The sequence below is a fragment of the Epinephelus fuscoguttatus genome, linkage group LG23 (genome assembly GCF_011397635.1).
Source record: "Epinephelus fuscoguttatus linkage group LG23, E.fuscoguttatus.final_Chr_v1".
In the NCBI taxonomy this organism is placed as follows: domain Eukaryota; kingdom Metazoa; phylum Chordata; class Actinopteri; order Perciformes; family Serranidae; genus Epinephelus; species Epinephelus fuscoguttatus.
The window spans coordinates 21,023,141-21,095,229 of record NC_064774.1 but is presented as its reverse complement, the minus strand read 5'-3'; the positions used below and the strand labels follow the sequence as shown (position 1 = coordinate 21,095,229).

Below are 72,089 nucleotides of genomic sequence, written 5' to 3'. Positions count from 1 at the left end.
TGCAAAATGTTGAGCATAATGACTTGTACCCTCCACTTCATGGGGCCCTCTTCCTGCTCACTCGGCTGCTTCAAAAAGACCACATCTGACTCATAAAAGACCTCATTAGACTTGTATTGAATACACTCTGAGCCGGTGTAACTTAGCCTCACTGTTAGCTGCTTTTTGCCTCTGTGTGTATGTTCCATTAGAGAATTAAAGATTAATTGCCAGATTTCTCCAGTTTAAAGCATTGATTAATTACAGTGCGAATCACTGGCGGATCCAGAAGATTAATGTTGTGAGATTCGCCCCCTTTAGATAGCTATTGATTTTGATTTGCTCAAAAATGCCTGTCTTTCTTCCCAGGAGGGCAGAGGCTGTAAAAAGCACAAGCAATGTGCCAGCCAGCTCTGAAATACATTGTGTGAGGCATAGCTTAAAATATGAGCGTTGTGAATTAAGATTCACTTAATTGGGCAGCAAGTGGTTGTACCAAAGATGTTACCAATGGCAACAAAGGATCAAATACTGTATTACATTAAAAAAAAGCCCTTATTCAAATCAGGCATTTGCAAGGCACACAATGATTAAATGTAGCCTCTGTTACCTCTTCCATATCCAGGAAATCTTCCTGATTTTTAAAACAAGACATCTGCATATTTATGCAGAATCGGTAGGCAGTGGTACAAGTTTTTGGTATTGGAAGTGTTCTGGTTTTTGTATGTAGTCATTTTGTTGCAGGGATTAACTGATATTTTATTCAGGGCAGATTCTGATACTGATAATTAGTACTCAAGGAGACTGATGACCAATATTTGAAGACAATGAACATAAAGGGAAACTTCACCGATATTGAACCAGCTGTGTGGCATCGCAGTGTGTGCAGACGAATGGTGTTTGGCTTCGCCCCTGTGCTGCTGCCAGCACCCAGACCTCTGCTACCGGACAAGCAGGGATCTTCAAGGGAAGTCAAACAATGTTCATGTGTGCACAACGCGATGACACAGAGCTGATTGAATATCAGCAAAGTTTCCCTGCTTCCCTTCACTGGTTCCTGTACAGCAGGGTTGGTCTTTGTTTCACTGTTATAATCATTAAAAAGCAAAAGCAGCATGTGTATACATTCAGTAGTCTATATCTTCAGTAGCTAGCTAGCTAACCCTAACAGGGAACAGGGAAGAAACGTATGTCTTTTTCCAACCTCTCCAGGTAACGAGTATCATTAATACATGACGTTCCCCAGGCACAACATTTAGCTCCAAATCCACAAAACCAGCCTGAAAATGAAGGAAATCTGAAACGACTGCATTAGAGTCAATGGAGCACAGCTGGGTTGGTGTTGGACCCTGGTCTGAGCCGGCCCGATGCTAGATTATGATTGGCAAGTCTGCATCCAGGGGAGGGACTTAGCAAAGAGTCAATGCCTCCAAAATGCTAGTTGGCTGTGGTGTTTTATGCCACTGTGTTAAGTTTCTGTGAAGTTTGATTGAGTCAACTAACACACCTAAATCACACATGAAACATGGCGCTATAGTGACAAGATTGTACAGAAGTGCAAAATTATTCTACATTATAACTTCATACAGTCACAGAGAAAATAGTTACCTTTTGATGAAAATGTTTCCCCACAGTAACATGATGCTAAAGTTACTTGCATAAGCCTATGATGTTTAAAGTTGCAAAAATTAGCCTAGCAGCTAGCTGAGTTTTATAAACAGAGACAAATGTGACGCTGCCTCATATGAGCCACGTTACATATATCTGGTGCATGAAATGCCTGTACTGTCAGTAATCAATTGTGTTTGTAGTTTATAAAGTATGATAAACTCGTCACATCTCTCGCACACATCTAGGTGCAGTCTAGCTCCCTCCTCCTCTCCTTGCAGTTTTGTACTCTCAACAGCCGCATGTTGCCAGTGGAAACACTGGGTGTTTGTGCAACTTCATCATATTGGATTGTCATGTTGGACAACTTTATTAATATCTGCTGCTGTACATTTAACACACAGCTCTTCTAGCTGATTGGAGCAGCTCCAGTCTGTTCATCTCCCTCTATGGCAGTGTTGATACGCTGTTTGCCTACTCATGACGTGTAACCAATCAGATAGTGATGTTGGTGGGATGTTCGGGGAGTCAACAGAGTGGAGAGTGCAGACAGAGGCAGGCAGCATCACAGTCAAAGTAGAACCTATCATGGCTGATAATTGGCCAGGCTGATAATAGGTCAATATGTGGTGTGTAGTTCAGGCAGTGTTGACCAGTTGCACTTGATTGTCAGGTAAAACGTCCCTGTGGGGAGCAAAATAGGTGGAATTCATTGCCATCGTCTGACGATGCTTTAATTTTATATGCAGTTATCTGTTTATAGAGATTAGTCTAAATGGTCGACGTACAGAGGAGGTGGTCTTGGCCTGGACATCCACTAACTATGCCAGGACCTCTGAAAGACTGGCTGTTGCCCTCAAAGGGTTATTGTCATCAGACTGATAACAGATGGGCTCTGAGATTGTGAAGATATTGTCTGCAACATTTCTATTTCAAGATGCGAGTCTGTGTCCTCTGTAGCTTCAGTTTATGTTGTCTCCTGCTGCCCACGAATGCTGCACATACAGTAGCAGAGGCAAAGAAGAAGACAATTGTCTTTTTGTGGTTGTCACATTTTTACTGTTCAATCTGAGTCTCCGTCACAACAAATCAGAGCGACTGAAGCATTTCATCTGTTGGAGACAGAGGGTTCTTTATTATTTGTGTGCCACTGGGAGGTAGTCTTCCAAACACGGGATTATGCCCATTGTGATCTGCCTAAGCACACCGTATTAGCCATATTCTCATGAAATCGCATGAAAGCCACTTTGAAACGTAGGATGCTTCTGATATGCCTGTGTCAAGGGAACAGGCACCATATCTGGGAGCGCGTGATCTCAGATTCAATTATGGTTCCATTTTAAATGAGATATCTTCGCTGTAAAAATCCCAGATTGTTGCGCTTTGAAATGGAAAGGGAGTAATGCACGAGACCTATGTGTGATCTGCCAAAAAGACTTGTATCAAACGGATTTGCGATGCCAGTCTCAGTAGACTATTCATCCTTTTTTTTCCACTGCGAGCGCAGGTATATTTAACTTTGCATGAGAATGGAGGATAGATATGAGAGCATACATGAGACTGTGTTGATGGAAAATTGCAAATACACAGCTGCTCCAAGTGTAAAATCAGAGCAAAAGCTTGCATTCGGAGGCCTTGGCACTTGGCTCAACATGACTGAGGCTGGCTGGGTGGTTAAGACTCACAAATGTCTTGTTTCTGTCCTCCTTTCTCTCTCTCCTTTCTCAGTGCTTGAATATAAATTTCCACTGACAACAACTCCTCCACAAAAATACCTCCCTCTCTCTTTTTAGGCTGTGAGTTACCTTTAAGTTTCAAGTGGATGTCTGCGAGGCCCACCAGCCCAAACCTGTTGAACTCAATCAATGGAGCTAAGATGGACCAGTGGTTGCAGGTCACGTAAGCTATGCTGGGGGAATGTTTGTTTCTGTGATTGAACTGTCCCCTGGGTCTACATTAATTGAGCTCCCTGTAATCACACGCAGGCCCATATGATCAGTGTCTGCAGCCCTGGAAAAGGTGCTTGAGATTATCCTCTCGCCTGGATGTTCCATTTTGAGACTGTAATCGAAATGGATTTTTGTCTTCTCCCTTCACATTCTGACAGACTCCTAAAGATCTCTGACTCACCAAGCTCTTCACAAACATGTACTGTATGACACATGCCTGAAACTTTTGATGAGTTTTCAGTGCACGTGTTTCAGTGGCAGTTATGCATGCTCAAAGCCTGGCTGTAGGGACGTGGGTAGGTCCTATACTTTGGTCTTTACTGAAATGTCTCTGCAAATGTACTGCTGGATGGATACACTGAATATTGTTCATGGTCCCTTGAGGATGAATCCCTGTGACTGCGATGATCCCCTGACTTTTCTTCTAGCGCCACACAGAGATTGACCTTTTTGTTTTTTGGTGAAATAAATATTTTCTACAGACTGCTATGTTCCCGCAGGATGAATTTTAATAGTGTTGATGATCCATCATCAGGTCAAAACTTTGGTGTGTGACTAATGCACGAGCAAAACAAATGACACTCCCATCACGCCTCAGCTGTACTCAGTGTGTTTGGTGCTAATAAGTAAATGTCAGCATGCTAACATGCTAAACTAAATAGGTATTGTTGCCAGCTTTTTTCCAGTAAATGCAGTAAGCACTAGCTCCAAAAGTTGCCAGATGACGTGATACACTCATTTGCATATTGCTGATGTCATTCTCCATCAATGGGAGCATTAAAACTAAGCTGAAATAGGTCCAATTAAAAAAAATCCTCAGCAAACATTTGAATGGCATTAGAGCGATGGTGCTGATTAGGGATGAGTATCGTTAAGATTTTATCAATACTACTACTTTTATCAATACGCTGTCCTTGTGTAAGACATAACATTAGTGACGGTGAATCAGAGACTGTGGACAGAGCAGAATAAAATATTGCTGTCTACATGTTTACATGTTGCCGAATACACGTATTGATAAAGTACTGGCTTTTTACTTGCGAAGGTTTAATTGCACTTACAGTCACAAGCATAGTTGCGATCAACTGGAGTAACTTTTGAGTTACCTTCACTTTGTTTCCACTGCTGCAGCTCTGCTGACTTTACCTCGTGTCATGTCGGTGTGTGTTTGTGTATGTGGAGGAGTTCAGCCCCAGCACAGAGCTCAGGTGAGAGTCTGCAGGATGATAATGAATTAAACCAGAATGTTCAAAAGTACCAATAAAAGAACCAATACCGTCGGAGCTTTCCAGTACTATGGTCTTGGATAATTTAGCCCCAGGGTTAATTTTATACGGGGTTTATGTGCCAATCTCTCTCTTTTCATGTGCTTCCAGTCCAGAGAGCAAGAGCATCAACATAACTGTAGATACTCACTACAACTAAACTCCTACGGCAAGCGGCATCTCACACTGCTCCTGCCTGTCCCACACTTACTGCATGGGGCAAGACGATAGAGGTGGAGTGACCCCGTGCTGATGGTGGAAGAGCCATAATTACTTGAGCAGCATGCATGGAAATGGATTCCAATATCATATATGGTCTGAATAATTAGCTAAATTTGTCACTCATCGCTTTTTAGAAATGAAGGTGCTAAGAGGGTCTGAAAAGTCTCTGACACTGGAGAAGGTTCTGGCTGAACCCATTATAATGCTGCACTAAGGGAACAAAACACTCTGGGTTGTTTGTATTTCTTTAAACCAATCACAGTCATCTTGGGCGGTGCTAAACCTATGATGCAATGATGGTGCTCTTGCAAAATTTTGTCTGGAGGGAACTTGCATAGGTGGAAAGGCGAGCGCTGGCATTAAAATGGTTATATCCCGGCAAAAGAAAACTCTCCAAAGACATTTGAAGACATTTTAACATTTAGGTTGCTACTTCGGAAGTTGTTGTTGGACGCAGAGTGCAAAAACAACCAAGGTGACCAAGGTAAAACATTATACCTGCTAAACATAAGCAAGTTATTATTGCGGTTGTGCTTGTGAACATGATAGCATACTGAGCATTTAGCTCAAAGTACCTCTGTGCCTAAGCAGCTACAGTGTAGCTCGTCTTGTTATAGTTGCTGAGAACATATGTACATTTGGTATTTTGGAACAGTTTTCTGCTACCCACCAAAACATTAATGTAAAACAATTCCAGGTTTACTGTATCTTTTGCCACTCTACCCTGTCCTCTTGTTTCTGTGCTCTGTACATTTATGACATTGAGATATACAGCCTTGAGCTCTTAAGACATTTTTTTCACTCAAGTTGAGCACCTCCTAGGGCAAAATTGTGTCTGTTTACATTTAGTCTCTGCATATGTTGAACTGAAAGATACATTCACACAGCAAGTATTGATCTCGTGTTCACCATGGGCACACCTGTACAGATTTTTGATTAAAAAAAAATTGAGGACAAAGTGAACTTTTTTGTGTTTTATTAGAGAATAAATGAAAATGAACTAAGAGGAGATAAACAGTAAGGAACTATTTCCCTTTTTCTGCTCTCAGTTTAACACCTATTGAAATGGATCTCTTTATTTTCTACTCTGTAGTGTCTGTGAATGAAGGACTGTAAACATATAGGCTATTCTCTTCAAGGCTTTGAAAGTAGTTCGAAATGAATGAGCAGGTCCTCTTTGTCCTCTATGGACGCATTTCCAATCACATCACAATAAATCACTTTGCAATAATGAATGAGCTACATGCTCAATTCATCTTCCCAGTAAAGTCGGGCTGTCTAATTTGTACAAATATTTCTTTGGGTGAAAGCAATTAACTGTAGTGATGCACTAATGTGACACTGCAGAGCTGAATCATACCTCAGATGGTGAACCAAAATAGGATCCAACGTGTTTCTCTTTAGTTAAATTCATTAGGGCGGAGAAGCCATTATCTCAGCAAACTGCCATGGCTGAATAATTAATCATCCCATCACTTGTTTGTTTGACTGTATAACATTTATCCCCTGCTCTTCACCTCCTAATGAAATCCCTTCTTTAATTTCAGAAAAATGTTGGCTGTTGGCGTTGAGTCCAGCAAAGTCCTGGCTGACTCTTGATTCGGTTAATGCATAATAAATTGCAGATATTGCACTTTTGAAATACAAAGTCAGGAACACCTTGAGATATGCAGGAGGCCTTTTGGATTTCAAAGATATGACCACATAAGTCTTTGCTCTCGTGAGATGGCACTTTACAGGGGTCAGTCTTCACCTGTGTCACATGATAGCCGTATAACAAATTAACAAAAAAAAATACCCCCTTTCTACCAAAATTAGCACCTGTATGTGGGCTTTGTAACCACAGGAATCTTTCCTATTGCAAGCAGACTAGAGCCGTGTACTCGGCTATACTGCAGACAAAAAGGCTGGAAAACAGGTTAATAAACAGTAGAAAGCAGCATGGAGACCAGGGAAAATGTGATGGTGGTTCCTTTTTTTTATGTATCTCTTACCTGTTTAGTCTCTCTTTCAAACTCAGCCGATGTTTGAGTGCTGCTTTGGCCAAGACTGATGGTATTTTGTGGTGGTGCATCATTGCATCTCGCCAGTACGGTGATAAATTTAGCATCTTCACTCAGGTGTTCCCATCAATACCAATCTGAGCTGGAGCCCAGAAATATCGTGTCCACTGCAGACTCATATGACCTGGGTGTGAGTGCAGATTGTAACCTTTTCCATTGAATATAAAACGCAGATGTTAGCAGGTGTTAGTGGGGTTTTTGTGCAGTGGAAAAGGGGCTTGAGGCTCATGGTGATGCACCCACAGAGAATTATCACCCAAATCTGCAGGTCCTCTAGGTCCAAAGAGCTTTATAGTGAGTTGCAGCTCATTGTTTAGCTGTTGGGCTGCAACTTTATTGTTTTTGATTTACTCTTATTGATCTTACCAGTAGTTTTGCACCATAGCAGGCAGCTGTGTCGGAGGAAAGCTCTTAAAAAAACCTGCTGTGCACTACCTGCTCAGCACCAAACGGCAGACAGTGGAACTTCGAATCTTCACACAGTGCCATAGTTCTGATTTTTTTATAATATAAATTATTAATATGACAAATACAAACTAAACTTTAGGTAGTCTATTAGAGTATTATAATCAATTGCTGTTTCAGTTTACTAGATACACTTTCCTGCTGCAAAAAATGACTGAAGTGACTTGAACAGACTGAAACTTTATCTTTATGTTGACAAAAGTTTCCTTTGGGGACATAATTCACAGTTGGAAAAAAAGGTAATAAATTGCAATATATCACAGTTTATTTTATTGCAATACTCAGCATAACACAACATATTTAAATTCACAATTTTATTGTATCATGACTTAGGCCCAGCCCCCCTTGTCCACTACCTCTTAGCCCTTGGCCCTACTTCTAGCCCTTGCCCATTACCCCTTGTCCCTTGAAATTAAGCAACGAAGGGTAGGGGTTGAACTCTTTCCCTAGGAATTGGGACACCACCCACTATGTCACCGCGTCGGTCACATTCACATGTACGTAACTATTTTAAACAGGAAGCCGTGAGCCATCTACATTTCCAACCGGCATCTACAATGGAGTCTCCAGTTGAGTTCATCCTACCGATCGCGTTTGCTGTATTCATCATGCTTCGTTTGATGAATGACAGACGACCAAATGATACGACAGGGACTTCTGCTAGCTAGCTCGCTAGCTAACCAGCTAACATTACGAGGCAGTGTAGTTATACTAGCTGGTGTGTTATCGTAATGTGAAAAATCCGACAATTTTGCAGAACAAGACAGACAGACGCCAGATAGTGCGAGCTAGCTAGCTAACAAGCAACCTGACGACGGTAACGTTAGCTAGCTGGCTAGCTTTCTGTCAACTAGACATCGTGAATAGCAATAAAAAGAATTTATACCGTTCTCTACATAAATCCACAATTATTCGAAAACATTTTTACAAAAGTTCCATGTTTATTTGCGAAATTATACATACATTTATGAACTTTTTCCCCGTCTCTTGCTCAGTAGTAGCTATGGTGATGTCTACCCCTCGCTGGCAAGTCATCATCTGAAATCCCTCGTTCGGAAGGGCTAGTTTCATCCCCACTACCCCTCATTATGCCCCCCCACCCCTACACGCAAAAAGGAATTGGGACACCACTACCCCTCGTGGGAACGCGCAAATCTAGGGGTAGGGCCAAGGGGTAGGGCTAAGGGGGGTTTTGGGACAGGCCCTTAAGTATCATGATCATACAAAGGGTAAAGTAAAATATTTTATTTCTCTGTAGGGATCCTTTCCATAGTGTTGTAAGACACTTAAAATAACATTCTGAGCCTGTCAGTGGCAAATACAAAAACTTTTAGTGGATGCACATGATGGTGCTTAATGCCCTTAGTGGTTACATTACAGTTGTCATCTCCATTAGTCACTTAGACACAAAAACATTAGGAAGTAGTGTGCAGGTTGAAAAATACAAATGTTTTCCATAAACTATCAGAAGGTAAGAAAAAGTACTTGAAAAAGAAAACAAAAAAATGGTCCTGATGAATGTTGTTGGATGAATGTTGAAGTTTGAGATGAAGCTAATTGCTAACTATATTCTAAATGTCTGCAACTAATGATTATTTTCATTATCAATTAATTTGTGGATACTTTTCTTAATAAATCAATTAATTGTTTTAATTTAAACTGTAGAGTTTGAATTAAATATAGTGAGAAATGTTCATCAAAATTAGTAGTTCAAACACCAAATTATCAAGTGTACTGTCATTTAAAATAATTAAAAGCGAGTCCTTCCAACAATTAATCGGTCATTGTTAATAGCTGCCAATATTTTCTGTCAGTTGAAGAACTGATTAATCAACATATCATTTTTGGCTCTAATTTAATATATGGCATCATATTGTATGACCTCATTATATGTTAACTTGTAAAGTAACTAGTTACTATAGCTCTCAGATAAATGTAGTACTGAAGTATAAAGTGGCATAAAAATAAGTACTTGAGAATCTGTATTTATTTACTTTCCACCGCAGGGTCCTCTGAGAGCCACGTGGATAAATTTGTGGCTTTCATATTATAAACACAGAATGCTGTTTTTTGTTTGTTTTTTGAAAAGCTGACATTTTGGGAGCGGCAGTCTAAAGCTTTTACATGGCAGTGACCAAAACACCACAACAATAGCAGGCGAAGGTGGAAATAGATTTTGGCTGACAATAACCACAACTAATCATGCATGTGTCTGCACTACAATGGAGCTTTCATGTTTTTAAGCCCTGATAAAATGAAAGTGAAACACCCTCTGAGCTCTGACGTGTCGCTGATTTTCCTGCATTGATTTTGACACTGTAATTGATCCATGGCTGAAGTGACACACACGAAGACGGCCTGTGCAGTATGTGGCAGGTAAACATGAGTTTATTTAAAAGCGCAGATTGTAAACGGGCTTGTGTTTTGTTATATCCAGGTGGGCAGCTGCGAGTAAATAGCCTTTAAAAGCATTGTGCATAATTGTAAACGAATCGTTTCATGAGCTAAAAGAAATGCATTAATCTGAAATAAATTAGCTCATGACTAACTTTCCGCCGGTCACAGCCTGACCTCCATGTCTTCAGTGTTGAGCGCTCTATGATGCTCTTGATGAAGCAACACAAGCCCGTGTCATCAATTAAGACACAATGTGCTAAACCGTTACTGTTCTAATGAGCACGCACAACAGAATACTGAATAAATACTGGAGACACAGAGAAGAAACTGCCGCTAATCAAAGAGCTTATATTCTCAAAAGTGGGTGCATTTCTTGTGTAAAGGCTTGTGCCAGAGGCTGAAGGCAGAGACAATTGGCTTTCAATCAGACAGGAGCTCAGAAACTCCCCCTTCTTCTCAGACATTTGGATTTAAAAGGGAGCCAAAGATCAAATTGCACTTAAGAGACAAAGTGTGAGCAGTCTAGAGCCGCTGTTTAATGATGCCCTTTGTCTGTTTTCTGGGAACTTCACTTTCTAATCTCCTGGACTCTGTGAAGGCTTGCCAGGGAGTGGTGCCACATAAAACCCCTTGATTTCTTATTTTATCTGCGGACAACCAAATCGATCGATGTCTCCCCTGCACCTGCTCCCCCTCCCTCCCCTTCCCCCGCGCCCCCAACGAGATAGGCCCACGCTGTCCATCCTGCTCTCCAATCAGGCTGTTTAGGACCAGGCTATTTCAGGGGGAGAATAAAGTGTTGGGTGGTCAAGCGCTCCTCAGTGTCTCTCAGAGACAAGTGTGTGTAAAAAAGCATTGAAATTTCCCAGGATCTTGACACATCTAATTGAGATTTCATGCCCTATTTTCTCAGAGATCCGAAACCTCGCTCTGTTCTACCGCAAGCAGTATTTCCCCAAGGGTCGAGATGAAAGAAAATGTTTTCAGGTTTTATTTGGTTTTTGTTGCTTTAAGGGCTTTTTTTTTTTTTATCACGCTGGAGCAGCTTTTCAATAAAAGTGCCTTTTTTGTTCAGTAGACAAAGTGACTGCGGCTGATTTGGTTTGTCTGAAAGGTCGTGGAAAAAAAAAAGAAAAAAAAAAGGATTCCAATAAAGTTTCTGTCTCTTACGTCAGAATAATTCATTTGACTGCATGCATAGATGTGCTATAATTGTTGCAGGGAATAATGTTCACAGCTGCTCTCATCCCTGTTCATTTTTATTCCAGCCATCACAGAATGCCTTCAGCTGTTCTGGGTTGTCAATCAAAATGTTTGATAAAAGACTTTGAAAGTGATAATGCTTCTTTCAGTCTTCTTGACCTTAAATATTTGATCTAAGGCCGTCTATTATAATGTAAAAATCCCTTTATCTAGGTTTTTCTTGTATGTCTCCAAGGCCTGAAAAGAAACTTAAAGGGACAGTTCACCCCCAAATCAAAAATACATATTTTCCTCTTACCTGTAGTGCTCTTTATTAGTTTAGATTATTTTGGTGTGAGTTGCTGAGTGTTGAAGATATCGACCGTAGAGAGGCCGTGCTTTCTTTAGAATAGAATGGAACTAGATGGCACTCAGCTTGTGGTGCTCATTGCGACAAAAATATGCATTTGAAAGACTCAACAGCAATGTATCCTTCCAGAAATTATGACGTGATCATTCAAGATAATTCACAGACCTTGTTGTGAGCAGTTTCATGTAGGAACTATTTTCTTTCATCTGAACTACACTAGTCAACCAGATCACTGTGCAGGAAGTGTGCATCTACTCCTAAGTCACTGCTAACACTCAGCTCAGCCTAGGAGGATCCCACTGACCCTTTAAAGCCAGGAGCGACATCTCTTTTCATGTGCTGCTTTCAGAAGCCTTTCACAAGAATTCAAACCTTTAAACCCTATGCAAGTTGGTGCAGTTTCTCTCAGAACATGGGGAAAAAGGCAATGAGCAACTTGTGAGAAATGTTCCACAAATGGCAAAAAATTAATAGATTTAGAAAATCATTTTTAAGATAAAACTTTATTGATCACCACACTGGGGAAATTCACATGTCACAGCAGCTCAAAGCACAGGCAGAAAGTGGAGAGTGACAATGTATACTTAGAAAAAAATATATATTAAAAAATAAGGCACCAAAATGAATGAACTGTACACACAGATTATTTACAATATATACACAATAGATGCGGATGAAGTCTTAGCAGTGATGATTCATACAGTGTTATGCAGCAGACATGACAGTGCTACATTACATCAGATGTTGCTGAAAGATAGGGAAAACTATATTTATACAACAATTCTATTTTTTTTAAAGATCTTTTTCCAGGTCATTCCCTTGTTTGTTTGTTTTAAACTTTATTTTATTTTATTTTTTACTAATTTTCTTGTTTTCAATTTTCTCTTTTTACTAATTTCTTGCTAATTTTTGGGTGATTTGTTATTTCGTTGCTCATTGCACTCTTCCCATGTTTTCGAAAGAAACCAATCCAATTTGCTGAGGTTTCAAAGGGTCAGTGTCACCAAACCCTCAGGATCAGCTTTGGGCTTCAAAGCCACTTTGATACAGTGGCCAGACGTGAAATTACAACTTCAATGTGATGCCATGGGACCCAAAAAGACTTCCTCCTACAGACTTACGTTGTGAAAATATGACTGTAAATCAGTGGATAATTTTTTTTGAGCATCGCCACCTCCAAATATTGACTAATTTCGATATTTGATTCATTTGGTCCAGTAACATTTCTTAAGTTTGAAAGAGCTGCACAAATACATAATTTTTATACCTATTTAAGGTAGCAGAGGGCTAAACCAGGAGTTAGCCGCTGGCCCAGTAAAAGTTAGCTGCTTGGCCATCGTACGTCTCTAATGCACCTGCTCGTTGGGCGCCAGGATAGGGAAGATCTTGGTAACTTTGAACTGCTGAAATCAAGTTTTTTGGATTTCATGCGCTACTGTAATAGCAATGAACAGGACCCAGGACCTCTCCTTCTAACACTGTATCCACTTTCTGTATACATCCATGCTGCTAGCTCACGTGGCACCACTGAGCTAACGAACATTACAGCTCTGCCAATAAGAACACAGTCATTTATTTTCTTTCTTTTTTTTTTTTTTTTTGTAGATGCTTTGAGCACCATAAGCTGATTGTCATCAAGTTCCAGTATATTTGAAAGAAGGCAGACATCTCTATGGCCGATATCTCCAACACTCAGCAACTCACACCAAAACAATCTAGACAAATAAACCGCACTACAGGTAAGAAGAAAAATATGTCTGTCCCTTTAAATTGGTTGAATAGACAAAAACCCCAGTGCACCGTACTTCTGGCATGTATTTTGGCATAGTGCCATGGAAAACAGTTAAATACACAAAATAATTCATTTTCAGTAAACCCATTTGTCCAATATCACATTTCCCATGTGAGTTTGTCTGACTGTATTATCTGCTGCCATGTTGCACTGTCATTTTTGGCTGTAATGGTCCCTGTGCTCTTGCAATGACATCACCCAGTCTTGCATTACATAGCCCTAACAGTCACAGTGGGAGCTGGAGCTTCCCAGCAGGACCCATATTGGATGGTCTACAATCAATGACATCATGCACAAGCATCAACTTCTAATGCTGTTGGGAAATACACAAAAAGGGGGTAGTGATCTCAGCCCTCCTAAGGCTCTGTCTTCTGGTTTAAAGCAGGTGACATGACAGCAAGACATTAGCATCACAAGAGCAAAGACATTAAGTGATCGTGTTCTTCGGGGTTTGAGATTTGATGTTCTGTCTGTTTGTTCCTTGTTTATGCTTCACATCTTCGGTGCTTACATAAAGCATATCAAAACTAAGAACTAAGTTGCTTTCAGTGAAACATTTGTATCTATGAAAAGCTTATGATTGAAGTACAGTACACGAAGGCTGTGTTAAAGCCAGGTTTACTTCCTGTTTTTCAGGGAACATTCTCCCCCAAACAGAGAATGAGGGTGTGGTTAGAAGTTGGACCAAACCCATTACCATGGCAACAAGATTACTGTCCTAGCATGCATGTCAAGCATGGATGTATTAAGACAGTGGTTCCATCCGTTCTCGCCACAGGGTCCAGATTTCTCCTTGGTCATTAGTTCAAGGTCCACACAGTTAGCTGCCTCTGTCAAATAGCTATCCTTTAGTCACTCACTCTACAGCAGGAAACTGCACTTCAAATTTAAAGCTGAATCAAATCTGCTTTTACGTCTGGAACCTCCCGTCTACAACGGGCTTGAGATGTGCTTGCAGTGCCGACTCGGCTCAGATTCTGGAGACCTAGCCTGAAGCCTGCTTAAGGAATCTGATTGTGTTTGCTTCGGCAGCGGGAACCTTTTGCAACCGCATGCTTTTGCTGATGTCAACACTAGCAGGATTTGAAACCTGGACCTTCCGTATGGGAGATGAGTGCTCTAACCACTACACTAGGGAGGCCCTTCAAATTTCAAACTTCAGATTTAAAGCTCTTTGCCGAAAATTCACGATACTTAAAAGTAAAACTTGTTTTTTACAAACTTGGCACGTTTGTGCGTCACTTGTGGTCCATTTAGAATGGACTCGTAACCCAATTTTGGACCTCGACCCACCATTTGGGAACCTGGATACTGTGTTGGAGACAGGATCCCCTTCATTCCTATGAAAGTGGCCCATGAGGCCAAAAAAAAGTATTTCCGAAGTGTGAAATTACCCGGGTGATCGGTACTGCTTCCGTATTATTGGGTTCGTAGAGCAGGCACACTAGAGACTTCCATCAGCATCAGTTTAGTGCTCCACTAACATGAATGGGGATAAAATAATTCAATTGTGGTGCTCTTCTTCAAAATGTTATTGGGCCAAATAGATTATACCCTGATATTGAAAGGAGTCTTTTCATGGGGGCTGTGATGCTCAAAAAAATGTATCCAATGATTTACATATGTCTTTTTCCAAATTTAAGTCGATGGGCGTCACGCGATGTACCCTGGAGTTTTGATTCCACTGTTTGGCCTCTATGAAAATTGGCTTCAAAGCTGGGCGCACTTCCCGAGACCTGGTGTTGAGGTCAACATGATTACCAAGGAAAGCGATAGCATGGATATAAGCATGGATAGCAACAGCGGTCATTTTGACATAAGTTAAGAAGTGGCAATTTTACTCCACTTCCTTTACTGGGCACATACATGAATGAATATAATCTAACATTAGAAATAACTGGGATTTGTTTACTTCTCAGTGAGAACCATTTCATGTAACTACTTAACAGTTTATTCGCTAGTTTCCTTGACGCCAACAAGAAAAGCAATATTTACTGTCAGTTTATAATTATCTTTGATTAGTCCCATACGGTTTGTCACTACTTTGTATCAAACAAGGCTTCCACTTTCACCCTGTCTGTGTTTATTTTGCCAGCACCAACTGCCTAGTATCTCCATCCCTTACATAGCCTACAGTATGTTGTAGATGGGTCCTAAAACTGCAGAAACAATCTTACTCAGTCTCAAAACAAAATCTCCCCATCTTGTTTTGCTTCTGATTTTCACAACCCTACACTGTATGTGTTGCAGGTGTAGCCAGTGAATACACTCTATGGCACATCTGCTCAACAATCAGTCTGCATCTGTTATGTCTCCAATATAGCCAAAATACAAGATAAGTTGACTAGCTAGTTCCCAACAGTGTTTTTTGGTTTTGCCGCTTAGATATAAATGGGCATGACACTGCACAAGTTTAGAGGACGATATATGTATATATATATATATATATATATATATATATAACCTGCAGCTTTACCTACAGTCATATGCCGCCTTCCCATTTTAGCAACAAACTTCTTCTTTTTTTAAACATCTAGCATGAAATTATTTGTCAAAAATATTTGGCGGACAGTGAGGCTAATGAACAATATCAGGAAATAACTTAGAAAACGTGTTTATAAAACTGGGTGTTTCTATCAAAGGACAGTTATTGTATTCTGATGTTCCGGCGCATTCTCTATTTACTTGTCTAAACTAATCATCTCTGAATCGTCTTCAAATAATTAAGAACACTGCTGCTAGACTGTTAACCAGGTCCAACAGGTCAAACCATATCACTTCCATTTCAGTTTCTTTACCCTGGCTTCCCATCAGGTTCAGGAATTAAGATACTTGTACTTGCGTATAGAGCCCTCCATGGTCGGGCACCTGAACACATTAGTGATCTCCTCCATCCTTATATCGTCAGGAGGTCCCTTAGTCCCTTAGGTCTTCAGATCAGGACTTACTGGCAGTCTGCCGCTCCAGACTGAAAACAAAAGGTGATGGTGCCTTTGAAGTCGTGGCTCCAGCACTGTGGAAGTTGCTTCCATTAGGTTTAGACCCATCTTTTCAAAATAGCTTTTGTCCCACCCTCAGTTGTCTAGAATTTGTTTCCTTGGTATGTTTCTGTTTGAGGCCTCAGTGGCCTGTATTTTCTGTATGTTTTACTTTCCTTTTGTTGCTTTGTTTTAATAGTTATATTGCTTTTGTTTTTACTGGTTGCATGTTTTATTGTTGGATTGTTGGATTGCTTGATTGTACTGCGTGAAGCACTTTGTGATTTTCATTTCGGTAATGGGTGCTATATCAAATACATTTTATTATTATTATAATGAAGGTATCTAAATAAGCCTATCAACATTACTAATGCCTCCAAATGAGCATTCATTAATATCTTTCACCACTAGGTGGCTCCTCTGCAGTGCGCTAATCATGATTATTTGCTGCTTTAACTTTGCAGCGTTGACGGTGAAAGCAAACAAATCTGTCCACGCACCACTTAATTATCCGTTTTCCTTCAGAATCCATAGTTAGCCTAGCTAGGGAGATTCAAGACGAGCCACTGCCAGTGAGGGTTGGCCAAATTTAGCAGAAAAGGTGCCTGGTCATAGATGTATGACGCACATTTTAGTTGAAGAAATGTTAAAACCTTTTTTTAATAGGTGTATAAGCTATGCATTTTTACCATCAGAGAATGTAAAATCACTTTAGGCCTACAACAGTGATGTAAGAAAAAGAAAAATGTTAAAAAAAAAAAACCCAACACTTATTTATGTCCTTTTTTGGCTCCGGAGCCAAACGTTGCCTACCCCTGGGTTAAGGGGTTGCCTGTTTCCTGAGATATGGGTTATGTTTGTGACGTAGTTTGTAATGTCTTGTTTCACATCTATTCTTTTTACTTTGTTGCATCATATTTATTAACCTTTCTACTGGTCATGATTTTAGTTGCATCACTTACGGTGGACTTTTTATTTATTAATTAATTGCCTACCCTAATGTATCGCTTAGTGGCATGGCGGGCTCCTGAGCTGCACTGATGTGCGTTAGTGTTACTATTTTCATGTTGTCTGCTGTGACCTGTCTGACTCGTGTATGTTTCATTTGACCAAATTGTGCGGTCCACTAATTCACTTGAAATTCTCACTTTTCCATAAAACCGATGACAGCTCAGTCAACATTTGTGTTTTTGCGTCGTGCACTCTCACAAAGGGATTCCTCAGAAGCTATTTCACTAGAACGTAACATCAAAGGCTGCTCCCCAGACATTTGGCTGCGTAGTTAGATACAAGTTTAGTTTCCACACAAACACAGAGTGTGTGTTTTATCATTGCCAACAGGTATTTAGCAGAATTTGAACCTCATTTGGTTAAAAAAACACTGATTTTCACATCCCAGCGACTTCAAATAATAAGGATTAGCTGGTTTATATTGTGTTAAATGGAATGTACCAAAGCCAGGTGTGTGACGTGTGAGTTCTTTAAAAGGGTTGCTTGGTCCTTTCATTTTAATATAAGTGATAGAAAGCTGTGGCGAAAAAGAGAAGTTATGCAAAGAAATAATTGAGCGAAGCGGCAGTTTGTCCCCTAAGAGAACCCCTGTCTCTCCACTTCTGCCTGATCACAGCAATCTTTGGGCTAAAAGAGGAAAAGGCTTTCAAAGAGATATTTTACAGCAGTTTTGCTTATTACCCTCTTTCGCAGCCTTTCTGGAGGCTCATTTCGACATATTTTGTCCGGCCCCAGCAGGGAGCATTAATAATCACCTCCATGCAACACTGAGACCATTGTCACACAAGAGACACCAGCGCAGGGAGCGTTAATGTCTCAAAGGAACCACTATTGACATCTTAGCCCCTTTGGTTGGATCTATTGGAGAGACAAAACGCCTGTGTCTGATGAAATGCTGGCCTGTCAGCCTCTCAGGTTGCCAGTAAGTGCACGAGGAAGGCGCGGAAGTCAAGGGCACTCACCCTTGACATTAATAGCAGGAGGTGGGACCCACTGGATCAGTCATACAGATTATCAATGAGCAGAGAGGAGATGAGAGGATCCAAATGGAGAGGAGATGGAGGTGGGAATATTTTATGGCTTGTGCCAGGTCAGTACCTCACTGCTGGAGGCACTTTTTTTTTTTTTTAATGAAATTGGTCATCCGTAAAAGAAAGCATAAATTTTTATTAATAGGATACATTTTCCGTCACCATACCTTACAGTGGCACACGAGTGGGGTTTGTAGTCATTAATTTTCATTCACTTTGCTGTAGGCTGCCATTTGGTTTAATTACGTGCATTTTCCCTTAAAGTGTGCAGTGGTGGATAAATATAGACTACTATTTGCTGTGTAAAGATTTAGTGGAGCAATGGCGTCTAGAGCAGAGAATGACGTCATGCTACCTCTGGGTGTGATATAATCTGAGCGTCTGTTCTTTGTTATGGTAGATGGGCCAGCCCTGCTTATATGTTAGTGTATTTGAGTCCCTGGGAATGTATCGCACTAGCTGGCTAATCGACTCCACATGTTATAACACATATTACGAATAGTAGAGGTCTGTCAGCACGACCCCAGTTTGGAGAAACTGGCTTGAGTCTGACAAGGAAGCTAAGCAATCTATTGCTGTGGACGGGGTCAGCAACAAAATATATTTTAGTCCCATCTAAAAAATCAATATCAGTTTAATTGTGTACTATATTTAGCATAATTTTACAGCCTAACCGTATTATCAAAGAGTTATTTCCAACAGGAGGATGAAGCTGGCATATCGCTTTCTTCAAAGCCAGACCCCATTGAAAAAAACACTGATTTAACATTGCTGAACACAGGAGTTGCTGGTCTACTGCTGCCCTGAACAGTTAGTTAGTCAGTGTTATTGTGTCATTTGGCATTTAAAAGGCTTGGTTTGGATTCACCAAAATCACACAGTGACACAAACTAACTCACTGATGAAGCAGCAGTAGACCAGTAGCTCCCATATTCAGCGAGCTAAAATGACTGTTTTTGTCAATGGAATCTGGTGGCTTTGATGAGAGCATAACAGGGGAACTGAAGCTGCTAATGGCTTCCCTGTCAGAACAGGCTGTCTGATGGAAAGGCAAAGTGGTGAAAATACTCTCAATATAGTGTGCACTTAAACTCATATTGATTTCTTTAGGTGGGCCATTTTTTAGGTCAGTAAAATAGGTTTTGTCCCTGACCCCTATCCACAGTAGTACATTGCTTGGCCCCCCTGTCACACTTCAGCCTGGTTCTTGACACTGGGGGTGTGCCAACTGACATCTAGTGCATGTAATTAACTGACTATGGATAAGCACCTCATAAAACCCCACTTAACCAAAAAAAAAAAAAAAACCTGAACTGTCCCTTTAAGTATTGGAGCAAATGTAGTTTCAATAACTCAAAGTGACTTTTTGTTCTTGCTGAGTTTCACTCCACCTCTTGCATGCCAGATTACCTCCACACCACTGCTGGGATATTCAGTGATTTACCGCATGAGCCACTCAGGCAGAAAAGAGCGCCCCCTACTGTGAGGAGCCAGCGCCTAATTATTGACCTGGAGGAAGTCCAAAAAAAATATAAAAAAATAAAATGCTCCCGATCCGTACTGTCCAAATGGTTTGAGACCTTGGTGATGCACATTACAGTGATGGATTAGGTTAACGACCCCGGCATTGACCTACATTCCCTCCAAGGGGGTGTACACATTACACGTTTGTTCATATTTGTGGCCCTGAAATATAAATGGCTGCATGATCCGCAGTCAGGTTTGGATGTGAGGGCTTTCTCTCCATTAGAGTTCTATTGCTTTACAGTAAAGAGTCCCCCGATGAGCCTGTTTGCCACCTTTTAGCCCATAGCTGGTAAGCACTGTGCAGCATGACATAACTGTGACTCCCAGATGAATATGAGGTCCTGGAACCAAAATCCCCTTGAATTAAGGTCATCTGTAGATCATCCTCTATTTATCTAATTGTTGCTTTTGTAGTTTTATTTTAATTTCTTTATACAGCTGTAAATATAATCATGATTTAATGTGATCTTATTCATGTGATTCCTTTTAGGCTGCACCCATTGCAGAGGCCATCATGGGCGTGGTCAGGTTTGTCACACCAGCAATGCTCATTGTGAGTATTTGAACAGGAAGTGTAACTAATGTGTGCAACAAAGATGACATTTTTCCTTTAGAATATGATTTTTTTCAGAATAACTATTTAAAAGATGTATTTGAAGGGAGTAGCTGTAGGATTTAAATGGATCACACACATGGAGATTTGAGATTTGCCACAAAGGGCATTTTATCAGAATTGTGAAGATGTAAAATATGAAAGCTCCTTGCAGAACAGTAACACTGCGTTCTGCTGGGATAAAGGCTGCACTAAAGGCCACTGCTGCTGGTTGAATACTTTATCCAGAGGGGGGAGTAGCAATGTGCTTACCATGGGATTGTCTATTGCAGAAGAAGAAGAAGGAGAAAAAGGAGAAGAAGGCAGTGAACTGTTGTTTGTTCATGACAGTGAGACGTATTTAAACATCCTGCACCTCCTCAATCACTTTTCATTTGATTCCTGTGTGATGTGTGTTCTCATTGTCACAGGGTGCGTCTTTGGGGAAGCAGCAAAGTCAAACATGTCCATTCTCCCTCTCTGCACTGTGCTTCTTTGTCTACTTGGTGGAATCAAGATGGTTGTTGTCTTACAGCTCCCTGGGTGCACTGTAGCTGGCCAGGAGCATGCTGTGAGGGCCTGACAGGAAGATGGTGCTGGACCAAAGCTACAGGAGTCTGGTAAGATTCTCTAATGATTGTTGCCTTGGCTGCCACGCAGGGAAATCTCCCGAGTCCCATAATATTTAATACGCCAGTGTTCAGAGAGTTTTTCAACTTGTTCAACCCCAAGCCAAAATTATCGACTGCCACACTGCGATGATGCCTCCCAGGGATTTAGCTTCATGTACAGTAAGTCGGACTTTAAGAAGAGGCCCAGTGGTGCCTGAGGTGACAGAGTTGATGTGTCAGTTGACTCTTTATTAGGTGTTAATTTGCCACCTCCATATTTTCCCTGTCTGGTTCTATTCCTGGAAACAAGTCACACAGAATCACTGATTTACCCTGATATACTGACCCTTCCTTGCATCTGATCTTTAAAATATAATCTACCTACTCCGTAAGTCGTCCTGACATTCTTTGGAGACACACTTTCACAAATCAGCATTAAAAATTGGGCCAATAGGTCCATGTTCTCTTTCATTTTAAGAATTCTTATATGCTATCTAAATGCTAATGATCTAATTGATATTTGTGGGCATGAATAAGTTCCCCAAAGCCTGAAACCAGAGCAGCAAGACTACTGTCATCAAGATGTAAAGCCCAGAAATACCTTTTAGATGATTGATTATGATGATTTTTTTCTTCCTTACCCTAAAATGTTTGAGTTTTATCATGCAAATTTCAAGTAGCTTGAACCAGAAAATTGGAGCTACATTAAACTAAGCACTGATTTTCAACATTACAGCCCAGATTGGAGCAGGAAACTCTTGTGCTTGTTTCTGATGATGTGTGTATGGACAGTAGCACATGCTCACATCATTCTTCTTTGTGTTGATTGTGCAATATTTTGGCAATTCCTGTACTCTGTATTGTTTTGCACTGACAGGATGAGAAGCAAAGGTCATTCATGCTGTGAAGGCTTACTTCTACTATACTTATTTAACTACTCCATCTAGAAACAGATACAGATATAGACATAGATATAGACAAAAGTATAGATATCGACAAAGATGTAGGTATAGCTATAGACATAGATATAGATATACATATAGACATAGATACAGATATAGACATAGATATAGATATAGACAAAGATATAGATATAGACATAGATATAGACAAAGATATAGATATCGACAAAGATGTAGATATAGACATAGATATAGACAAAGATACAGATATCGACAAAGATATAGATATAGACAAAGATATAGACAAAGATATAGATATAGACAGGTATAGAAATCGACATAGATGTAGATAGACAAAGGTATAGATATCGACAAAGATGTAGGTATAGATATAGACATAGACATAGATATCTGATATACATATAGACATAGATACAGATATAGACAAAGATATAGACATAGACAAAGATATAGATATAGACAAAGGTATAGATATCGACAAAGATGTAGGTATTGATATAGACAGACATAGATATAGATGTACATATAGACATAGATACAGATATAGACAAAGATATAGACATAGACAAAGATATAGATATAGACAAAGGTATAGATATCGACAAAGATGTAGGTATTGATATAGACATAGACATAGATATAGATGTACATATAGACATAGATACAGATATAGACAAAGATATAGATATAGACAAAGATATAGACATAGATAAAGATATAGACAAAGATATAGACATAGATAAAGATATAGATATAGACAAAGATATAGACATAGACAAAGATATAGATATAGACATAGATATAGATAGACAAAGACATAGATATAGACAAAGGTATAGATATCGACAAAGACGTAGGTATTGATATAGACATAGATATAGATGTACATATAGACATAGATACAGATATAGATATAGATATAGACATAGATATAGACAAAGATATAGATATAGATATAGACATAGATAGAGACAAAGGTGTAGATATCGATAAAGATGTAGGTATAGATATAGACAAAGACATAGATATAAACATAGATATAGACAAAGATAGAGACAAAGGTGTAGATATCGATAAAGATGTAGGTATAGATATAGACAAAGACATAGATATAGACAAAGATAGATATAGACATAGATATAGACAAAGATACAGATACAAATATATAGATATAGATCGACAAAGATATAGATATAGACAAAGATATAGATATAGACAAAGATAGATATAGACATAGATAAAGACAAAGATACAGATATAAATATACAGACATAGATATAGATAGACAAAGATATAGATATAGACAGAGATATAGATAGACAAAGACATAGATATAGATATAGACAAAGATAGATATAGACATAGATATAGATAGACAAAGACATAGATATAGACAAAGATATTGATATAGACATAGATATAGACAAAGATACAGTTATAAATATATAGACATAGATATAGATAGACAAAGATATAGATATAGACAAAGATATAGACACAGATATAGATAGACAAAGACATAGATATAGATATAGACAAAGGTATAGGTATCGACAAAAATGTAGGTATTGATATAGACATAGATATAGATGTACATATAGACATAGATACAGATATAGACAAAGATATAGATATAGACAAAGATATAGATATAGACAATGATATAGACATAGATATAGACAAAGATATAGATATAGACATAGATATAGACAAAGGTATAGATATCGATAAAGATGTAGGTATAGATATAGACAAAGACATAGATATAAACATAGATATAGACATAGATATAGACAAAGATACAGATATAAATATATAGACATAGACAAAGATATAGATATAGATATAGACATAGATATAGATATAGTGCTGTATGCTAGTAGTATCAATATCAGGGCAGGAGGAGACATTTCTTGTAAAGTTCAGTAACATTCAAATATCATGTGGACTCTATGTCAATTGTTTCACAGTCTACATGTGATGACTTTGTTTTCTTGTTTCATCAAAAGCAATATTTGTCATCTGTGTATGTGTTTAATCGACAGTTATTCAAATGTGGTGTCAAGGCAAACAGAATTGCACAAGATCTATCTATCTATCTATTGTATTGTTTAATTTCTTTTTAACTATTTATTATTTTCACATTATTTTCCTAAATAATGTTGTTAGAAAGCTGCTTTTTTATTTTAGCGTTCACATTCTTTTTGTCTTCTAGGTTTTTTTTAAATTGTTTTCTTAAGATCTTAAGAACATCAACACAAACAGGTGACCTATTCTACCCATCAAGCCTGGAAACAAACAAACAAAAGGTCCCTATGACACAGCCAAAGCAAAAGAAACAAAAGGCCACTCCCTCCATCTGTACGTTCATTTCAGTGCAGTGTCCAACTCCTGTGACATGTTTAGTCCTTTTATAAAAGACAAAAACTGATTCCAGATGAGCAAACATGATTCCCATTAACTCACATGATGCATTCTCTGTCATTAACTTAACCCACTCTCTATATACAGCTCTAACTTGACTTCCCAGTTTTGAAGGATGACCCTAGCAGCTGAGATAAAGCCTGTCAGGGTGAGAGCAAATGCTGGTTTGGAGATTCTGGGTAGAGTTGTCACATTTAGCTTGTATCTCTGATGTGAGACTACTTTTAGAGGAGTAGCATGAGGTTTGCCAATATTTACACATCATTTAACATGTGACAGATTTCGCCTGTGTATGCTGTCTGTGCTCTGGAGTGTGTTTAAAATGCTATTGTTTGTGTGTTGTTTACATATGAAGGGATTTAAGGAGATTTACATGCACGTCATTAAAAGCAGCCAATTTCCAGCACTGATAAAAGCATGAACATACATGTATATATGTGTTCAGAGGCTGCATGGCTGGATTGACTGTGACACAGGTCCTATTGTGTTGCAGGTTTCTGCAGCGAGCTTATGAGCTTATAGCCTTTTCGCCACAGCTACTGTACTGGCTTATGTTTGAAAGCATCGATCCCCCCTTTTCACTTGTATCCATGAGAGCCTAACTGTTGCTCCACCCCTCTGAAAGTCGACAAGAGATGTGCACGGGATGAGTGTGCTGCCACTCCTGCTGTACAGTGAGATATGACTACAAGTAAAACAAAGCGATTGTTTTAAAAAAGGGGAATGTCAGGGGAGTCCAAATGAACGCCCACCTTTTGTTTCTCGCCTATAGGTCGAGGATCGAGGGCTTACCATTGACTGTAAGTGTCTGAGGCAGACAGTGGGAAGCGTGTGGGCTGCTTACTGTACTGGAGATGTGCGCTGTCCGTGGTGCTGAACGCTGCTGCGTGCTTTCTGTGCACACATGCATAGATGTCTTGTCCTTACAAATGATGATGTGAGAGTGCTGAAATGGCGCAGACAGTGAGGGGGCATGATGAAGCAGAAAACACCCGGGTGATGACGAGTGCGCTTGGCCTGATAGGAGACTGTCTCAGAGTTGTTTTATTGTCTCATATCAAGGGCGAAGTGGAATAAAACACCCAGTTAAAAACACGTGGCACACATGAATAAACGGGTCCGCTTTTTATTTCCGTGGCTGATGGTGACAGTGTGGTGATGTGGTGTGGAACACATTTGTGAGGAAGAAGAAGAAGAAGCGGACTGCTCTCAAGCCACGGTGTTATTCCCGCCTGCTGCACTGTGCGTGTCTCGGCAAAGGCGATGTTTGACTTCAAATGCCATATTTAGGAAAAATGCTTGATCGCTTTGAGTGACTGGGGCGCGGACGAATGGCATCTTGTGATTTGGAGAGACGGCTGCGCCCGGCGAGCGCCGCGTAAGAGCCAATAGTATTGGAGAGCCTGCGTGTGCATAAGCGGTGCATGGAGCTACTCTGGGTATACTTCCGCGTCCAATGCGTGTTCATGTGTAGGTTGAATGGATGAAACGGAGAGAGCGGAGAGGTATAGGCATGCTGTGATACGGCCCTATATATTTGCCGGCAGGACTATCTTCCTTTTAAAGACAACCTCCTCCTTGCATTGGTTTCCACTCAGTGATGTCGCGTATTTGTGTGGCGCACCTGTAAAGAGCGAGACAGGCAGAAGCCGGCTTTTTTAATTATTTGATTCCTTTTCTTTCTTCTGTTCCTTTTTTTCCCTTTTTTTGTTCCATGCATTTGCTGAAAGGAAATCATTTCTGTGTTTTGATTTAATAAATATTTCATTTCCCTCATTTTATCTTGTTTGTGTTGGCTTTTTATGTTTCCAAGTTTGAACTAAGAGAGAGCGGAATTCATCATTTCACGAGCTATTGGCCAGGTGTTTTCATTCAGAGATTGTTTGCCCTAAGGACGTCCATAACTTTCATTTATAGAAACGGTAAGATATTTTTTCCACATTTGCTCATTCAACCTGCAAGAGACATTTTCTTTACACCGAAGATTTTTCCTAATCCTGTGTCAGATCATGCATCCACTGTAGTCTCAGGCTGTCGTATTGCATGCAAACGCGATAGGGGGAAAAAGTGACCGCGATGCATTCATGTTTCCATTGACGGCTGATTTTCCAACTCTGAATTGCGGGTGCCTTGCATCTTTGGCATATCATAGACTTACACGATGGGATGAGCGGGCTATCTCTGCACATGTGCTCGTCTCCCAAAAAAAAAAAAAAAAAAATCTTCCAAGCTTTCAGACATGGACGCGTTTATTGCTCTCGTGTGTAGAAATATAGGCCTTGGTAGAGTGCTGAAACGTGGGATCCGCATAGTACTCGGTGATGTGACCGCATCTAAAGTAAATAGCCTGGCATGTTGGGAATAATACACTAACATTGTTTTTGTGCAGCATTTCACACCTGGTGTTTAAATAATGGCTGCAGTAACCAGATGTAGGCTGCTTGATTTTTATCATGCTGTTTCATAAATATCAAAACTTGCAGTATAGGCTAGTGAGGGTATAAATTAAAACAAATACACATGTAATTTAAACAAAGTGGCAGGCTAGTGTGAGATGTCTTTAATTTGATTTAAATGTAAAATACCACACAAGGCTGATGTTTCAGTGTAACTCTGATGCTATATAGGTTAAGTGCAGCCTGTGTTGGAGTTGCTGGATGGTGTAAGTTCTGCTATCATATGCATATTTGTATGGGATTACTGATTTCCACGCAGGTGTTAAGTGCAAAGTGACGAGTGTGCCTGCTACAACTAAAAAGACTGGATTTGGATCCTCACCTTTTCCCTACCTAAGGCCACTCACCAGCATTTCTATTTAACAGGGTTTTGCTTTTAATACCTATTGTAATGCCAAATGCCTGTCCTGTAGGCGCAGGAGCCACAATGGAGCCAATTAAATGTAAAATACAAAGAGAGATGCTTATAGATTACTTGTAGTGGATCAGATTTAACTATCTTAAATTGCTGGTTCCCCTGAGTAGCCCAGGGATCCTGTTGGCACCCTGACGCAGCCTTAAGGCCACTGCCTCCAGCAATTTTCTTTGCTGTGTGTTTTTAATTTAGCTCGACATCAAAGTCAGGCTAGGTGGCATGAAACAAAAGTACACCTGCAGCAAATCAATTACCTATTTCCGGGTTAGAGACGGGGTCTTCGTTGATTGGCTAATGGTCTGATTAGTTTACTTAGGGTGGCCGCGTTCCCGCCACCGCCCCCTTTTCTACTGCGCAAAGACCGAGACCCAAAGTTAGATGTCTGCAGACTTTACATCAATAAATACCCGTGACGCCGACTGAACACGTCAAGGTAAGACACCACAAAAGTAGTGTACAAAAATATTAACTGCCAAAATTAAACTGCGACGAAGAAGCACCCAGAAACAAGGCGCTATTTAACGAATTACGGTAGCTAGCAAGGTCACACCGAAGCAAGCTATCGCGGCGGACATGTTGCTCGCGGGACTTCATTGGCAATATCGGTGTTTTAACGTGACACAAATTTCAGCCACTATAATATAACGTTGCTAGCCAAATTTATAGCTACAGTCGCAGGAAGCGCAAAGCCAAAATTCGGCGATACCTAACACGCATGACTACACACACGTATTGAAACCCGAGCCCCACAAACCGAGTTTCATCCACGCCGCAGTCCACACAAAACTGTCTTGAGTGTCCACAGCTGTGGTAGATAGCTCGCTCATGGCGTTCGTCCAACCACGCCGCTTGCTGGTGTCACCTCAGTTACCACTAGCATTGCGGTGCGCTTTCTCAGATATTCAAATTAAATGCGAAACACACAACTCATTTTGGCCATTTTAGCTACAAGCAAGCGTGGTTTGGGAGGATTTTGTCGGTTAATTTGGGTCGCAGTTGCTGTCGTTGCGCAGGTTGCCCGCAGTAGCACAGGTGTCACAGATTAATCAATTAAGCGAGGCAGCTCTTACTCTCCCCCTGTATTTACTCCACGTTGTAGCTCAGCTAATTAGAAACGCCGTGACTTGAGACACACTTGGTTTCCTTAGTTACTTTTCACAATTTTAACACAGCAATTTAATTCAGACCATGTTTACATTTCTAGATGCATGCATGTGTATGGAGCAATGCAGCAGGTGTACTTTTTGTAGTACCATACTATTGATGTTGGAAATCAATTTCAGTATGTTGCAGAAATCTTCAAAATCCAACATTTATGTAGCTGTGGATTTATGTGTACACACAGTGTATCTGATGGGTTTTCATTCAATACATGAAACTATATTTTGCTCTGATGTTTAACATTAATAACAGCATTCATAATTTACTACCTGACAACATGGCGAGTGATGCCGTTGTTCTGTCCACTGTAAATGGTCAAAAAGGATATTTTAGGTTAATGCGACTCCATGTAAAGAAACATTAGGTCGTCCAGTGTTCAAGGGCTCTGCGGACAATTGTCAGACAGCAATCTATGTTACAAACGCAGACATATTCTCTCTGTTTTGCTGTTTTCGTGCTTGTGATTGTGGTATCTGGCCTTGAATATTGAGCAGGTGAATGTGCTGAAGCCACAGGCATCTGAGTTATAGTTGGCAGTCTACGGTGAGTAATCTTCGGTTGGTAGGTCATAAAAAGATTACATATCGTCGAGCCAGCAGCTGAGAGCCTGACCAGTTAATTTACCAGGAGGTTGCCAACACACAGGACATCTGTGGTCCTGTGGGCATAGGGGAACGGGCCAGCGAAAAGGAAATGGGGGTGCTTACTGAGGGTTTAAAGGTGTGACGCATGTTTGTAGTGTGAATTCAGAGCCCTGGTATTTGTTAGTTTGAACATAATTTATAAGATTAGATTTAAGACATTTGCGGTTATTATACGTGGTTTCTCAGTGAACCTTTTCATGTATACATTTGACACTATGAAAAGTGAGATATTTTAAGATGGATGAAATAGAAAATGATAAACAGACTTAAGCAATATTTGTTGCTGATTAAAGTGCTGCCTTTTGTCCAGCCAGCTGGTTAAATATAATATGAATAGTATTAAAATACTGCAAAAATGATTTTATATAAGCATTTTAATTAAAAACAATGCCTGAATCAGGTGCTATTGTACGTAGGTTTTGTGTTAGTGGGTTCAAGAGCAATTTTACTGTATTTAAGTAGTGAGATTGTGTAATTTGCTATTAATATCCGTGATGTCAAGAGCACAAGAAAACATCTTAAATCAAATTAAGTATCACTGCTGATCTCATCAAAAGCTCAGCTTTAATATAAATAGGAGATGCCCACATGTTCCTCTCTATGCATATATATGCTGCTTTTAGGCATTTTTCCTCCTCAGTGTCCATGCAGCTTCTACAGTTTCAACAGCCTCTGTGCTCCTGAGAGCGACAAGAGATAAGAGCGGTTGTCTTTATGTATTATGGAGCCCCCACGTTTGCCTTTCTAAATAAAGGCTGCTGACAGAGTGACTAAAATGCAGGACAGTGAGTGAACTTCCAAAGGCCACATCACTGTGCTCTGTACAGCAATGTGTGCTGCTGTCAGAACTGGGTTAGTATACAGTGGGTGGCTTTAGCAGGAAGAGAAAGCAATTTTGCCCCTTTTGTCCTCCTTAAATGTCCATCCCATCCCCCTTTCTTCCCCTCATGGCCTCCCCCCTGCTCTGTCGATGCTGCACAGGACTGTTTTCGTTTCATTGTGTGTTGGCCACAGGGTGGCCCTACCTCTGCATGTGTGTGGGTCATTACTGGAGGCCAGCAATGCAGTGTTCTTGACCCTGTCACTGCATCACAGCAGCTTTTATAGATGGCCACATATCATGCTCTGTATAGGTGTTATGTGGCGAGTGTTGATTTGTGATGTTTAATGTTTGGCTGTATTAGTGTGTAGGCCTGCGATGGTGAGAAGCAGAGGTAGTATAAATAAACCTAGCAGTGTCTAAACACACAGTTCTTTTTTAATTTTAAATTATCAGATTGGATCTCATAACAAGTGTAGTGTAATGTCTAAACCCTGATTCAGTGTTTGGGGCTTGACTGCTAAAATGACAAAATCAGAACAAGGTTAATAATCTGAGACCTCCAGTCAAAAACAGTTAAAATAGCTGGGGGGCTTTAGAGACTGAAACGTCACATCTTCAGCAGTGAACCCAGAGCTTGATGAGCAGTCTCTGTTGTCACACTCTTTTTTTTTTTTTTATTTTAACCATTCTTAGTGTTAAAAACGATCATTTGTGTATGTATGATTTGTGGTTGCATTGCCAGCTATGATGTTGGTTAATTCTGGAGCGCTGGCATCAGCATCTAATATTTAGCCCAGCTTTAGCATCACACTGTCTGCCTTTTGATGATATACGACCCGCACACTTTTGTATTTTATAATAGACAGACTTGTATCTGAAAATTATCTTCGGCTGTGTTACAGTAGGTTTGACTCTTAATCCATCCTGGTTGTGTTACATTTAGAGTTTTACTGTTAGTACAAAAATTGTGAACTGTAAGAATCAATATATTTGGTATTAAGTACCAACTGAAGCACCTCTGGGGTGACACTAAGGCAGTTCATAACTAATAGTGTTGTATTATTTAACAGTTGCAGGAACAGGCAATTCATTTGATAATAACACTGATTTTTTTCAATTTATTTTTTGACAACATAGAAGAAAATTGTTATAGCAGAGCAGGAAAATGTGGAGAATTTTCTTTTTCACAAGCGGTGACCATTTAATATTTTTACATTGGCTCTCTAACAGCATCAAAGCAGAAAGAATAAAAAATGCCTCTGGTCCAAATTTTAGAATAAGTCAATATTGATGAACATGTGTTGCAGGCTCTCTCGAGCAACACAAACTACCAAACTGAATTTTATTTCAGGCGGACTCTCTGGTAAATGTTCCCCCCCCCCCCCCCGCTCTCCAACTGACTTTGCTGGATTATTCCTTTCTCCACAAGTGTTGGTGAGAAATCGTGCCCTTCTACTTTGGAGGCAGACTGCCAATTATAAGTCAGTATTGCATCACTTTTAAGTATTATTCTGAGCGGCTCTGGTATGAGGGAGCTGCTGCATAACTACCCTGCTCTCAACCCTACCCACTGGAGCACTGCACCTTCAGGACAAACTCAAAGTATAAAGCGTGTGGCTCTGTTGATATGTTTTTGCTTATCTTTAAATGTTAATCTGCAAACAAAGCTGATTTGGTTGTAGGAATGGAAGAGCAAAGGTACATTGCATCACTGAGCAGAATTTTGAGCAGCAGTTGTCCTGCCAGCATGTGATGTAAATTACATGTTCGATATTTTACCCTTGTCAGCAAAATTACGATGATTAGTTTGATACAGAATTCAACAGACTTGGTGCAATTAAAGGAGCTGTACGCAATATTCACAGCAATATTATAGCAGCAAACAACTATCCAACAACATCCAGAGCAGAAACTGAAGTCGCACTCCCTCTGTGTGTGTGTGTGTGTGTGTGTGTGTGTGTGTGTGTGTGTGTGCGCACGCGTGCGGTAACCTGAGCTTCGCTTTTCTTTGTTGTGCTAGCCGATCCGAGTGTGTGTCTGAGTGTGTATCCAACTGGCTTGCTCAGAGACTGGGTTAAAATAATCGGTTCAAATCGATCTTCTCGTGAATGACCCAATGTTGATTCATAAAATCCGAGATCGCTCTTTTAATATATGCTTTTTCCCACGGATGTGTGAAGCTTTAACCCCATTAATATCGGGGATGTTAAAGGGCCACAGCGCTATATTATTAACGACAGCAGAATTGAGAAGCTCTAACGTCACGGCACAACGGTATTTATCTGTCACTGTTAGCTCACTGTTTCTGTGTTTTGGTGTAATTTATTATCATACTGCAGCAGCGTCTCCTCCTGCTTTCTGTGCGTCAGGGCTGCTGCGCTGCTTTTACGCACAAACATGGAGTAGAGATGCAACGGTGGAGACACAAGTGAAGATAACCTGAGCTGACGACTGCTATGCTTGATACTGTTAGTCCGATAAAACCTCCAGGAGGAAAAAGTCAATACTTTATAAGTACACCTGATCAGCATGTAGAAAAGCGATATTTCAATCTGCTCTGTCCGCAGTCTCTCATCCACTGCCACTAATATGTTTTAAACAAGTACAGATTGCTTTCCAGCTCAAGGCAAATTGTTACTAACAAGCTAAAACAACAACAACACCTGTTTTTGTTACACAATTTAGCTCTGTTTGTCTCGTATCTTAAAACTTACCGATGGTCGTGTGACCTGCAGGCAGTGACTCTCAGCAGCAGAGGGAGGAGCAGAGAGGACAGCAGGACTGAGACTGACTGATGTCTGTGTTCTTTATTCTTTCCAAACTTCACTCAGTATTGTGATGTCAGGATTATGATTTATTTTATTGACATTTTAAGTTTGTTTCCAGTGAGAGTTTATATAGTGACTTTGCTGTTTTAATATTGCTGCTTTAGAAACATTTAGTTATTAAGCATTCACCTTTAATCCTGTTCTGAATTCATTCCTTTTGTAAAATAATTCCATGTAAAATTTATAGTATCAGTTCTTTGAGGATCTCGTTCACATTCTAGTATATCGGTATTGTAACTGAAATATCCCCTATCGTATCGAATCGGGACCTTGTGAATCAATTCAGGAAATCAGTGCTGACACTCAGCCCTGATGCTGATAGCCGCATCCCAACCCGTGGTGGTGAAACGGTGTTGTCATGGGAACGTATCGTGCACCCTCTGATTCCCCCTCATGTTAGCACCATTAGCTCTCTCAACGCTGTTGCCATTGTTAGCACTGTTTGCACTGTTACCACAGTTAGCTGCTATCTGCCCGCTCAGCCACTTCCATGTTGAGAGCTGTGTGCAGGAAATTTCGGCTCAGACTGAATCGTAGATATGCTCTGAATATGGCCTTCAACTCCTTTTAATGTCAAAGTTGTAAATCTTTCAACTTAAAAAGTGCATATTTAAGGCACCCCATTTTTTTACTAAAGGAGAAATCTGTTCAGATGTACATGGGCGATGCTTAACACCCAAACACATAACTTCACCAGTACTGCCATCACATTACACCTTATTTTTCCTATTAAGGTAAAGGTCGTCCAGATCATTTTACAGCTTTGTATATTGTTGCATTTGCCTTTGCACGCCTCAGTATGTGGATAGACTTGTCACATCTGTGTTTTCAGATGGGATATTTTGAACTGTTACTTGTGGGCTTTTAGTTTTCAAGGACAGGCCGTGCATGTCAGTGTGTGCACTCTGGAGTTCTTCACTCTGCAGCTTGTCACGCATACTTGGCCAATTTAATCCTCTGAGGAGCTAGTAGCAGAGATTCGTGCCTCCTCACTTTAAGTGCTCAGTGTCACATCAGTACATGCCGATCTCACTGTTGGCATCAGGTTCAAGTTCAAGAAGTTCTACAGTTAGGCAGATTTGTAAACGGGCCAAATTGCCCTCTTGTTTACGTAGGACAAAACCTTAAAGCTTTGTCTTACTGTATTTCCCCTCATCACTCTAGTGTTTGACACAGATAGTGTTTTTATCTTGTGTTTTGATCACTTCAAAGGTCTTTTAAAGAAATGGCCTATACAGTGTATCGTCTGATATTATACCTGAAATTGCCAGACTGGCTGAAGAGAACAGATGCCAAAGGCTTTTTCAACCAATGCGTAATCAAATCAAATACAACCATTTTGTGCAATATTACTGTACTATACTGTAATGCCTTAAAAGTATGAATCTCTGTGCTCATACTAGAGAAAAATGAAAAGCACTAGCAATGTGCAGGCTGACAGATTCCTATTGTGCGTAAGTGCTTACAGAGTTTAGTGCATTTAACTCTGTTGCTGCCTCCTCTTATCCCTCAAATATATCAAAGGAAATTAAACGTATTTTTAAAAATCAATGCTTGCAAGTATGACAGTCGTATGATGTTTCTTAATCAAACTAGATTGCTTGATGGCCTTTACTGAAGCTGCCGTTAATTGAAACGAAAATGGCTAAGTATCCTCAAGTGGCAGTTGGGACTTAAATACATCATTTGGATTTATTTAATTCAGAGCTACAGGAGCTTTGGTACCCATGGCTGTAGACGTCTATCCTCAGGTAGTAGTGCGTCAGGAGGTTTACAACTGACCACATTTAAGGTTATAACAAACATTTTTTTCCTTGAATAACTCTTTGATTACAAAGCAATTAATTGTTTAGTCTTTCTAACATCAGACAAGAGCAAAAACGCTTCTCACAATCATTTTTAGTCATACATATTGCTTAATTCATACCAAGAACTATAACAATGACAAAAAGATAGCCTAACTCAAGTGGATAGCAGAGTCTGTCAGTGTCCAGCAGTATCATTGGGATCGCTCTCACAGCAATTTGATGAATAATAGAGACCATTTTCCTAAGCTGCCAGCACATTTGAAGTGCTCGGCAACTTTTTAAAGAACGTTCTCATCCATCAGTGTAAATGCTCACATCATTATAGCTCTTGGCGTGGACAGGATACAGGTACGAAATGTTACCAGGGTTGTCACTGAGCCTGTACCAGTTGATTTCCAGCTGCACTTCAGTGGAAAGTTTGATCAGCTGTGAAATCTTTCTTCCAAACACCCACTCGGAGTCACTTGTCCATGTAATTAATTAGCACAATCAGTGAGCTGCTAAAACAGAGCCAGCGCCACCAGCTTCAGAGGTTGAGGCATGACACAGGGCTGAGGCACAAAACAGAAGTACAGTAACTGTCACAGTGTCTGAGTGAGCCGCTTGTATGTAAAGTCATAACAAAGCTTCGTCGTTAGTTTGGAGTGTCCCTAATGGCTCTTGCATATTGTCATAGTGACACTGTAGATAACTTTAGCGTGTGTGTGTGTGTGAAGTCAGTATCATTCACTGTATTTGAATTGTGAATCTCTGTATTCTCTTCATAGTAATGCTGCGTGCAGAGGCTCTTCTCCCCCTTGTGAGAAGGCTGTGGGATCTGAGAGTACCAATAACTAAACACGCTACACTTTAATGAGTCCTAAAAGGCAGCCTGCTCAGTGGGGTAAAATTGTGGAGGTGGATGGGTTTATCTTAGCAATGATGGGAAAACAAAAAAAGAACCTTGTGGTCTTTATCTGGGGCTGGTTTCTGACGAAAACTGTGAGGCAAGGCCTCTAGGGAAACAAGATGCTCTGCACTCAAATGCCTGCACTAAGAGGAGGCTGCTGGCTGGCTGCACACAGTGAAAGCCTTGACTGAATTTTTTGGGGAGAGGCGTGCTGCCAAGCTTTCTCTTCCAAGTGTTTATCTAATGAAATATTTCTGCCTTGTGGCACTATCTCAAGCGGGACAATAGCCAATGTTTGTGCTTTGTACTTAGAATAAAAGGTGAAACATATGAAATGGAGATTGAAGTAAGTCATTTTCTTCAACACAATATGTTCTCTTGTGGCCTGCGTCTCTCTCTTGTTACTATGCATGTGGGGGGCTGATTGTGGCTAACAATTGCGATATATATATATATTTTTTTGGGCATATAAAATAACTTTGGCTGAGTAACTCAGGTTTTTGAAATGTCTGTCTTTGTGGCCTTTTTGTCATGTTAACAAAACTGCAAAAAAAAAAGTTGACATGTGAAAGCAGTACTGATATTTTGCAGTCACCAACTGGTTTTATATTTTGAGACAAATAACAGATGGAAAGAGCAGCAGGAGGTGCTCAGTTGACCTGCAAAGTTCAAGCCCCCATCCCTGCGCTACTGGGATGCTTGCAGTGTATTTGGTGTCAGTGTTGACTGTTCTTGGCTCAGTTAGTAATGCTTTAATCAGTTGAAGCTGAAAATTGGGGCTGATTTGATGTAGAGGATGATTGATATTGTCAGTGTTTTACTTGACTAAATCAAATAATATTGGCACCATTGCATTCAGGTAAAACTCTTGTGTATTAACAGAAACCTTTTATTCTGTGTTTGGGTATGGCAGTAACACAGTTTTATCATGATCGTTTGGAGCATTTCATATCTGTTGTTACAGTCTGATGTGACAGGGTTTCCCACACTCATGTATTTAAGGCGGCCCACCACGATTAAAACATCTGCTGCCATGATTTGATTTTCTACTTTTTAAGCTGGACCGTTCATTAGTGGTGTTGCTGGAATATATAAACCATTCAGTTATTAATTGCACCACATCTCTGTAGTGCAGAGTGTACTCTGGGCACAGACTGAGCAGTAGAACATCAGGTGCAGTAGAAGTGAAATTTAATCTTTCACCACCCTGGTACTAAACATATGCTTTCACTCACAAATAGCAGCTCCTCTCAACCATCGATCTGGTCACCTTTGATCACATCGACTGATAAATTATCCACCCCACGACTCAAAACTCCACAAACTGCTGCTGAAGGGAAAAAGAAGAGTTCTGCCTGTGCTGCATTCACGGACCCACAAAAACCTCCGGATTTAGAGAGGGGACACAGACTGATTTAGAAAAAAACATTGAATTACCCCTTGAACTTTGAAACCATATTAAGTTGTTCACATTTGTCAGATTGGCAAATTCAGAAGTATGCTGTTTATGATGTCTCCAGAAGCCACAGAGTAGTACAGTAGTGTTGACTTCATTGTAGTATGTCATGGCCTGCAGCTTACTAGACATTACTTGCAATAAGAGTAGTCTGTGCAGCAGTGAACAGCACAGCATGTTAACTCTGTACCAGGGATGGGCCTCAGTTTGGATGATAGTCAGTATTCGCTCAACATACACAGTAATCTCATTTTATTTTTTCACATTTATTAAAGAAAATTAAATGTATATAATAAACATAAAATGTAAATTGGCACTGTTCTTTGCAAAAAAGGTAAACTTTTCATATAGAACATATTGATGTAACTTTCTATGAATATCTGCACTGATCTATACAGCAAAAAATTGTAGCTCTGCGCATCCACAGATAAACATTTCAGTGTTATCAGTCAGACATCACTCAATCTAACGCAGGCATAAGAGTGATGTTTGGAAGTATTTCGACACAAACAAAAAGAATGTACAGTGCAAGCAATCTAACGTCAAACATGTATCATAGCTAATCTCTACAGCCTGTGTCGCGCAGGACGATAAGCTAGTACTTCTTTTAACTGGACGCAATGCAAACAAGCAGATATCAGATTGTTGTAGTATTTCCCAATACAGATATCCTAACAGGCTAGCTAAGTGACGTCTCACTTGTTTGAAAGCCGCTCGTCCTGGCTGTATTTTGTTAAAGCTTCACACACCTCCAGTCTATTTTCGGAGAGCTGTAACTTAGGCTCTCTCTGGGCCTCATAGGCGACCTGAATGTTTTTGTCACTTGTACGTCTGGACACTTTATATGCTCCATCCGAGTTCAGTCGCTCACTGTAAGATGGGAAGAGGTGTAACCCAAGCCTCTACCCACATTTCCACTTGAGGGTTTATTTCATACTCTATTCTAAAGTTAGTATTTTGTCAGTACTTAATGATAATTTAATGCAAATACTTGAATATAGAAATGATTTAAAATGCCCACCTCTAGTCTTCACACTACTTTACAGAACACTACAACTATTATTATCTCTACAGAGCTAGTTTTACACATCTGCAGTATCTTAGTTACAGATAATAAGGAATATTAAAACGTAATTGAAGATTAATTTACCACCCTAGGACATCAGTTTCTAAGGTTGTGTTTTCCCATACAGGAGAATAGAAGAGGCAGTATTTACAGAATTCTCTAGCATGTTATGTAACTTCCTGTCACAGTGTTGATAAACATGGTGATACAGTACATTTTCTAGCAAAGCAGCACAGTGGAAGTCTGTGTTTTTCCTTGCTGATGTGTTGACGGTTTGAGTGTTGATTCAGTTAGCACTTATAGTCTGAAGCTGCCCATCTAATGTAACTAGTTTACTGCTACAGCTCTTTTTACCTTCTATTTGCATTTGCTGCAACATGCTGAAAATGCTCACAACAGCTACACATCACTACTGTGTTCTGGGTTCTGGGAGATGGAGGCTGCTAAACCACCCTCTTACTAGCCTTGAAGAATCAACTGTCCTGTTCAGGCTTTGTGTGTTTCCATTGTAGTCTCTGCACATGTTTGTTGAAGATGAACTACTCATCTGGGCTCATTGTTTCTTTTAGTGAATGAAATGTATGTGGTAAGAGGTCATGTGGGTTTAAGCTATTTGCTGTATCACTGTAGTTTCTATTTTTTGCTTGGGTTATGTAGTCAGTGGGTTCTGACCTTGGTTTAGGGACATGCCAGTGAATCAAATGAGTCATCTATTGCACTTGAGCACTGCAATATTGGCAATTCAGTTTGTCTACAGTACATTTAGAAGGCTGAAAACGGCGATGGTAAGGATGGATGTATATCATAAAACAGAGGTATTGCGCATAAATGTAAAATTATTAATTGGGCATTTTTAGTCGTTCTCACAGCTCAACCAAAATCAGACTTTGCATTCTATTGGTACAACAGTTCCTCAAGAATGGTACTATGCCACTTTTATCATGTCCGTTTTTTGTCGTTTTGAAATGTTAGAAATCAAGAATCAAGTTCTCAAACTGATGTCTTAAACATGTTTTTTTTGTAAGACCATCAGTAAAAAAAAGAAAGTCAAAGATAGTCTATTAACAGATCTTATTGTCAAATTGATTTTTATCACCTTAACACAGAACTGGTCAGACAGAAAACTGTTATGAAGCAGCAAGTGATGCTGCTATAATGTATTTTCATATATACACTAAGGAATCTTTATAGTTCCATATTTTACACATGGCTTCTAATGTGCGACTCATTAGCAAACACTAGAATTAGCGTATTGTTGGTGACATAGGCTGTTGTGGTGTTTAGATGAGGATGAACTGTTGTATGAAGGTTCTTGCAGACTTCACCACCGAAATACAGCTTCTCTAATACAACTCGGGCTGCGTGCTGTTTTAAAAAATTCCCGTAACAGTACCAAGACGAGAGCCCTTAAAGCATTCAGTTGCGTAAAACACCACAGATGCAACAAAAGTGTAGTATAGCAATATTTTGTAATGTTTTGTTGGCATGTTGGCACGCTAAACTGCCAATTCTGTAAATACATTGCACTTAGCTTTAGGGCTGCAGCGATTAGTCGACTAATCAATGACTAATCGACTATCAAAATAATCGGTGACTATTTTAGTAGTCAACTAATTGGTTTGAGTCATTTTTAATAGAAAAGTACTATGAAAGTACCCCAAAATACTCCTATTGCAGCTTCTTGCGTTCAGATATTGGCAGCTTTACACGCTCCCCCATGACGGTGAACTAAAACCCTTTGGTGTGAGTACGAAATAAGACATTAGATGACATAATTTTGGGTTTGGGAGAGACAAACCAACATTTTTCAACATTTTAACACATTTTTCGACAAAATGATTTGTTGACTAATCGAAGAAATAATCAACTGATGAGTCGACAATGAAAATAATTGTTAGTTGCAGCCCTACTTAGCTTCACCACACCAGACTATGTGGGCTGCAGCTGTTGTAATAGAGAACCAATCACACGTTGCATTAGAATGAAGAACACTTGAGGTGATTGGCTGCAAACAAAAACATACAAATAGTCTTTTTTTAATTTGTATCTTGGTTAAAAAATGATCAAATGCAAGTATTGGTTGACTGAAGAAGTTTGAGTCCACTGTCTTGGTATGGCATATGAGGGAATAAGTGATGTCGGTCAGGTGCTGGCAGAGTGAGCATCCAATGATCAATGCATGCTTTCAGGTTGGATTGTAAAAAGATTGTATGATCACAGGTGGTGCCTAAAATTCAGATGAATTAGCATTTTGTAACGACTTGTAATGGATGTAACACTGGGAGGGATTTGATTGTTGAAAAGTGGGCATGTCAGAACAGTGACGCCCAGATGGTGTGACGCCATTATGACGGTAAGATACGTCAGCGAGAGAGAGAGACGATGTCCCCATAGTATGCCTTATGTAGCTTTAGTTGCTGCAGCAGTCCACTGTCAAATACCTTGCATGTTATCTGGAGCTGTCACAGATAATACTTCCTCTGAGTGAATAAATCCTTGCCAGTGGGCCAGTAATCATGTCTTTGGGGGGAAAGGAAGACACCCTGGTGTAGCATACTGTTGCTAGCTAGCTAGCTTAATCTTAACTATGTGCAGCTATAAGATGCAGCTTGATTGACGGGTGGATACCATGATATTGGTTGAAAGTGGTTGGCACTAGCTTAAGTTAGCGCACATCAGATTTTGTTTTACAGGAAGAAAGCATTTTCGGGTTTTGGTATGAGACTATGAAGAAATTCACTTTTTACAATCCTGCATAAATTGCTAAATAGCTGTGCAACATGGCCGGAGATGTGATCTAAAGCGGTTATAGAGGCTTTTTCCCCCTCATTTCATCTTGACTTTATATACGAAGTGTGGCATTTTTCATGGCTAAATTATGTACTAAGTGGGTGTTTTGCATCAGCCTTTCAGTCTTCAGATTATCCGGAATCAAACTTTTAAGCATATAAAAAAAGATAAATATTTGCAATATATGTATTCACAAAGTCTTGAGGAACTTTTGTACAATTTGGAGCATATATAAAATAATGAACAAAGCAATTAGCAACATGTGATCTTGATGGACACAAACCATTCTGCTCTTCACAATCTTGTTGAGTTTGCTATGTGCTCCGGCAGAAACACACACTCTCCCCTCTGACAAGCTTTCTTCTGTGCACAGAGATTCATGCTGGTATGCTTTCAGAGCACAAACACATCTAAATATCTAGATAAATAACACTGTTCAGTACATTGTCATTTTTAGTCAAGCTATCACAGTGAACTCTACTCACACACACTCACAGTACACCTCCAGTTTTTCACACTTGCATAAGCTGAGGTCGTAATTATTTTCTAATCGAATAAGAGTCCAGAGCGGATCTACAGCTGTTTGATCTGACTGACACCGAGCTGTTAGCTGCAATTTGTCAGTTCACGTGCATTTATGTACACCATGATGCACAGCACAGCCAATCGCTGCAGCTGACTGTGACAGCTGAGATGTGACAGTGTTGTAACACAATTAACAAAGAAAAGCAGCAAATGGAAAAAGAAACGGCCTGTTCAAAAAAATCAAAGGTGATCCTCTTCCATCATTAGAGCTGCACTGACTTTATTTAGTCAAGATTCAGAACACTGTTGAGCATTTGTTAAAAAGGAAAAAATACTAGTAGGACAAGAGTCTTTTATTGAATGTGTAAATGGAAAATGACAGAGGGAGAATGTGTGAAAACTCCAGTATACAGCGCATATTTATAGACATGCATACATGCTTGTATGAGAGCACAGAACAGTAGATTTTAGATGGCAGAGATATAGACAAAAAGCAATGTAATCAAGATGACAGAAATATTTTAATCTCTATTTTTGGTTTTTTGAAATGATAGATAAGGATTGTTTTCAATTCGCACATTATGAGTAGGTGTAACACTAAAAATGGCACATTGATTTGAGAGGCTCTTCACCAAGAAATATTGATGAGATTTATACCTGTCCACCGTACACTTGCAATGCTGTTTTAATCACTTGAGTAGGGAGAATCAATTTACATTTTAGTTATGGCAAGCTGACCCTTTCACTAGATGCATCCAAAAGGTGAAACAACCTCGCTTTATCTGTGCTGTATTTTTGAATGAAGAGCATGCAGCCTAAAAATCTGCTATGGTCTGTGCGGATCTCTCATGAAACTTTAATTTACCAACACATAATGCAGATGGAACAGTAGCCTAAACATAATGTATACATCAGATAAGGGTGTAAATCACATGGTTCATAATGCAATATCACATCGATTCTTTTGACAATAATATATCTGCTGATATCTCAAATCCTGCCGCAATACAGTTTCGATTCAGGGGCATGTATGAGACAATACCTGTAAATATCCTCATTGTATTTTTCTTGCAGCTTGCCATTGTCTGCCTGCTGCTAGCACTGTTTTAATGTTTAGGATGTGAATGGTGACACAGACGTGCCATGGAAAATTTAAAATAAAGGCGTATCTTAAAGATGAGGATATGTATCGATGTTTTCAGTCTGCAGTGATGATCCAGATGGTTGTATTGTTACACTCTAATAGTAGGTGTTGTTAGGCGACAGAAGTACAAGCACAGGACTATAACATTTATGTCCCTGCCTTTTTGATTTCCTGACAAATTCAACATGGTAGCACTGGTGAATGTCACTTATTTTAGTAGGTGAAGCACAGCATTGAAAAAAGGTCCATGGACACCTTGAAAATTGATTTGCAGAGCAGATATGTGTGGAAATACAATACATTCCTCTGATGTTAGCTGAGGCACACTTTTAATTTGTGTGTAAATAGCAGCACCTGATGCAAATGTTTAATAACCAAGTGGTCAGTGATGCGCAATTTGGTTAAATTTGTGCATTGCTATTATAAGCAAAAATGTTCCTAAATTATTTGACTGTTAGTGCGCTAGATGTTCTGATTATGGTAAGTGGTCATTGCTATTGATTATAGTAATAATGGTGTTTTTTTTTAACCATAGGCTATCTGTAATGGTGATTTACGTTAGCTGTAAGCCTTAGTCTAGCTGTTGTCTTTTTGCCACTCTGTTGGTGATCTCTGGCTCATGTCACCTTGATGATTTGAACCAGTTGTCAGTGGTTCTTTGTTGAGACTTACGGAAAACTTGCTGATTATTTCACTGTGGATGTTTGCCGTTTTAATGCTTTGTGTGTGCTGAAGACCGCATAACAAATGCAGGATATGTCAGCGAAACTTAAGCATCAGCTCTGTTGCTGGATGTGAGCAATCTGAGCAGACCAATTGATTTGTGCTCTCCGACTGCAGTGATCATCTTTGTGCAGCAATCCCATCCATTCTACTAATTTGCCATTCCTCATGCTTATTGTCAGTGTTGTTGTGGCCAGGTTTCTCTCTTGACTGAACGCTCTCTTAGTTCTGCTGTTTGCTCCTCACTGAAGATGAATTGTGACTAAGTGAAACATTGCCTTTTGCTTCTCCCTGGTTTAAGCCAATCTACATGGACAGCTGGCTCAAAAAATATAGCCTCCTTTTCTCCCTCTACAACAATGACATGTGATCACCTCTGACTGTTGCTTTTGTTCTTGTTGATCTAACATGAAGTACTTTTTGTGTCCACATTTTCAGACGGCAACTCCAAACTAACATGGCAGTCAGACTGTGCGATGTGGCTTCTCTGCTTAGAAGTGGTTCGTGGGCGCCTGAGCCTTGGACTGGGGTCTGTGGCACTTCTCTTTTGAAATCATTTGGCCAGAAGGCCTGCTTTCTGTCACAGCGCTCAGGCCATACCAATGACATTAGCTCCCAGTCATATTTTGACGCTCAAATCAAATTAATCACATACTCAATTTGGAATTCAGGCACTTTGGGGTTTTGTGTAAGAAAAGCACCCAAGTTGTTAACGTTTGACTGTATTGGTATGGTCTAAATCTGTCTGCTACTGTCTACTCTGATATGTTTATCTCTTAGAATTGCTTTTTGAAATGATGGCTTCATGGCCTCCGTGCACACATAAGTAAAAATGTGATTGCCAAAGAATAATATACATAGTGGTGTACACTGACCTGCTTTCTGCACATGGTGAATCTGTTAACAAAGGATGACTCTTCATACATTAACTTGTTGCTGGTTGCCTTAACTGATTACTACATCATCTGTTGTTCGACGCTAACGTATCGATGGCTGCAGATATGGTGCAGCCATAGGCTTTGCATACTGTTTATTTTGCCGAATGAAATGTTTCACTTCTGTCGCCACATTTAACCTTGAAAGATATGTTTAAACATGCCACTTACCAACCTGAACATTGCTGTATCAATTGTTGAGCTTCTGACAGATTAATAGACCGTCACATTACTTTCTCAGTTGAAGGTCTCTTCTGTTTGCCCAGAAACAAAAGCAGCAATCATGAATAGTAGAGAGGGAGTTCACTGTGCAGTTTAGTTTGCTCTAGTTTCACTTTTTTTTTTTTCCTCCCACCTTTTGGTAGCACTGTAAAATCTAACATTTCTCATTTGGCCAGTTGTTTAGACTAACTATACAAATTTACATGACTGAATAGTCTGCCCTAGCCTGTTCTGAGGTGGACAAAGCATCAACATTCACAGCATCACAACTTCTAGTTTTTAAAAAGGTAGTGGCCTGTAACATTCGTTCTGCCGTGCTACACTAAATCATGTTAATGCACCATTTAAAAAGAAATGCAGCACAAAGAATCTTTGACAGTCTCTTTTTGACTTGTACGTTCTCTGCAACTTAGCTGCTGTAATGTTGTTTTGTGTCTTAGTTAAAAAAAAAAAAAAATCCATTTCAATTAGTCAGTATTCCACAAAACACTGTTTCAATGTGTGAAGAGTTTCCTTTTTTAACTCTGTTGGCATTTTGATGTTTTTGCCTGATTTGCATGTGGTCTTGACTTGATTTTTTTTTTCTGTCTCTTTAGCAGGTAATTGCTGCCATGGAAACACAGCTGTCCAATGGGCCAACTTGCAACAACACAAGCAACGGTCCTTCAACAATCTCAAACAACTGCTCCTCACCTGTAGAGTCGGGGAGCATAGAGGACAGTAAAACTAACTTGATAGTCAACTATCTGCCTCAGAACATGACCCAGGAGGAACTGAAGAGTTTGTTCGGGAGCATCGGAGAAATCGAGTCCTGTAAACTAGTTCGAGACAAAATAACAGGTAACACAGCTGCTTTCATTGCTATGGCTGGTTTAATAGCTCGGGCCCAACAGATACTACGTGCGTGTGCATTTATTTTGACATTTAATTGGCACACAATTAGATTTTTTTTCCATTTTAAATGTTAACAAAAATGTTTTTCCTCAATTACTAACATCAACATTGAACCCAAATGATGTATCAGTTGGGCCCTGCTTGCAGTGCTGTTTATGCATCCTCTTTGTATATTTGACATCCAGCATCAATAATTGTGGCCCTTTTTGAACTTATAATAAATGCAGAGGCCGCTGTTTTGGAAGTCAGCCAATCATTGTGCATCTCATTCTGAAGAATATCGGGCACTGTCTTCACATAGTAGCGATTATAATACCTACCAAGCAGCAGTGTACTGATTTTAATTACTATATATGCCGCTTTAATATGTAGGATGATACTCGTGCCACTAGCAAAAAGGCATTTCCAAAAAACGAGCCCCAGGGGATTTGAAATGGATACTATTTAATACAGGGCTTTCTACACACAGGGTATTTCCTTGGTTCTTTGCTACAGGGATTTCAAGGGACTCAACTTCAGTTGCATTTTCACGTTCGTCATATTTAGGCAGGTGGAGGACCTGCTTATTATTTCATGTTGTTTTAATGGGAGGAATACAGCCAGCAGAGACGCACACAGCATCGCCTGTGTGACGTGAACAGGTAGATAATGTCAGAGGCTGCTGGATTCTTTCTGCTTGCTGTTGTGATCAAGGTTACCGAGACCTTCCTCCATCTGCTTCATATAACGCAGTCGCATGGTCTGGCCTCTGGCCTTTTTTGAGGATGTATACACACATCTGTTTCATTTGCATTTGGTCCTCAAACATCAACAGCCTTAGTGGAGTGAACAGATATTTTCATTGAAATGAGGCTGCAGGGCAGGGGGCTATTATTGAGCAGCACTGTTGAACTAAGAGGCGAGAGCTTTTAATAATTATAGATTGTCTTTATTCCGAGACTCCAAGGTAGTCACCTTCATTAAATTAACATGGAAGATGTTCACCCAGCCACATCTGTCTTTGAAATATTAATAGTGTTTAATATTTCACAGTGCTTATGTATAGCTGACCAGTATTCACAAGTCTGGCTTTGCATGGCTGCTACTGTTTCCTACAACAACTAAAAGCCTTGACTCTCAAAATGTAAAGTGCTCCAAGTATGTTTGGTTAAGCTCATTCTGTTTCCCTCTATAAGCACACAATGCTGTCTTCTCTTACACTTAAAGGGGTATTTCTATTAAAGGTGAATTTATAGTAAAGAACTTTTTTTTAAAGATAAAAATAAGTGGCAGCTCACTTGGAGTGGCGCTATGTAAGTGCTCTGTATACAAAATCAGAGCTTTTATATTTTATGTCACTGGAAACAAATGGCAGCAAGAGGCCAACCACAAACCAAGGTTGGTGTATTTGTGGGGATGGAAGGCGTCATGGGCTCTCATTATGTATTTACTGAATTTAGACTTTTGGCATGCAGCGATGATGGAAATTGTCAAGTGTGTAGTCTTGCATGGAATAATGCCCTGACGTAGCCATGCATACAAGAAATGCATTTGATTGTTGATGTGTGAAATGGGTTGTGCTGAATTGACAAGTGATCCTCGTCTAAAATCAGTGTTGAGCACGGCCTGCTCGCGTGATTGAACATAAACATGCTTGATAGGTTGCATATTTAGTGGAGCCAGTGTGAACATAGCACTCCAAGTGATTTTAAGTACGAGAAAATAAATGAAACAAGTTGTTTGAAATCAGCCTGCCCTTGAGTGAAAAGGGCTTGAGGCGATACTACATGCCCCCATAAAGTGGGGCAGTAGAGATGTAGATTCAGATTTAGCAAGTAACATAAGTGAACCTGTTTGTGGTTTGACCAAGGAAACGATTTGCCGTAGGCCCCCTGATGACTCACTCAAGTTTGGGCTCAAACAAAATAAGCATTAATGGATAAAGAAGAATTTAGAGTGTTTGTCCCTCTGCGGTACCTTATGTATGCTTTTTATTTCTTTATAGACACAGATGATTTAAAATTGAAATTAAAAGCAGAGAAGATTAACATAGATCCAAACAGACTGCTTGGCCTTGTAGACTTGCTCACCCTTTAATGTTGGTTTAGATTTTTAGATGTTTTTTTAATGTAATGACATCTAATGCGTGTCTAGCTTCAGGGTCACTGCGGTTTGAACTCGGGCTACAGCTTTTTTATTGATTAACCCATCAATTCATAAAGTAATAGGATAAAAAATACTTTTGCTTTATTAAAGAGCAAGTGTTGATATTCAAAAGGAAAAAAAGTCTCGTAAATGAAAAATTAATTTGTTTCCTTTTCAGAAAAATCAACAGTATTATTGCTTAAATTTATACAATACTCAGGCTCCAATTGATGCGTACACCACCTGTTGTTTGGCTTTAGGCATGATTTATACGTCACTTTGAGGGGCGTAGGTGTGTGCTGGTATGTGACTATGATAATGATAACATGGATGAAGCTCATGCTTTCACAATGTTTCTGCAACGTTTTATTTTCTGTGGTTATGACCCTAAGTTAGATAAAAGTTTTTTTGACAATAGACCCAGAAAATGAAATGCTGCAGTTAATTTGTGAAAGCCCAACTAGCCACCAGGTTGATTCAGGGGAGAATTTACTGATTTTTTTTTTTTTTTTTTTTTTTTAACCAGCTCTATGTAACAGCAGTTTGGGCAGTTTGTGAAGATGAACGGTGTTTAGCTTCTCAGCGTGTTGCCTGGAGCCCTCTGCTCATCCCCTGGTGGGGCTCTCTGGGTTTCACATTATCCAGTGGACTTTTGAAGTGCTGGCAGCCAGGAGGGAGGCTGAACGTTGTTCATCTGCATTTAATGTTACTACCCACATTGCAGTAAAAATGTGGTTGAAAATCAGCATAATTAGCCATAAATAACACACATTATTTGAGTCTTCCTCTCAAGTTGCAGTTATTTGATTTACATTAAATGCATATGTTAATGTTGCCTTGTATCAGGTTTTGTGGACAGGATGCTCTGTTGAGATGCTTGAGCTTTGACTTTAAGCTAGTCTGGTTTTACAATAGACTTTCGTCATTTCCTCTGGCCTGTCTCTTCTCTTTGCACCTCACTATTTTCTCTCTGCCTCCATTTTGCAATCTGTGTCATTAAATCACGTCTATTTTGAGGTGTCTTCTTCATGTCACCTGTCCACAGCGTTATGCCACAGTAATATTCATCTGTGCAAAACACAGGGCACTGTATAGTTATGTGGATTTAACAAAGCTGCTTTGCAGAGAATTTGCATAGATGAATTCAAATAATTGAGTTACTTCTTCATAATGATCAAAAATTATAGACAGGTTTTCTCTCAGGGATGTTTGGATGCTGCCTTGGATGGAATAGTAATTGTATGTTAGTTGTTTGTTTGTCCTTCAACTCATGCAACTATCCTGTTTAGGAAATCCCAGCTGTTGAGTAAACCTACTTGGTAGACCTGTGTTTATACCTGTGTGTGGCATCACAGTCATGTTCATCTTGTATTTGACTGTTGGGAAGTTGTACACACCTGTGAAAACCTGCGTGTGCCATGTTAATTTGTATCTTACACCTTTTACAAAAACACCCAAGTAATGTGGAGTATAGAATTACACAAGCGTCACGTTGTTTTCAGAATGAGAGCCCCTGTTAGATTGGATTGGAGATGACAGTTGCACCAGCATCTTTAGTGAAACAAAGTGTGTAGATGAGGTCTGTTTACGGCACGATTTCAAAGGCTCTTAGCATCAGATGATGATCTGATGAGGAGTTTTCAGCCATATGAAAACAAATCGCCTTTTTTATTAAAGAAATACAAATGTAGTCGGCTATAGAGGGTGAGTTTGGACACTAAGGAAGGCAAATTTCTTTTCAGGAATAAAGAGCACTGATATTTCAACGTGTGTTGTAATAAACATAACAGGGCTGCAACTCTAATGCTTACTCCAAGAGAGTTGCTAAAGTTTCAGTGTGCCCATTACTGGTTATGTGCTACTGCTACATTTATTTACCATGTGTCACAATTTCAGGTTCAGTCGTGTTTCCTCACATTTGCACAGTTTGAGTATCAGAAACGTGCTTTTAAATCGAAGTACTGTAAGAAAGAGTCAGAGAGATTGATCCCTGCTGCTGAGCAGTACCTTCTGTCAATGCAGGCATTTATAAAGCATCCATTTGATTACACAAGTTGCGGTATGGATTGATAGTGGTAGACGACCAGCTTTTTCCATCGACAGTAACTAACTAGCAGGCTATTATAAATTAAGCAGTTAAGCAAGTATCTTTTTGAATTATTTTTATCCGATAAAAGCTTGAATTGGGGCGGGAAAAACTGACTTGAAACTCAGTTGGGGAAAAATTAGGCCCTTAATGTTATTCAAAGCCTCCAAGTCATTTCTCAGGAATGATGCTCTGATTTCAATTTCAGCTCTACATAAAACCCTATCCCCTCCAGACTGTGTTGCTTTTGTCTCTCCCTTGGCCCTGTGGCAATGGATTTAAGCCAGCCTACATCTGTGTGCTGGTGCTACATCAGATGTTAAGTAATCACCAGAGAGATGCATGCTTCCTCTTTGCTTTAAATGTTCTCGCCTTGGCTGCTGCTGCTGCAGCAGCTTAGTCTTTGTGTCATTTTCCTCCCACTATGGGCAGCACTAGTCTTTTACTGGAAGCTGGGTACAGTTCTCTGTTTCAAAGTGCATCCCAGCATGTCTCCTCCACTCCTTAATGACAGCTGAAAGTGGGCAAGTTGTTTGTTATAGAAACATGTTTAAGGCTCCCTTGTCATAACGGCGGATGTTGCGGCTGCTGAGACGTTCCATAGGAAGACATCGCTATAAGGGCATAACATGCCCACATAACAGCATGTACAGTAGAACACAGCGAAGCAGGCGGTTTGCCCGCTAGGCTTAAGTAAAAGTGTCATTTCACCAGCTCATTTCAAAGACTCTGCATGTTTCTCCTGGCTATAACGTTCCCTTAGATGCAAGGTGAAATTAAGTTTATGAACTTCACTTGATCACAGCAGAACAACCCATGAGAGCAGTGACTCATGGTAAGATGGATAAAGCCAGTATGGATGTATATAGGCTGTTAGATGTACAGTTAGGCTAAACTGATAAAAATGCTGCAAGAAGTGTTTCACAGTTGTTTTCCTTTGTAATGAAACACTGTGGTCTTAAGTTAACATTTAAAAAAACTGTATGTGGTGGTAACAATATACAAATTTGATTTATTTCATAGTGTACAACATTTAAAAGATGATTCAAATATCAAAATGTTAGGGACATGTGTAAGTGCTGGACCTCTGTTGGATTCCCCGTCACAACACGCACACTCGATCATGTCTCTAACATTTCTTGTGCTTAAATGCAATGGTGGGGCACATGAACATATTAACCTGATTTAATCTCAGAGTTTTAGACAAAATTCAAGTTGCTTACGTACTGTATTAATATGCTGAAGCTGCTTGAGCTGGTGAACTTGACCGGCAGTGGAATTGCAGAGAGACCCAGTAGTGTGGGTGGAGGAAATTGAATTGCCTCTGTGCACATAAAGAGTGGGTGTCAATCTATTGTACATTTTAGAGATAAACTGTAGAGGGAGGGGAACACATTGAGCCTCGGCTACTGCACTGTGTCAGAGATGAGTTGGTGTGAAAGCAGAGCAATTGCCTGTCGTTTTTAATTTAAGACATGTTTGTCAAAGAGTTGTTTGAGAATTTACTATAGGTTGTGAGCCAAATAGATGCTGCAAATGAGCCTGTGACCTCCTGTGTTCTTCATGCTCTGCCAAATAAGAAATAAAGACTGACTGTTCATCTGTTTAGCCCAGTATTACTGACACTGTATTTCACAACTAAAACTGCATTGATGCCATTGATTCATAAAAGGCAGTTTTGTCCATGTTTAGTTGAAATACATTTTTATTCAGCAGTCATTTTTCATATGTGACGCCTTGTGTGTTCTGGTCTTGTGATTGCAGGGCAGAGCCTAGGCTATGGATTTGTGAATTACGTGGACCCCAAGGATGCAGAAAAAGCCATCAATACCTTAAATGGCTTGAGACTTCAGACCAAAACCATCAAGGTAAGATGTCATGTGTGATTTAAATTTAACAGGCACTGACGTGTTCATTCTTATCTCCAGTAACCTACCTAATCAGGCAGTCATATTCAGCTCTCTGGAATCTGTTGCCATTCGTGACTGGTTGCAGAAATCCAAGATATGCCGTTCATGTCTGGCTCTCTGGGTTGGAGTCGAAGCATAATGAGGCTAGAGAAATGTGGGGTGGAAAGGGAGAGCCTATTGTTAATCTGGGCACATGCGGCTTTGCCTGGGCCTCAAGTAGAGCAGAACTGTTTCTATGGTTGCATGTGCTGTAGCACTGCTGTATGCCTTTACAGGGAGGTGGCTGCCATTAGCATTCATCAGGCAATGTAGCACTCAATGTGCTGGTGGAAAAACTCATTTGCTTCATATAGTGCTGCAGGATTTGCGGTTGGTGGAGCCAGATTATTAGATGTGATATTTTTTCACAGTGGTTTTACAAGGAGCTAGCCAGATCCCTTCTCACATCGGGCAGAGGGGTATTCATGAAAATGTCTGTGGGCAAAAACACATTTTGTGATAGAAAATTCATGTTTGAATAGCACCAAATTTGTGAGCTGTACGCTTGATTATTTCTGTATTTAACACTTTAATATTATATTGACAGTTGAAGATGAGGCGTGTTATGAGCCATACCACCTCATCCCCATGAATCCAACTGAACACATCTTTCTCTCCACCTCTCTTCCTCAGTTCATACCTCTGAAAGTATAACATGGGTACATTTTTTTTTTTTTTTTTTTTTTGAATGTATCACACATCCAAAATTCTCTAGCTGCTCTGTCAGAAGTGCAAATAAACCCCAGTGAGTTAGAGGAATATACTTTGCAAATGTTAGCGTCAAATGAAGTGTGAAGGTGAGACTAGGAGGCAGGGATGAGGAGAAGCGAGGGAGTTGCCTGGCTGTGGGCGGGGAGCTTCAGCTTTCACGTTCACTTTGTCAGGCGGGAATAGGGTGAGTGTTGAGGTGGGGCGAACCAAATGGAGTTCTCATTGATCGGAGAGCACAAAAAGGAGTCCTTTTTGAGTTTTTTTTAAAGTGAGTGTTTTTTTTTTGTTTGTTTGTTTTTTTGTTTTTTTTTTAAAATACAATCCATCATAAGATTATAAGGACTTGATATCGGACCCTATAAGATGTCTGACATTGTAACTTCATACAGCTGTTGTGCTATTCAGGTAATTGACAGTCAGATAGCGAGAATCTGGAGCCACCAGATGGAGGGAATGGAAAGATAGAGCACATTCTTGTCTCTGCACTGTTTCTTTCTTTAATCCCTCTCTGTGATTCTCTCATTTAGTCCTCCATAAAACCATCCGCAAGCCATTCTTACACATCAGCTCCTAAATTTAGGCTGTATGGGTTCTTCCTGCATGTCATTGTATAAATGTCTACATGACTGAAAACTGGAAGGTGCACCGAAAAAAGGAATTTATGACTACTCAGGGGTGTAATGATGTATTGATCTGCAGGACCTGGTAGATGACTCTGTGGTCCCCCTCTGTTTTCTATTACTCGGCTGTGTTTATGGACAAATGTTGATTTATGCTGCATATTTATCTAGCCTGGTGCTGGGGGCCCCTCAAATATCTCCTGACTTTAGAGACGGGAATGGGTGAGATTAGTTTTAATAGGCAGCCATGCTGCTCTGTTGTCTATGGAAATTTTCAAGAAATGATCAATTTATTTTTAAATGAGAGCTGTCTAGACAGGCCCGATGCCGCATCCATCTCTGTCAGGTTTCCAACTGAGTTGATGGACAGAAAATGTGCGAGTTTAACTTTTTCTTGACAGACTGATTCGTCACTGTCCATTTAGCCGATGAGAGTCATTCTAAAGTATGCACTGGGGAAAGAAAAATAGGGTGACAAACAAAGACTGTGGAGCAGACGAATTATTGCGTTGCATCACGCTATTGTTGTGGAACCCAAATGATTATAAAAACAATCATACTGTGGAAAAACAGGCATAGCAATAGGATGAATAGAGGTTTGTGTATATTCGATTTGTGAGAGCGCAGGTATGAACCAAATGTAATTTTTTTTTTTTTTTTGCATCACCATTTTCTCTTGCCTTTCCTTGATGCTCCACAAATATCTGTCAATGTTCAGTGAAAGTGAAAAAAATATTGACACCAAAAAATTGCAGCAAAATCTGTTCATTATCCCCGAGATGAGACAAAATAGTTTTTGGTTTAGGCAGACAACCTAAGTTAAATCATAGTAGCAATTACAAAGCATTGGTTGTTTTCTTTTCAAGTTAGTCATGTTAGCTATTAGCTTGACTTGCTACTTTAAAATATTGTTAAATTTAACAGAGCGGAGTCAGTGGCTAACATCTGCTCCTTCTAGAAGATGATTTGTGATTTCTTACGACTGATGAACAGACACTATCTCATTTAGCATCATTTATTTTAGCTCCATGTAAAGTGAATTAACTTGACAATGCTCGTCTGCCTTAACGACACAGGTTACTTATTTTTACAACTTATAATTTATTATATCAGAGCTCTACTGAGTGAAACATGACACCAAATTAAGTGGAAGACCTCAGTAATGTCAGTTATATATGTAGTAGTATTAAAAATACCTAAAGGTGTTCATTTTTATGTAATATTAAAGATGTACTGTTACTGTAAAACATTATCAGCCTAGATGACTTAATCCATAGTACTTAAAGGTATACTCCTTCAGCAAAATGTATGAAAGTATCATGAAACTGACTTTTGTTGACTAAAACAACACACAGACTACATTGTGACTTTAAGCCAACAACAGTTTTCAGTAGGGATGCACCGAATATTGCAAAAAAACACACATTCGGTATTTGGTGGAATAAGTTAAAAGCAAGGCCGAATAATAGCGGTGTGTTTTGATAATGCAATCAAACAGCGTGCCGCAACAGGCTGAGTAAAATGTCGGCAGTGTGGCGATCCGTTCGTCACGGCACTCGCATTTGCGACTAAAAATAGTTTTGAGCGAGCGAAATAAGCTTAAATCATTCAGCACGCTGTGCGAGCAGCCTGCAGATTTCAACCAGCAGCAGAAACGAAAGGCGAATCCCACCGATTGTGGGTTGAACGGGGGTCACAGACACAGACAGTAATGTATTCCTGTCAAATACGGCGGCCATCGGCTTACTGGCGACGGGAAGTCGGCTCCAATAATATCCTCTTCTTGGCGTCATGACTGCCCAAAAGTACCTGAACAGCCAAGCCAGCCGAAAACAAGTATGTGATGTGTCAGAGGAGAAACGAGCCGTTCACGGCCCACAAACCTCACCGCACTTTAGGGACTGTTCGTTACTTATGAAGGGGTTTGTCAGGGGAGGAGGGTGGCTGGTTGATTTTTATTTTATTTATTTATTTTATTTTGATCCCCCCTATGTTCATCACTGATTGATGCTGTTTTTGAAGTATGAATAAGTCAATAAGTAATTTATTCCATTGAAATATCATTGATGTATTATAGAAAAGTGATTTATCTTTTAATAAATGACAAAAGGCACATCTGCCTCATTTTCGCTGTGGTATCGTGATACTACTTAGAACCATGATATTTTCATTGGTATCGTACCGTGGGTCCCAATATTGGTACCATGACAACACTAATCTGGAGGGGGTTCATCTGCAAAAACTAATGAAAAACTAAACAACAGTATTCGGTACTCGGTATTCGGCCAAGTGTTTGATATTATTCGGTGTCGGCCACAAATTTTCATTTTGGTGCATCCCTAGTTTTCAGCAAGCAACTCGGACTAAAACTAAATTTAAAATAAATGTTGGCATTCACACTGCTGTGACAGATCAATGCAGTTTCCCTCAGATGTGTTATGACTGAAGAGGAAGCATGTTTTTGTTTTTGCTTTGAGTGAATTTAATTGATGTGTAGGTTTTTCTCAGTCTGTTCATTAGCCACAGACAGATAGTATCGGCAGAGATGTTTGCTGCAGCAGTGACTGGCTGTGAGTGTGTGGAGTGTACCTACGTGTGCGTCATCTTCGACTGACTTTAATTCTTACCAAGAACTGCATTTGGGTTTTTTGTTTTTCTTCTTTTGCTCTTGTCTATACATTTATTGAGTCTTAAAGTTTGGGGAAAACCCAGAACTTTCAAGTTGAACCATTTTTCACCTGGAGTAAATCTGCGTCTGTTCACATTTTCATTTTTGTCATTGTGATGAATGTGTCTTTCCATGTCAATATTTGCGAGTTAAGTTTCAACACATCTTGTAGAGTTGTTTTCTCATGTGCCATAATGCAGACATTTATTTAAAATTGTAGAAAAAAGAAACTGCGAGTTTTTGTATTGGAAATGCTACAAATAGCGACTGTTTGTCCACCTGAGACATTTCAGTGGATTCATCAATATGCTGAAATGATATCAGCATTATTATTTGTAGCCTTATAAACCTATGCTGTTATTTCATTGCACGGCATCATAAGAAACTTAAATTTGATGCAGACATTTGAATTAAGCATTTTTGTTTCTGCTACAAGGCATTACATGTGATTGCATTAGCAGCTGAATGCAGTCTTTGTCACAAACACAGTGACATGTGGGCTCCAGACCATGAGTAAATTTAAAGAAAGCTCAGTCCGGTTAATTGCGAGTTAGTGTTTGCGTTCTCTCTGCCAGAAATGGGTCACAGCATCTGCTCCTCTGCTTCTGTTTGAGCCAGTGTAACATAAAAGGTGACGAATAGCCTACCCTGATCGCAGACAGTGTGTTTTAGAGGTATGCAAGTTTATCACTGCGTGTGCTAAAACTGCCTCTTATGTGCTGGTGCTCATGTGAACTGTCTCTGTCTGTAGGTTTCCTATGCGCGTCCCAGCTCCGCCTCCATCAGAGATGCAAATTTGTATGTCAGTGGCTTGCCAAAAACCATGACTCAGAAAGAACTGGAGCAGCTCTTCTCTCAGTATGGACGCATCATTACCTCACGCATCCTGGTCGACCAGGTGACTGGTGAGTAGGACATGACAGCTGTCCCGTTTTGCTGCACTCCTCCCCACTCCCCTTCTTTTTTGTTAATTTTTTTTATTTTCTTTTCATTTTTTACTTTGCTTCCTTTCCCCCCTCCTCCCCCCAGTGACTCCCTAACAAAATGACACAGCCAGGCCTGAGAAATACATCAGAGGTGGTGTGGGTATGAGGTCCCCAAAAATGCAATTTTCCACTAGAGGTGTTCATAAATATGCATAGATGGATAGAATATGAAATGGGTGTAAAGTAGCAGGACTCAATGCTTCATAATTTCTTTTTCCCTCCAATCTCCCTCCTGCCTGCACTTACCTTCTCTTGCTATCTTCCCCTTTCTCTTCCCATCCCCAAGGTGTACATGCAATGCCTGTTTTTCATGGCAGGAAATGAAATGCATTTAGAGCAGTTATATTCTCTATTTCTCAGCTGTCATGTGGAAGCAGAAACCCTTATGAAACACTAATAAACAGAATCTTTCACTGAGATATTTCCCAACGGTTCTGTTCCTGTGTGCTGCTGAAACGTATGATATTCCTTCAGGCATGCATTATGGGAATGGTGGTCTTTATTTTTCAAACATAAAACCACTTTTCTTCCTGATAATTCACTTCCAGTTTTACTTTAGTATTAATGGAAAAATCTGTGACCCAACTGTAGGCAAAGGGGAAACCCAGCCACGGAAATGTTAAAGCAGGGCTGCAACCTGTTATTGCTCACAAACTAACAGCTGACACTGTATGCAAAGGCATTTATGGTTTCTGATGACTTCTTAATACAGCGGCTCTCAAGGATAAAACTCAAAACAAGAATTAAAGCACAAACATTATGGAAATGCATTCCAAATCAAATACTTCAGTGCATACAAAATGATGCACTTCTAAACGACAAACAAACAAATATCAAATCGACAAATGTGCAGCAGGAAGTAGTGCTACCAGCAGCATGGGGCACTGCAGTGATGGACCTCTTTTGACTTGGCAAAGGCAAAGATACTGAAGCTCAAGGCTGAGTGGAAGGCAGCAGGAAGAGACAAGACCAAGAGCGAAAAGACATGCATGGATGTCCCAAGAGGGCAGTGAGAGGTAAATAAGTTCAAGGAATAATGTTTAACCTAACTTCTAAGATCTGTTGGCTTCAATCTGTTCAACAGGTTTATGAACCGGTGGGTTTACTTAAAGTAGCTAGCTGAGGGTGTGTGTCCACATAGTGTTTTTCTTCAGCAGAAAAGAGGGGGCAGTGCGCCAGGGACAGCTTCATAATAGGTGCTCCCAGCGCTTTGTTTTTTTTAAATGATGCACTGCGTGTGAGCTTTGATCTATGACAACAATATCTTTGGATGCTGTGCTACGTTAACAATTGATAACACAGTTGCTTACAATGTACAGTGATGTAAACACAACACTCACCAGTAACATTAAGTGTCAACCGGCCAATCTGCTCAGTCTTTGTTTTGACAGTAGTTGAGCTAAAGGAGTGGCAGTGACATCACCAGCACCTTTTCTGAAAAGTACAGACAAAAAAACAAGCTGAAGCTCTGGAGCAGCGCTTGAACTCTGAGAGGACGCCAGCGCTAAGAAAAGAATGCTTTGTGGACGCAGGCTCTAATAACACTGATAGATAACGCAGTAGGTAGATGATAATGCTAACTTGCTAACGTTACTATCACTTCACACAGACAGTGCCAGCAGTAGTTAATGTCATGACATCACTCCAGTTGTGTGTAAAGTTCGGGTTAGAGTGATGTTTAGATAAAAATGTTTCTTTGTGTTTTTTTTCCACCTCTCTGCCGTCTTGGGACGTCTGTGCATGTCACAATCTTCGGCCTTGGTCTTGTTTCTTCCTGCTGCCCGCCACTGTCCCATGATGAGAAAGCGTATTGCTGCTGGTGCTCAGACAAAACAAGTCCACTTTTTCACCTCCACCATGGTTGTTCTCTCGCTGCACATTTCTCCTGTGCTTTTGGTATTTGCATCGTTTCTTGATTTGGGATGGGTCACTGCGAATGTTTACGCTTCTGCTTCTTGTTTGTGTTTCAATATTTGCAGTATTAAGTTTGTTTATACAACTCAGATGTTGCTAATTGGGAACGGTGTGCCTGCTGCCATCATTGCATTAATCAGAGTTTTAGCTGGTAAAAGTATTCTCACTTGTAATGATTCAAAACTTTGTAGTATTGCAGGCAGGTGGTGCACCCTAGCAGCAGCACACTGCATTTTGAGGTGCCAATTGTTTTCACAAGGTTCGGGTAAAACAGTCGTGGTTAGATAATATAATTATTGTTAAATCTGTAAATTTGTGATGTGTAAATCTGCCAATAAACTCAGTATTTTGACCCCTAAATTACTGTTTAAGTTGTGTTGGTGACATTCACACTGCACATCATTACTGAATGTTTTCATAGCTGTCAGGAGAAACTCGGCATATGACTAATCTTATGTTAATGTACTCTCCTCAGGCGTTTCCAGAGGGGTTGGCTTCATTCGTTTTGATCGGCGAGTTGAGGCTGAGGAGGCCATCAAGGGTCTTAACTGTCAGAAGCCACCCGGTGCCACCGAACCCATCACAGTCAAGTTTGCAAACAACCCCAGCCAGAAGACCAGCCAGGCACTGCTGTCCCAGCTGTATCAGTCACCCAATCGAAGGTACCCAGGACCCCTCGCACAGCAGGCACAACGCTTCAGGTAAAAGGGGCACACCAAAAAAATAAAATCATCATCTGATTAGAGCCACCATAGTTAATACTGCTAGTGATTTTGAGTCTGTTGACCCTCTGAGGCTCTTTGAAATTAGCATTTAAATTGTCTCACAGCAGTATTTTGAAAATATTCTGTGTTGGAGCTCATCAATACTCTGGACAGAATAATTTTTCCCCATTTTCACATTTTCAACTTTGCTGTGTTCCTCCTGTTGCAGACGTAGGCCTATACCACGATTGGGTTTGAGCAGATTTTGACAAATATGAAAATGAGATGAGCAATACTCTGGTGGATAAATCAATAATCTGAGTTTTTTTTTTCTTTTTTAGCAATTAGCCTAGTTAGTGGCCATAAATGTGGAAATGAATCCATAAATTAATTTGCTTCTCAGTCCACTGATAGACCTCAGTGGTATGCAAAAAAGTCAGTTTGTGGAAATTGAATCTTTATGTAATAAGCTGTGGAAGCTGCAGTGTTTCCTGCATAAGCTGATATTTCTATATGCACAGACTGTCTCTGGTTGGCTCTGCTGTGTAGGTTGAATATTGATAAACAAGTTTGGTCAACAGGTTAATAAGGACATGATTGTCTTGGGATTCACTTGAATAGAACTGACGTTTATTATGGTATCAGAAATATTACTCATCTCTGTCATCCTGTCAAAATACATCATCCACCTCATAAAAAGTGTCCGTTATAATGACATTAATGTGTGTGTCGGTGTTTGTTTGTTTTTTAGGTTGGACAATCTGCTGAACATGGCGTACGGAGTCAAAAGGTAAATTGATTTTCTTCTTTATATTCCATAGTCTGCTTTAATTGATCCTGAGGGAGAACCAGACCGAACATGAGGGAGTTGATGGGATACCTTTTTTTTTTTTCCTTGTTTATTTTTCCCTCCATGAGCTCTTGGCAACATTGCGTAGGTAGTTAACACTGCATACAGTAGCACTGATTCAAAACGAGGTTGTTGATCAAAGGAAAATGCTTTTGTGTGCATGCATTAGTGCTCAACCTCTACAAACAAATATATACATGATCCAGTTGGTGTGAGTGAATCAGGCTGTTTGTCTTAACAGCAAGTGATAACGTAAATATTTAGCATGTGTGCAAGATGCAGAAAGGTAGACTTGTGTATGTCAGGAGTGGGGAGGGGGGAGAGAAGAGCCACACATGCTCACAGGGAGAGACCAGTGATGGTTATCGCTGAAGACTGCCTGCTCCTCTGACCTGGGACAATCACCCTTCCTCTGCCACAGTACAGTAGAGCTGGATGCTGGATTCGTGGGGATGATGCTGATTTGGAGGATGGATACATTCTGCTGATATACATGTATCGACACACTTTCAATTTAAGTATAAATCATGGGAAATTATTTATCAAAGTTAGATGCCAAGTTATACTTTTTAAAATCCATGTTTCTCCTACATTGAGCCCATCGTAACTTCTTAATATACCTAATTTGAAGAGGGACAGCTTGTCATACAACAAGGCCCCTGTGGCATTCAGACCCAGGACCATCTGAGTAGGAGGTGGCAGTCTGAGGTAGTTTGTAACTTTTTTCATATTTAAGATTCAATACTTTATTGCCATACAACTTGCACAAGTCATTAGGGATTTGCTGCAGTGCGCTCTCCATAGTAGGACAACCACAAAACAACAAACCAGAAAACAAATAAAAACTGGAGTAGCAGACATAGGACATTCTTCACGGCTTACACAGGGTCACATTTGTCATGAGAACACGTCATACCTCATATGCGTTGACATGTTTTGAACCTGGATGTTAGTCCAGGAGGCTAAAGTCTAAAGTGACTAGTTGCCAAAACTGTCACTTTATTCACACAGTGCTAAACGAGACAGATAATCTGTGACAAAAATCATACCCCTCTGCGTCTAATGGCCTTACCACATGTAAATGAAACTGACCAATCTCAGCCGAGGAGTCTCTAATGCAGCTGTCAGTCATGTGAATCACTGCCGGTGAAATGTGACAAGCTGTCAAGATTCTGTAACTGCATTGTCTATTTCTCACCTCAAATGTTTTCAGAAACATATTTTAGTGTAAGTTTAGCTGTAAAGAGGTAAAGTTGGTGGCGGATGGTGCTTGGTACATCTGTGGAAATTAAGCTAAAATGTTCTCATTTTCCAGCTAAAGACTACACTAATTTTTCTGAAACATCTGAGGTGAGAAATAGGCAGTGCAGGTACAGAAACTTGATCCATATTTGATCAGCGCTGCCTAGTTTGGCAGCTTAACAGCAGTTTATGAAAAGTGATTGATTGATTGACAGTTGCGTTACAGACTCCTTGGCACTGTTTGGTTGTTTGTGCCATGCCGCAGTCTGACTCGAGTGAATGCCATTAGCGGCAGTAAGAAGAGGAGGAGGGGCATGATTTTTATACAGGCTCAGGATTTTTATACAGGCTATCGGTCTCATGTACTACTGTCAGAATATAGTGACAGTTTCAGCAAATATGACAAAGTTATTTTCATAAAAGTTACTAACTGTAGCTTTGAGCTCTGAGCCACCGTGATGTGCAGGTAACTGAGGCAGCAGTTAAATTCATTCAGCTGCAGTGTGTTAAAAGCAGTAGAGTCTGGACTGTGCTGCTAAATACAGTGTGTGATAATTCCACATTGTAAATTTCATCAAGCATACCTGCTAACGTATACACTATACTGTTTATCTGATTAGAAGCATGATTGCCTTCTGTCATGTTGAGCCAGACTCTACAGCGTACACTTTAATCCCTTATGTACAGTTCTCTTGATATGAGCAAGTTCAGTCTTTGTGCTTTAAAAGTAATTTTGACTTGTAATTATTATGACGTCCCTCTCTAAAATAAGGTTACCGACCGACTAGAATGAGGTCAGTGACAGTGATGCAGCGAAGTGCTTTAATCTTGACTTAATGTCACAACATGTCTACACTACTTGTCTACATAACAAAAGACAGAGTTTTGCCATGCCTTACTTGCTATTGCACAAAATTGCATACTTGTATTTTGAGCTCCATACTCTTACCTTGATCTATTATGGACAGCCCTGTCCTGTTTTAAACTTTGTTGCGTCAGACGTCTTTCAGGATTCGCCAGGATACCAGTTTGTCTAAGTTCAGTTTTATAAGAATGCCTTCCTCAAGTATGATTGAAGTCCAATCCCCTGAAAGCTCAAAGGCCCATCACCGGCGACAATAGACTTGTGATTTCTCTTCTGCCCCGCTCGTTGGCTGACGTCTTCGTTGCCAAATCTCTCTGCGTGTCCTTGATGCTGGGAGCACACCTGTCATGGTGGATGTTCCCTGAGAGGCCAACTGGAGCAGCTAATCTCATGTGACACCTGCTGCAATAATTCATAGGCTTTCCATGCACTTTGAATTTTGTTTCTTCAAACTGCAAAACCACATTTACCAAAAGCCGGGGATTTTGCGTGCCTCTTTATTGCAGTCCTGGCAAAAACTCCAACTTTAATATGGTGCTTATTTACCATTACAGTTTGCCCCCTTTGTTTTTGAGTAAATAACTCTGTGATCTGTCTTTGAAGCCACAATATGAGCTCAAAAAGCACATTTCTAAGTGTGTTATGCTGCTGTTATGATCTGGGGCTGATATGAGATAACCGCCTGTGTGCATGCATGTTGACTTGTATGTGTGCTGCACTTTTTGCTGCTCGGTCAGAACGACAGCTCAGCTTCTGGACGAGGCTGACTTTTTAATTTAATATCCAGCTGAAGAAAATAAAATAACTTGCACATCTGAGTTATTAAAAAAACAGTTTCTAAAAATAAAAAGGAAGGTGTTAGCACTGACTGTAGCAGCACTGTAAACACTGCTCAGAATAAGGCATGGCGAGTGCTGATCTCTGTAGAGACTTGTCAGAGTGTGTTAGGCTTGTTGGCACAATCTCTTGTCTTCTAAAAAGGCCAATTTTGTCCTCATTTTTGGCTCTTGCCTTGAACCATGTTATTTTTTTGTCTTTTACAGCAGGTTCTCCCCCATGGCCATTGACGGGGTGACCAGCTTGGCTGGCATCAACATCCCGGGGCACGCAGGCACTGGCTGGTGTATCTTCGTCTACAACCTGGCTCCAGACGCAGATGAGAGCATCCTCTGGCAGATGTTTGGGCCGTTTGGTGCCGTCACAAACGTCAAGGTTATTCGCGACTTCAACACAAACAAGTGCAAAGGATTTGGTTTTGTCACCATGACTAACTACGACGAGGCAGCCGTGGCCATTGCCAGCTTGAATGGATACCGCCTCGGGGACAGAGTGCTGCAAGTCTCGTTCAAAACCAACAAAACACACAAAGCCTAATACCCACTGAGATTGTTTCTAGAAAACTCAGCAGAAAATGGAAACAGAAAATGGAAGCGCATTGACCGTAACTTTCTACATTAGTAAAAACAGCTTTGTAAATCAGTGTTACGAAGAAAAACAAAATTTGGCGTCCAACAATGTGATTTTTTTTTTTTTTTTTCTTTTCATTGCTACGCTTTGAATCTTCTCAATATACTTTAAAACAGGAAAAAAAATACTGCAGGTTTTAACGCCTGTGATGTTGAATTATCTTGCTGTCTTTACAGATGGACCATCTAAAATGTTACTATAGGTTTTGTCATTTGTTGCACATCTGCTTTGAAACAGTAAGTCTTGTAAGGTTTGTGTAGTGATTACTTTATTTAATTTTTTTGTATTTCTCTGTGTCCTGATTTGCCTTAGGTGCGTTATGCCTTCAGTGGTTAGCAAGTACTTATTTTGAACTCTTTGCAGTTTTGTTGATTTTGTAAGTATTCCGTTCATTGTAATATCAGTTGGTTATTGGTTGGCTGCATAATGTTGCTTATTGTAAACTTAATGGATAAAAGACAAAAAAAAAATTCTTAAAGCAGTACCTTGCCAAAGAGCTAAGAACCTCTTTGATGTGGGTTTAAAAAGCATCTATTTTTATAAAAAGAAAAATTTGGAGAAACTTTTTACTGGACCTGGAACAAAATATTTTGACTTGGATACTTTGAGAAATATCTTCATATGACACCTTGTGAGCTTTTGAACTTTACAGGAAAGTTTGCAGTGGTTGAAATTTCTGGGGAGATTTATGATGTAAAAGATACCTTTTGAGATCTTTGTATTATCTTTAGATTATAGAATCAATGGCAGTGCTGGTTTCATTTGTAAAATCATCTGTGGGTCCCCCGTCATCCTGATTGTTATATGACTAGCGACTCGCTTTCCGATTTGATTTGGAAACGGACAAAAATACAAAGGTTTATTCGCAAAAAGTGCATGCAAAATTATAACGTGGAGATATCTTAAATGGGGGATAAAAATCAGTTCTTCCTAAAGGATTCCCTTCAGATGGAGCTCATGGTGTTTTGTGGTGTAACTACGATATATCATTAGACTGATTTTGTCTTAATATCAACCAATAAGGGTTTTTACATACTTTGTATGAAAGATTGAGGACAAGCCAATGAAGGCAGCAGCTTAAGAAAAACTAGTCTGAAGAATAGAACGGATTACTCCTGAGCTTTGAGCTATGTAAATAAGTCCTTTTTTATGTTGAGTATTTGGCAGACTTCTTTTGGTTCTCGTTTGGACTTCATCGGAAAGTGTGATATTATATATATCGTTTTTCTTTTCTCTTTTATGGAGTATGTAAGGTATTTTCATTTTGGATATTAACCTTTTGAATTTGAGTTTCCCTTCAGTTGAGATACTTGATTTGTCGTCCCATGGACTAGCATTACAGTGCATCAAATTTGTTGGTTGTTTGGTCTGTAGATAGTCTTGCTTCGTAAAAAAGAAAAAAAAAGGTATTAAGAAACTATAGACATATGTTTTTGTTTTTTATATATAAACATTATAGATATATATTTATGTGGTAAAGAATGGATATAAACCACAGTTTTGAACTATTTGATTAGTTTTTTTTTCATACTCATATATATACGTAATGCATATAACCTGTCTTTAAAATCGTAAAAAGGTGTATATTGCTTTATTCACTTTGGGGGAAGGTCAGTGAAGCAGTTCCATTACCGATAGCTAAATTGGTTGCAAGAGTTTGTCAAACAACATCGCAGTACTCTCGAACAAACAAACGGAGGCTAGCGGAGCCTTAGATGCACTGAATACTGCACCTGCATCCTGCTTGGTATTTAAACCAATTACTAGTCATGCTTCCCCTTAAATGAGCAGTGTGCTATGCATTATATAATTATCTTTGCAACTGCTTTTCTTGTTTATCTATTCCTTCTTTGTGTTACTCGTAAAAGTTAAATTTAAGTCTAGATGATTTGTGATACTTGCTGCTGTGGGGTAGAGACTACATTTTTCATGCCTGACCTGTCATTGTTGAAAATAACTTTTTTCTTTTTGTAACTTCTTCATGATGATTTGGTCTTGACAAATTGTGCTGATGGTCTGGCATGAAAAATGGTTCCCTCCCACCCCTCTTATCTCAATTCTTAATATAAGAATGATTATTTATTTGAAGTTGTATAGTCTGACTTGGTTCACAGCGTTTTTTGGAATAGAATATCTTTTGTTGAGTATTTAAAAGGATGTACATGTTCTTTACTTTGTGTTTGGATACTTTGGATTTTTTCCATGTTCAGTACATCAATAAATAAGTTGAAGGGCAATGCAGCTTTGTGAATGGACCCCATCATTCCTCAGAAGTGGTTTTGCCAATTTAACATGTTAAACTGTCAGCACTTCATGTTTCTCACCATTCTGTAATGTCAAATTGAAATTGTGTAACTTTTTTCCCAGACTTTATCCCTATGTTTTAAAGATATGCTATGCAGGAATTGTCAGTTGCTGTTTGGTGGTGCAATGGTCAGCATTGTTTCCTCACAGCAAGAGGGTTCCTGGTTTTCTCTGGGTACTCCGGCTTCCTCCCACAGTCCAAAGACATGCAGATTAATTGGTGACTCTAAATTGTCCATAGGTGTGAATGTGAGTGTGAATGGTTGTCTGCCTCTATGTGTCAGCACTGTGAAAGTCTGGCGACCTGTCCAGGGTGTACCCCATGTCAGCTGTGATAGGCTCCCTAACAGGATAAGCAGTTACGGAAAATGAATGTTTGAAAACGGTATCGCCAGATATATTAAAACCCAACTCCAGATTCTCACTCAGTAGCAACATTTGTTTCTTTGGTGCTTTGTCCTCACCTTTTAAGCTTCCCCCTGGATGCGTGCCGCTTTGGATCTGGCACCTGTTTGCAACCTTTTTATAAAGTCCCAACCTCACCGGGACACCCAGGAACAGCTCCAACAAAAAAAAAGGAAAACATAGGCAGACTCTGCAGATAAATACACTGACACACATTTCTAATGGGGGGGGGGGGATTACTTTTGTATGAGTATATACACTGTTTTTACCTTTAAGCAAAAAGCACACCTATTATCACTTTTTAAATTAATTTAATTGCTTTGCTCTCGAAAGAAAATCGATCTACAGGTGCCTCCAAAGATCACTGGAGTCTTGTCGCCCGACAGTCGACTCAGCCCCCCCGTAAAATCGTTTTTAATCTGGCTTTAAACAAGAGGTATACCGTGTTCATCCATGAGCTGTAGAGATGCTCGTAGGCACTTCAGCTGTGTTTGACAGACAGGAATCAATTCTATCCAACTTTCAGCAGCTGAGTGAATAAGTGTATCTCACAAAACGTCAAACAGTTCCTTTTAATGTACACCGATTCAAACACTGCACTGCACTGACTTGCCTTGTTCTAGTAAGTGCAATACCTATCACTCATGCTTTTTTCTTTGTGAATTATTGACATTATCTCATACTTTTGTTTGACATTTTTAGAACAGCTCTGTTTTTACTAGTGATGAATGAGTGTTTGTCATGTTTGCTACACTTGTCGATTAATGCTTTCTGCTGTAAAGTTGCACGGCGCCGAGGTTGAAGGAAGGACAGATGCACAGTCATTTAAATAGCCTGTTTTTAGAGCTTTCAACATCAAATGCCTTTAAAAAGCTAATCTATTCTCAAATTACCTTAACAGATAATTGGGGCAGAGTTCAGGTGCTGGCTTGAATGCACCATCACAAAGAGCAGCACGCGGCTTGAAGGAAGAAGCCCGATATAGAGAATTGATTTTTCTTTTCTTTTTTTTTTTTTTTTCTCCCCTCCCTTTTTATTTTTTTATCTCATGCTCCACTTGAGGCAGACAGCCTCGCTGAAGATGAAATGGCCTGCTTTGAAGTGCGCTTCCCTACTGCGCAGCCACCTCATGCTGCCCGACTGTCATTTTAGGGGCATTGCAAGGACGCAGATGGGAGCCGCTGAAGAAACCACACTGCCTTTTTGTAAAGAAAGCTTCTTCAAAGCAGTCACTGTTTGGGTAAAAAAAAAAAAAAAAAAGTTCCAGTAAGTCGCTCAGTTTAATGAAAACAATATTTATGGCATGCTCAATCATGTAGTCATTCTAACACTGTGTTTGGCTAGTGGAAGATAAGGAGGCTAATCTGTGCGCTGCTTAAAAAGCTTTCAGAGTCTCCGATATTTACTGTTCCATTAGCCTGCATGTTAGACCAGAAATAATCTTTCCCGACAGCGGTTTCTACTATGAAAGGAGTCATTTTTGCAGTTTAAAAGCACCCGTACATCAGTGTTAAGGTTGCATGGCACTTCTTTGGTTTGTTGTCTTCTACTGGAAACCGATATTGATGTGAGGAGCTTTGGCTGAGTGACAGCGTGTTTAGTTCTTATCTGGCATTTTTGAGGCTCTTCTCCCAGCTGAGAGTGGTCTTATCATGGCAGACACGTTATGTGATTGGGCATCCTCTAGCTATATGCTGTGATTACATGCTGCTAGTTAAAATAGGATTAGGCTTCAGCAGTTAATGGCCATCACAGATGAGTTGGTGTAAGTTGATGTCACATCCCTCTCAGTTATTTGACGTAAAGAAACCGATTTGCAGTCAGTGGGTTTTCTTCTGTTAGAGCACTGAATCATCAGGGTTTTGACGGCAGCTTGAAAATTGCTTTGACTCATTTTGAATGCTTTGGACAAGCAGTCATTCAGATTCAGAAATGAAGTACAAGGGACAAAAATGAGCTTTTAACTTTGAAGAGGGCACCATTTTATCCTGAGTGACGTCTCTGTGCTTCCTATGCAAATGCCTAAATAAATAAATTGTGGTTTGATGGAAAGTGCAAAATCAAAATTTACCAAGACCATAAAGTTGGGAAAAAGTAATTACCTTGCTATGGCACCATCAGGTCTGTCTACTGTCATGGTTCCAAACTTTTTTCCAGTCATCCCCACAGGCCTGTCAGTTGAGCTCAGGTACCCCCTAAAAACCTGTCATGTTTGAAATCTGTCCATTTGACATTGTTGATTTTAAATTGGATCTTATTTGGCACTAATAATCATATGAGTGAATACTGTTAATTTACAATTAAAGAGTTAGTTTTCAGATCAGTTTGGTCAAGTCTGCAGTTTTGCTGTTACCACCACAGTAGGGAAATATGTTATAGCCTTGTCTTTTCCATTTAACTGTTTCCATTTAATCAGTCACTTTCAACCATTTATCCTTTACTGTTACCTATTCAAAATGTTTCCTTTACTTTTAAGCTAACTATTCAAACCATTTAGGCCGATCCTTTACTTTTAACTTTATATTATCTTTAACTTTTAGCTAACTATTTCTAAATTTATCCTTTTACTTTTAGCTAACTATTTATTATCTTTAACTTTTAGCTAACTATTTATATATTTATCTCTAACTTTTAGCTATTTCTAAATTTATCCTTTATTTTTAGCTAATCATTTCTAAATTTATCTTTTCCTTTTAGCTAACTATTTCAAAATGTATCATTTGCTTTTAGTAAAGTAAAGGTTAAATTGTTAAAAAATTAATTTTAATTTAAAATTTAATTTTTATCTGACCTTTTTTTTAATATTTGTTACTTTTAGCTGACTATTTCAACCATTTATATATATTTTAACCATTTATCCTTTATTTTAGTAAACTATTTCAGCCATTTGTCTCTATTAAAGGATGAATTGTTGAAAAAGTTTTGTTTTTAAAAAAAAAAAAAAAAAAAAAGTTACCAAAAATTTTAGTTTTAGCTATTTTAACCATTTGTTACTTTTAGCTAACTATTTCAACCATTTCGGCTATCCTTATCTTTTAGCTCAGTAGGCTATTTTATCTTTGGCTACAGTATCAACTGTTGTCCATTAATATTAGCTAACTATTTCAATGATTTACATTACATTTAGCAATAACATCTATTTTATCCATTTCTTTTAGCTAACCTTTTTGATTTAATCCATTACTTTTACAACAGCATTTCAACCATTTCATTTACATTTAGCAATTCTTACCAGGTTAATCCACTATCCCACTTGCTAGCTACCTGTAATTCTGTTTTGACATCTCTGCTTACTTGGCTATAGTTCACAAATTTTAACTGCAGCACATAGTGTTTAGGTTTTACAGCTGACTGTAGGTATTTTAATCAAACTGCATTTCTATGTTAAGCTACCCCGTACTCTCTGCCAGCTGCAGGAGAAACACCCTGGGATAAAAGTTCCCCTGCTTGTTAGTAACTAGTCTGAGGAGTAATAAAATGTGGTTGGTGACATTTTTTATTTTTTGCACCTTTTGCACCAGTTGAATTTCCCAGGGTTCTAGTCTGTATCATGCGCGTCCTTGATGTACAGTAGCTGTAAAGTGATGTCGCTTTGACCTGCAGCTCCCATGTGGCCAGTATATGGAGAATCTGAGCTCTAGTACTGTGTCCTCTATACATTTTTTCTTTACCTTGCCCTTCATTTCAGTCTGTGTTAATGAAGAAAGGGGTCACACAGATGGTCCCTCCATTATCATGCCACCCATTTGCTGCTCTCACCCTCATAACAGCCCCCTTGCACCTGTGAAACCTAACATACTGTAACATGGTATGTAATGGGAAAGGAGATGAATAAAACATGCTTGTACATTTTGTCTTGAGCTGCTGATGTCAGCAGGCGCGCGTAAACATATTTGCATACGGTCTGTGTTGCTGATGTGATTTATGGCCCACCAGGTTTTCTATTAGACTCATTTATACTTTGCACCTATCCTCCTGTTCAGATTTCATAGTACAATGGAGGCACTTCAGAGCCTTCTTCAGCTCATGGTTCTCTCCTGTTGTGTAAGTTGAGAACTTGAATTCTTGCACGGATAAATTAAATAATAGGAGTATGTAAGTGACAAGATGTCTGTACTTCTGAGCACAAAAGCAACAAATCTGCAGAGGGTTGGGACATCAGCATTTCGCATACTGACAAATTCCTTGCCAGGGTTACCACTATGTAAGTGGTATGCAATTAAAGTTTAAACATTTTAGACATACTTGAATGTGAGATTCTCCTGTATGTCAAGCATGAGGCAATGAAAAGTAATAAAACACTAAATTAATAAAATTTGTATAGCTTCAGCTAGAATAGTTTCAATTTCTTTGGCATTTTCAGTCGGCCTATCCCTCATCAAGTCATATGTAGATTTGTTTCCTTAGCTGTGCTCCAATTCTAATTGACATGGACTTCTTTGTCAAGATGGCCCTGCTGTGTGTCCACTCTGACAGACTGCAGCTCTGATTTAATACAATTACAAATGTATCTGACTGGCCTCTGGAGTTTTTTGCATTTAAAAATTTGGATTTTGACAGCTGGTCTGAGAGCACTGACTTGAAATAGTGTCATCTGCACCCATAAAATTGGTTTCAAATTATATGTCCGTACCCACCAATTTAGTTTTGCGACAAACTTTACTTACTGTAATTAAAAAAATAAAAAAATAGGTTTTACTGTTTTTGAGATATCTGAACTGGATAAGCTAGATGTGCATGGCACTGGTTGTTTCTGTCTGATAACAGGGCAGTAGCAGGAAATGGCACTTCAAAATAAAAGCTATGCACTAGAAATTCACTGTACTTCACGATTAACTGCACTTTTACAAACTTGACATGTTCACGTCACTTGCGGTCCATTCAGAAGGGTCCCCCACCAGTTGGGACCCACTGTTGCAACTGATACTGTGTGTTATTTTGAATCAGAGTAGCTTTGAATTTTTTATTCATCTCGGGATCATTTTTACGCAGATTTGGTGTTTTGGGTGTGCGCAGCATGTCATGCTCCACAGGAGGTAATTTTTAAACCATCAAACATGGTGAGATGCATCATTTCCCCAGGTCCAGACACTGCACAACACAGTAGCTACAGTTCATGAATTTCTGGGCCAGCGTTGGATTGAATCAAAAGAATGCTGGATTAAATGTATTTACTTTCACATTACCTAGTGTTTGATCCCAAAGGTTCAGGAAGTTTTACATGCAAAGCTAAAATGTGAATATCACTAGCAATATTTCTGGCACTTACCTTAAATCCAAGTTTTGCCGGTGGAATGTAGAATGTGTTTGGCAACTTAAATCTGTTACTATATTTTGCTTTGAATACTTTCCACCTTCCATGTCTCCCTGTTAAAAGGTCCTATGCACCTAGCTGCCAGTAAACCAGCTGCCAACGTCTAGTTTAGCTTCATGTTATCGAGGAGCTTGTTTGTGTGGTCCTTGACATTACAAGCACACAAACCTCGATTCTTGACCCTCCATGTTAAAATGCATGCGTGTCATTAATTTCAGTCTCCCGTATGTGCAGTTGTTCACTGAGTATTTGTCCTCGGCGGAACATTGTCTTTCATCCACTGATGAAACTCTCTTGAACGTTTTAAATGAAAAGGCCTTTAAGCTGATTGGGGTGGAGTGGATGAATAGTGGTCCTTTATGTGACTTGTATATGATCCCTTTAATGGCCCGGTGTCACGGATAATTCACAGGTAAATTCACAAGTGCCTTCCCTTTGTGTGAGGTTCATCCATTAAGCACTCCCTGAAATATTCTTTTTAACAAGCAGTTACGAAGGGTTAGGCACGTCGCACCTGTCTATTTAAGAGGATAAGTGGTGATCAGCGGTCCTTGTTGATTGCGCACAAATTCAAATGAGTCAACTGCAAAGTTGAAAACAGTGAAATGGAGTTAAAGTAGCATTTTTGACCGGCTTCAAATTAATTACATGGTGAAGGTCAAAGGAAATAAGACCCTTTTTTAAAATTCACCACACACAGATATGTTCCTCT

The 72,089-nt window shown here is 39.7% G+C and overlaps 1 protein-coding gene across 6 annotated transcripts; it reads left to right on the top strand.

Annotated features, from left to right (window-relative positions):
• Positions 1-25,856: 25,856 nt before the first annotated feature.
• On the top strand, positions 25,857-63,429 carry elavl2 (ELAV like neuron-specific RNA binding protein 2). 6 transcript variants are annotated; one of them, XM_049569046.1, is made up of 8 exons: positions 25,857-26,311; positions 43,556-43,646; positions 44,871-45,114; positions 51,143-51,246; positions 56,078-56,231; positions 58,702-58,927; positions 59,682-59,720; positions 62,931-63,429. In XM_049569046.1, exons 2-8 carry the CDS (start codon positions 43,575-43,577, stop codon positions 63,259-63,261), a joined length of 1,170 nt encoding a protein of 389 aa, XP_049425003.1. In that variant the 5' UTR covers positions 25,857-26,311; positions 43,556-43,574; the 3' UTR covers positions 63,262-63,429. The 6 variants fall into 6 exon arrangements, with proteins under 6 accessions (XP_049425003.1, XP_049425007.1, XP_049425006.1 ...); XM_049569047.1 differs by lacking the exon at positions 25,857-26,311 and adding an exon at positions 27,561-27,693 and having other exon boundaries at positions 44,874-45,114; XM_049569048.1 differs by lacking the exon at positions 25,857-26,311 and adding an exon at positions 27,561-27,693 and having other exon boundaries at positions 58,702-58,888.
• Positions 63,430-72,089: the final 8,660 nt, after the last annotated feature.

What these genes read in the sequence shown, in the direction of transcription:
- elavl2 (XM_049569046.1), top strand. Translation starts at nt 43,575, where the DNA reads ATGGCAGTCAGACTGTGCGATGTGGCTTCTCTGCTTAGAAGTGGTTCG. An exon ending in TTCAGACCAAAACCATCAAG is followed by an intron (nt 51,247 to 56,077) that starts GTAAGATGTCAT and finishes CTCTGTCTGTAG; the next exon opens with GTTTCCTATGCGCGTCCCAG. An exon ending in CAGCAGGCACAACGCTTCAG is followed by an intron (nt 58,928 to 59,681) that starts GTAAAAGGGGCA and finishes TTTGTTTTTTAG; the next exon opens with GTTGGACAATCTGCTGAACA.